General features: G+C 56.2%; 3 protein-coding genes across 8 annotated transcripts; 2 read left to right on the top strand and 1 right to left on the bottom strand.

The window, feature by feature from the left end:
• The first annotated feature begins 30,173 nt into the window (after positions 1-30,173).
• EVI5L (ecotropic viral integration site 5 like) lies at positions 30,174-47,131 on the top strand. 4 transcript variants are annotated; one of them, XM_025863193.2, is made up of 19 exons: positions 30,174-30,310; positions 31,508-31,697; positions 32,023-32,247; positions 32,354-32,428; positions 33,032-33,157; positions 34,506-34,649; positions 34,822-34,911; positions 36,015-36,112; positions 36,195-36,255; positions 39,235-39,288; positions 40,241-40,273; positions 41,369-41,509; positions 42,784-42,912; positions 44,440-44,580; positions 44,665-44,820; positions 44,935-45,081; positions 45,168-45,263; positions 45,345-45,440; positions 45,627-47,131. In XM_025863193.2, exons 1-19 carry the CDS (start codon positions 30,174-30,176, stop codon positions 45,903-45,905), a joined length of 2,418 nt encoding a protein of 805 aa, XP_025718978.1. In that variant the 3' UTR covers positions 45,906-47,131. The 4 variants fall into 4 exon arrangements, with proteins under 4 accessions (XP_025718978.1, XP_073745558.1, XP_025718980.1 ...); XM_073889457.1 differs by having other exon boundaries at positions 41,369-41,521; XM_025863195.2 differs by lacking the exon at positions 40,241-40,273.
• Positions 47,132-49,953: 2,822 nt separating this feature from the next.
• On the bottom strand, positions 49,954-54,848 carry PRR36 (proline rich 36). The gene is made up of 6 exons (XM_073889456.1): positions 54,729-54,848; positions 53,873-54,147; positions 53,656-53,755; positions 53,330-53,442; positions 50,996-53,236; positions 49,954-50,797 (listed from the first exon to the last, which is right to left on the bottom strand). Exons 2-6 carry the CDS (start codon positions 54,138-54,140, stop codon positions 50,286-50,288), a joined length of 3,234 nt encoding a protein of 1,077 aa, XP_073745557.1. The 5' UTR covers positions 54,141-54,147; positions 54,729-54,848; the 3' UTR covers positions 49,954-50,285.
• Positions 54,849-60,079: 5,231 nt separating this feature from the next.
• LRRC8E (leucine rich repeat containing 8 VRAC subunit E) lies at positions 60,080-67,637 on the top strand. Of its 3 annotated transcripts, none has more exons than XM_073889397.1 (3): positions 60,080-60,162; positions 63,384-63,526; positions 64,294-67,637. In XM_073889397.1, exons 2-3 carry the CDS (start codon positions 63,389-63,391, stop codon positions 66,535-66,537), a joined length of 2,382 nt encoding a protein of 793 aa, XP_073745498.1. In that variant the 5' UTR covers positions 60,080-60,162; positions 63,384-63,388; the 3' UTR covers positions 66,538-67,637. The 3 variants fall into 3 exon arrangements, with proteins under 3 accessions (XP_073745498.1, XP_025719140.1, XP_073745499.1); XM_025863355.2 differs by having other exon boundaries at positions 60,086-60,154; XM_073889398.1 differs by lacking the exon at positions 60,080-60,162 and adding an exon at positions 62,966-63,052.
• The last annotated feature ends 843 nt before the right edge of the window (positions 67,638-68,480 follow it).

Here is a 68,480-nt window from a genome sequence, read left to right as displayed (position 1 = left end):
TCATTTCAGTTACTGTACTTTTCAACTTCAGAATTTCTATATGGTTCCTTTTTAGAATTTCTCTTTATTGATCATCTCTATTTGGTGACAAATTGTTCTCATACTTTTCTCTTTTTTTAAGATTTTATTTCTAAGTAATCTCTACACCCAGTATGGGGCTCAAGCTCAAAACCCTGAGATCAAGAGTCACAAGCTCCACCAACTGAGCCAGCCAGGCATCCCTGTACTCATACTTTTCTTTAGTTCTTTACATATGATATCCTTTAGCTCTTTGAACATATTAAAACAGCTGATTTAGAATATTTGTCTAGTAACTCCAACATGTGGGCTTTCTCAGGAAAAATTTTTATTCACTGTTTTTTCCCTGTGTATGGGTAATACTTCCTTGTTTCTTTGTATGTTTCACAATATTTTTGTTGAAAAATGGACACTTCGAATAATATGACAACTATGGAAATCAAATTTTCCCTCCTCTTAAAGGTTTGCTGTTGCTGCTGTTTGTTATAGTTGTTTTTTTGTTGTTGTTTATTTAATTACTTTTCTGCACTAATTCTCCAAAGACTATATTCTCTGCCATGTATGCCCATTAAAATCTCTAGTCAGTTAGCTTAGAAGTTAGGTGATGGTTGGACAGACATTTCCTTGAATGCCTCTAAAGGTCTCCCAGTCTCTGCTGAGGGTCTTTGTATGTTCACACACAACTTCAACATGCAGCCAGAAAGTTTGAAGCTCTGCCTTAGCCTTCACTTCCTGCTTTCACAGAGCCTCAGAGTCAGCCAGAAGTGAGAGCTTAAGGGATTTCTCAGGTCTTTCCTGGGCATGCACAAAGCTATGCACACAGGTGACCTTTCAGATCCCAAGATATATCAGAACTTTTCAAAGCCCCTAAGGACATCTTATTCCTTAAATTTTCCTTTTGAGACTTGTGATTACGTTATCATTTGCCCCTTCACCTCACGCAGCTGTCATGTTAAAATATTTGACTAATGTCCACTGGGGAGAGGCTTTTAGCACTGGGCAAGTTCAAACAAGGTCAACTAAAGACTAACTTTTCAAGTGTGGTCTTCTGGGGAACCAGAAGACAGATCAAATAATGACTTTTGTTTGGCAATGAGGATTTTCAAGAGCTCCAGCTGTGTTCTTCTCCCTCCAGTACCAGCAATATGGGCTGTTATTTTTCAAGTCTACTTCTGAGTTGGAGAGTGGGGAATAGAACTAGAGTGAGTTAAAATTCCACAGAGCTCACTGTTGTTTACTGAGATCCAGCTGTTTTTCTTGACTAAATACTCCCTGAATTGTTGTAAGATTTTGATTGATTTCCAGAGTTCTAAAAATGCTGATTCTGACAAAGTTTGCAGTTTATTCCATTGTTTTTATAGAAGGGCAAAATTTACTCTGCCATTTTTGCTGATGTTATTTTCCTCCCACCCCCCATATTTTTGATGCTTAAATTGTCTTTGATTTGGCCATTGGGAGCCTTTCATACTGGCTTCTGTGTCCCTTTGACATCTGCTTATCCATTTTTTGCTAATCAGTTTTCCTTCCTGTTGGTTTGCAACCTCAGGAATTTCCCCGGGTGGAATCTGAAACTGGTCCCCATATACATAGGGCAGGGAGAAAAAGAAGAAAGAAGCAGGCCACTCCAGATTGGCAGGTGGCAGTTTTAATAAGCAAAGGAATTACATATGAGGCTTGTCTTGGGTGTTTGCAAGACAAGTAGATCTCCACATCTGCCTACCAGAATCTTAGAAGTCCATACAGAGGCCTTAACAGGATTCATTCACTTATCTCATCCAGATGGCCTCATTGCCACATCACTATCTCAAGGCTATGTCCTTGCCGCAGCCTTTGGGAATGGGGAAGGCAAGTAGAACCCACATTCCAAGGATTGGGGAGGGAGTGAGGAGCCTCTGAGTGTCCAGGTCCAGCTCACAGGTCCACCATTGAACGTCTCCAACCAGTGACCTTCTCCAACACTTCCTTTCTGGTCTAACTAGATGTTTCAGGCTTTCCCTGTCCCAACTCTGGAATCAGCCATTTTTCCAAAGAGCCCTGATTGCTTTTTTTTTAATTTTTTATTGTTATGTTAATCACCATATATTACATAATTTGTTTTGGTGTACTGTTCCATGATTCATTGTTTGTGCATAACACCCAGTGCTCCATGCAGAATGTGCCCTCCTCAATACCCATCACCAGGCTAACCCATCCCCCTACCCTCCTCCCCTCTAGAACCCTCAGTTTGTTTTTCAGAGTCCATCATCTCTCATGGTTTGTCTCCCCCTCTGACTTACTCCCCTTCATTCTTCCTCTCCTGCTATCTTCTTCTTTTTCTTAAAATATGTTGCATTATTTGTTTCAGAGGTACAGATCTGTGATTCAACAGTCTTGTACAATTCACAGCGCTCACCGTAGCACATATCTTCCCCAATGTCCATCACCCAGCCACCCCATCCCTCCCACCCCCGACCACTCCAGCAACCCTCAGTTTGTTCCTGAGATTAAGAATTCCTCATATCAGTGAGGTCATATGATACATGTCTTTCTCTGACATGACTTTCTCTATTTCACTCAGCATAACACCCTCCAGTTCCATCCACGTCGTTGCAAATGGCAAGATCTCATTCCTTTTGATGAGCCCTGATTGCTTTTAAGTGGAGAATGGTATTCAGAAACCAAGACCTGGGTGTGCTCACTGTTATGGAAGTATCACTGGTTCCAGGACCTCTCAGTAGACAAATGGGAACACACCACACACACACACACACACACACACACACACACACACTTCTCCAAATATTTTGAAAACCATGATTTCACACCACTACCTCCAGTTAAATACAATAGGGTTCATTCTAGTTTTCTTTCCATTTAACTTTGTAACACCCTTCTCTGATGTTGGGAAATCTTTCCATTATCCTGAATTTATTTATTTATTTATTTGTTTGTTTGTTTGTTTAATCAATTCCCCCATATATAATCAATCTCCCTTTTCCACCACCATCCTCTACTCTGTATGGATGTCTCCCTTACTGTGCCTGGACACTGACTTCTTGCACCAGGCAGACAGACCGTCATGTGGTCCTTCTTACCTCACTTGGGCTCCGACACCACAGACCAGTTCGTCCTTCTGCACAGATGCCCTCCTCACCAGGTTTGGACTCCAACACTCTAGTGGCCACCACTTTGAACATTTGCTCTTTTCATCTAAGAACTGGCTGATTTCCTCTGTCTCCCAAACATCTCTCTATGCCTGCAAGCCCTCCCATACCCAGAGCTGGTGTCTGCCTGCCCCCTGGTATGGAAGCTGCCGCTGCTCTTGACTCACCTATGAAGGGCTCGTTTTATCCCTGAAAACCAGCTCATCAAAACCTCCTTGCAATCACCACCCTTAACTAGCTCTATTGAAAAGAATGGGTTTTTATCTGGGTTTTTTCTAGTTGTCACCACAAAAGTGAGGATCCTTTGGGTCCTTCTACATTTTAACCAGAAGTAAAAATCTGACCAGCATTCTTTGAGCACTGATTTTGTGCTAAATGCTTTTTGGACATGATCTCAGTTAATTCCCATAACACAGCTACTATTTTTCCACTTTACCTAAGAGCAAAAAGAGGTTCAGAGATTATGTCCCCTGCCCATGAATGCTGGAGCTGGGGGACAGAGCAAGAAAGCACATCATCTTCACTTATTTCTGTGCCTCAAACTCCAACCAGCTCAAAAAATGGGAGGGGGGATTGATAATGCAGTCTCTCAGATTTAGATTTAGGGAGTCCAAGGGAGGGAGGAGAGGGGCCAGATTCAGGCTCAAAATTTGTTTCTCTGCCTCCCCCAGAATGTCACTTTCTAGACCAAGAGTTGGCAAACATGTTCGAAAAAAGGGCCACACAGCAAATATTTTTTGGCTTTGTAAGTCATACGGTCTCTGTCACAACGACTCAGCTCTGCCACTGTAACGTGAAGGCACCACAGACAGTATGTCACCGAATGGAGGGGGGCTGGCTGTGCAGAGGGAGGAAGGGAGGAGACTGAGTCTGTCTCCTTCACCGCTGTATCCCCAGTATCAAGGACTGGCGCTCCATCAGTGTTTGCTACATGAATGAACTAATGAATGAAAGAAATGAATACCTAAATGAGTTATCATTGATTGTATGTTCTTGGTGGAGATTTGGTGACACCCATTTCACCTATGGGGACCACTGAGGCTCAGAGAATTGAAGAGACCTGCCCATGGCTGCACAGCACGAGGCAGAGCTGGGGGTCCAAGGCCAAGTCGGCCCCATCCATGCCCAGCTGGGCCTCCTGAGGAGGTGGTGGTTTTGCTATCTGCAGACACATCAGCAGAGCTGTAACATCAGCCCCTTGGGACACCAAACAAGATACTCTCTCCGGGATGGGCTATTCCTACCACCTTTGTTATTAACCGTTTCACCTGGGGTTGATCACCGTGTGATTGATCCCAGACTAGCCCTCCAGTTTTCCCTGCTGGGGCTAGGCAGTCCTGCTGAAAGACTTTCAGTTCCTCTGAGAAGTCACATTCTGTCTCACTTCCTGATCCTTGCATGGGCGAATCGCTCCAACGGGCGACACACCTTTTCTCACCAACCTATTCCATCTCTGCTCAAACAATTCACCCTTCAGAATGTAACCTTTCCCCCTGAGTGTAATCTCCTTCTGGAAGCTCTTGGAGTGTTTTTCCAGCATCACCAAACTGTTTTCCAACTCTCCGCCAACACCAACTGAATGTCCTACAAATTTAACGCAGTGCTGACATTATCAACCTGGCGATAGCATCAGATCTGTTAAAAAAACAAAGTTCAATGAATAAGTTTTAAAGATCTTACTGCCTTTATTCAATTATTCATGAATCAAGCAATATCCAATCTAGCCAATAGAAAGGAGTTTTGAGGAGCTGGACAAGGCAAGAGACTTTGCAGACAGAAGGAAACAAGAACAAAGAAATTGTGCTAGGCAAAAAAGCGGGTTGGTTACTGCAAGCTTCCTTGCCTTGCCCCATAGGGGAGGGCAGTGGTCCACAAGGCAGGTCACCTAACTAGTGCTGATCAGGTGATTCCTGACTGGCTGGTTAAGAGTCCACTTTTGAGAGAGCCAAACTGTGATTAAGTTAAACTTCGGTTTCATGACATGGGGATTAGTGTGTTTGGGGCCTTGTTTTTACAGATCCCACAGGTTAAGGGCTCAGTCCCACCGGACTGTCCTCAACTTCAGACACCAATCACAAGTCCAAGCCACCCATACCTCTCACTGACCGGCTATAAATCAGGGTTTCCCACAACCACCTCCTCAGGTCTCTTCAGATAATTTGTTAGAACTACTCATAAAACTTAGGGGGAACATTTACATACATTTCACGGTTTATTATAAAGGATATTATAAAGGATACAGATGAGCACCCAAATGAGGAGGTGCACAGAATGAGTCCAGAGGGTCCTGCATGCAGGTGACTCTGTCCCCACAAAACTGGGCTGCACAGGCCTCCCACATGTGGACCCCTCACTGACCAGGAAGCCCACCAAGTCTTGTTGTTGAAGAATTTTTGTAGAGTTTAATCTCCAGCCCCCAGAAGTTGCAACCTTCTAATCATTTGGCCTTCTTGGTGACCAGACCCTCCTGAGGCTGTGGAGGGACCCTATGCCAAGTCATCTCGTTAACATAAACTCAGGTATGATCTAAAGGGGCTCCTTACAAATAACAAATGACACTCTTATCACTCAGAAAATTACAAGGGTCTTAGAACCTCCGTGCCAGGAACCAGGCACAAAGACCATCAGAGAAGCCATCCTAGATCTTCTCCCCTGCAGGCTAAGCCAGGTGCCTCCTCCAGGCTCTTCCTGGATCTTTCAGATCAGTCTCCCCACTGTAGACCAAGTTCCACATACAGAAACCAGCTCAAAATAGGTGTTCAGGAAATGTCTAGGGAACAAATAGAATGAGCAAATGTTGACTCACTCTACTGCCCAGTTCAACTTCAGCACCACACATAGACACACATGGCTACCCAGTCCTACATCCCAACTCATATTCTCACTTCTCTTCCACTGACAAACCTCATCATCTTTAAATACCACCTCTTCCGAGAAGTCTTCCTTCCCTACCCACTCGTAGCCCATTCCCAAACTAACTGGGCTCACAGACTCTGCCACACCCTGTAAGCTTTGACCTGATAGGAGGTTTTCCCGACAGGAGGTCAGAACCCACTTAACCGGGCGCCTGGGTGGCTCAGTTGGTTAAGCGACTGCCTTCGGCTCAGGTCATGATCCCGGAGTCCTGGGATCGAGTCCCACATCAGGCTCCCAGCTCAGTGGGGAGCCTGCTTCTCCCTCTGACTCTCTCCCCTCTCATGCTGTTTCTCTCTCGCTCGCTCTCTAATAAATAAATTTTAAAAAATCTTTAAAAAAAAAAAAGAACCCACTTAACCTCCCATGGCTCAGACAAGTGACACCAGCAGCTTTAGAGATGTCATTCTCCCCCTTCTTTGAAATGTTGATCAGGCTCAGCTGGCCTCTCAGAAACTTGCTGGCAACAGAATTCCAGAACCTCGGCGAACATCCACAGACCAGGAGACCACCGAGCGCTGTGGTCGGGAATCAAGGAATGGGCAGCCTGCTGGGTCTCTCGCCAGGCTGGACAGCGCCACCCAGTGCTCAAGGTGGCTTTGACACTGGTTTACAGAACAGAGACAACGCGTTCCTGCCTCCTTGCCTTTGCACTGGCTGGGACCTCTGCCTAGCCTGCTATACCCTTCCTCCATCTAGCCAACATTTTGCATGGTCTTGAGAGTGACCTCACAATCCTCCGGGTTTGCTCATTTTCCTCACCTTGAGCGTTAGCCCTTCCTGGGCACTGTTACTCCAGGAAGAAGGGCATGCCCCACCACAGAGTTCTGCCCTGCAGTGAAGTCAGCTCCTGGGTCTGCTCTTGCTTCAGCCCTGGAAGCTTAGTTCCTGGGGATGCAGATGATCTGTGCCTCACGTCTTGGAACAGGGAGACTTCCAGGAACATAAGCATGCTTCTCCCATCTTAGGAAGAAAAAAAGAAAGAAAACCCAACAACTCCTCAGTCCTCTAGGTGTCACCAAACTTCTTGGAAAAGTGTTTTCCTCACTGCTGCCTCCCACCACTCCATGAAAATGACCAATAGCAGGAACTACCTTCCCCTTGAGAAAACCAACAGACCCATTTTTGTCTTGGTCTTACCCATAAGAAGGGTGACTACTCCCTCCTTCCTGCTGGAAACCCCAGTCTCCCAGAATTTCCCTCCCTGATTGCCTCATGTCTGGGTTCTCCTCTATCTCCCCAAGTGCTTTTCCATCCCTTTCATAGGCCCCTCCTCTGCCTGACCTTGAAATGAGCCTATCACCCATGAAGCTTTGCTATCCAAATCCCCTTCCGCTGTTGGGAGGATGAAAGGCAGCCAGGGATAGACTGCTCATCCAGTTTCTTCAGGACTGAAACCAGCCTGGGGCAGCAAAATCAGAAGGAGGCACAAAGGCCAGAACTGAAGGAGAAACCATCCAAGATCCAATAGGCCAAACATGAAAATCCAAACTGGTCATGGGAATCAAATGGTCAGGCTAGCATATGGGGAGACCAGGGTGAGGCTATAGAATCATCTTGCCCTTGTGCCATTTTAGGTACTAGATCTTTAATTACTTTCCTTTCCAGTGTTTCCTGTAATATTTAGTCTGTTCATGTTTCCATCTTCTTGGGTACTTTGGATAGATTGTATCACTCTGTGATTTATTTCTGAATTGTTCATGTATGTGTTCATTCCAACTCTCTCACATAGGAGCTATCTGTTACTGCGTAATAGATTGTTACAGACAAAGTGGACTAAAGCAACACACATTTATTATCCCAGGTTTTTGTGGGTCAGGAATCTAGACGTGACTTAGGAGATCCCCTGCCTAGGTTGTTTCATGAGGCTGCAGTCAAGGGGAATGGTCAGGATAGGATTTTATCCGAAGGCTCAACTGGGGAATGACTTATTTCCAAGCTCACTCACATGGTTTTTGGTTGCATTCATTTCCTGTTGGACTAAGAGCCTCAGTTCCCAGCTGGCTGCTGGTCAAAGGATATCTTCAGGTTTTTGCCACATGAATTATTCCAACACAGCAACTTGCTTCATCAAAGCCAGCAAGGGAGACAGTGTGCCAGAGAAATGAAAGTTAGAATCTTTTGTAACCTAATTACACAAGCGACATTTCTTCAGTGATGAGGCATTATATCAGTTAGAAGCAAATTACTTCTTGGACGAAGATTACACAAGGTCATGAATATCAGGAGGTGGGGACCAGTGGGAATTTTTTTAGAAATTTCTTACCGTATCCCACCAGAATATAAATTCCATTACAGCAGGAACACTTCTGTTCATGTTAACTGTCACTTCTCCAGTGTTTTGAAGAGTGAATGGCATGTAGAACATGCTCAATTAATATTTGTAAAATGAAAGACTGAATGGAGAAAGCTGTATGGTCTAAGAGTAGAATAGCTGGGGATTGTTCAATTCAACATTTCTTTTCTTATGTTCAGGGGTTCTATTCACAGGTTGTTGAAACAAATCAAGGAGCAGTGGGATGGGTGGAATTGTCATAGCAGATAAAACCAGGGGTGGAAGACTGTAGGGTGAACACAGATAGGGAGGAGTTACTGGACTATAGAAGTCATGGTCTGCTCACTTGCATCACCTTGTAGGGCTCCAGGAAGTGATTAGGTGATATTACGCTTGGTGAGTGCTATATACCTGCCAAATATATCAATCAGCTATTGCTGCATAACAAACTGCCCCCCTCAAATTAATGGTTCAAAATAAAATCTATTTAGTTCACAATTGTGTGGTTCAGAAATTTGGGTCAGGCTCAGATGGAAAGTTCTGCTGAGCACAGCTGGGCTTATTCATACATCTGTGGTCAGCTGGCAGGCTAGCTAAGTTTGGTTACTTAGCCAGTGCAGTTTTAAAACATAACTGAAAATGTTTCTTTTTTTTTTAAGATTTTTATTTATTTATTTGAGAGAGAGAGAATGAGAGATAGAGAGCACAAGAGGGAAGAGGGTCAGAAGTAGAGGCAGACTCCCTGCTGAGCAGGGAGCCTGATGTGGGATTCGATCCTGGGACTCCAGAACCATGACCTGAGCCGAAGGCAGTTGCCTAACCAACTGAGCCACCCATGCGCCCTGAAAACGCTTCTTAAAAAAAGATTTATTTACTTATTTTAGAGAGAGACAGAGAGAGAGAGCATGAGCGGGAGGGGCATAGGGAGAGGGAGAGAGAATCTGAAGCGGACTCTGCACTGAGTGTAGAGCCCAACACAGGGCTCAATTTCAAGACCCTGCAATCACAATCTGAGCCAAAACCAAGAGTTGGAGGCTTAACTGACCTCACCACCCAGGTGTCCCATAACTGAGAATACTTAGACAATGAAAATACTTAGACTATCAAGAGATGAGGTCACCTTGAATCTGGGTGTGCTTAACTGCTTCAACCAATAGAGTATAGCAGAAGCGATATTACATGACCTCCAGTGTTATATCATTAAAGACCATGCAAGCTTCCACCTTGCTTGCTGGAAGACTCACTTCCAGAGTCTTGACGCACCATGTAAGAAGTCCAACTACGCTGAGGCTGCCATGCTGTGGATGCCATGTGGGGGACCACATGGAAATTCCTGAGACTATAGAGAGAGAGAGATCCCCCCAGTGAGACCCCAACCATTTGAGCATTCCCAGCCCAGGAACCAGACATGTGAGGAAAGATGCCCCCCACATAATTCCAGCCCCCAACGACTAGGCACCCCAGCCCTTCTAGTCTTCCCAGCTTAAGAACTAGATGTCATAGAGCAAAACAAACTATCCCCTCTGTGTCTTGTTCACAGAATCCATGAACATATTAAAAAATGGCTGCTGTTTTATGCCACTGAGTTCTGGGGTGGTGTGTTACCCAGCAATAAGAAATTGGAATAGATAGCCTCACTCATAGCTAGAGGTTGATTGGTTGGTGGTTGAGGCCATAGAAGTGATGAAGTCATATATTTCTTTTTTTTTAAAAGATTTTATTTATTTATTTGAGAGAGAGAATGAGAGAGAGAGAGCACATCAGAGGGGATAGGGTCAGAGAGAGAAGCAGACTCCCTGCCGAGCAGGGAGCCCGATGCGGGACTCGATCCCGGGACTCCAGGATCATGACCTGAGCCGAAGGCAGTCACTTAACCAACTGAGCCACCCAGGCGCCCGAAGTCATATGTTTCTTATCACCTGGACTAGCTTGGGCTAAATCAGAGTACACAGCTTTCATCAACCCCCAGTAGAAACATAAAAAATAAAAAACAAAAAACAAAAAACAAACAAAAAAAAACAGCCCAGAAACTGCCATAACCAAATTTTCAGACCTCTGGAAAAGAGTCAAAGGTTTATAGCAACCAAGGAAACACTGGTTAGTAAAAAAGGCAACTTCAGAATGGTAATAAAAGTCTTTGTAGCATTTTTATTTGCCCTGTCCCACCCTCTTCCTGGTGTGGCGGTGTCGTAAAAAGGGAAGTCCATGTTCTCAGCATTAGACCCTGGTCCCTGGATCTGAAGGGAGCCCAGCAGACTTGATTCAAAAAATTATAATGTATGTATGCTCTAACCTGTCTGGAAACTACCTGAAAGACTGACACAAAGTACATATCTCCTTTTTGCTTACCTGGCATTCAAGCTAGAGGAGGCATAGGTGCTGCTCAAAAACCCTGCAAGCTGACTTAACAATCCATAGACATCTCGGGCAAAGATTATGGTCAAAACATACAATATACTGCCTGAGGCTCAGGATCAAAAGCTGGGGAGAGTGTTTTTGGAAAATTATGACATTCAGAATCACCTGTGTAGTAATGGGGATGTAGAAAGTCTGGTGCCCAGGTATTTGCCCAGGGCAAAATACATTCTCAGAAAAGACCTGAGAAGACCCCAAGGTTTACTTTAGGCTGATTCTAGGCCCAGTGCAAGCCTGGCTAAGTGTTGAAGGAGTGTTCTGGCACAGAAGTGATTTGCAAAGACAGAAAAGTGGGATTTATGTTTTATTTTATTTCTTTGCTTTCTAAGCTCTTGGATGTTCAAGAAAATCTGTAAAAACACCAGCTGAACCACAAACTAAGGGACAGAGACTTCAGTGACCACACACATGAAGGAATACAGTATTTGCAAGAATTGTTTGAGAAAATCACTAATCAAATACACTACTAGCGCTTTCGGCAATCAAAAACCAAAAACGATAACATCAAACATCAAACTCTGGTGCAAGGGGAGAATCTGATATCCAAAGTTACCACATTATGAATATTCAAATTTCCAGTTTTCAACAAGAAAAATCAGACATACAAAGAAACACAAAAATATGTCCGGTTTAAAGGAAAAAGCAAATTGACAGAAACTATCCCTGAAGAAGTCCAAATATTAGACTTAGTAGAAAAAGATTTCTAAGCAACTGTCTTAAATATATTTAACAATCTCTCATTCTCTCTCTCTCTCTCTCAAATAAATAAATAAAAATCTTAAAAAAAAAAAAAAAGGCACCTGGGTGGCTCAGTTGGTTAAGCAACTGCCTTCGGCTCAGGTCATGATCCTGGAGTCCTGGGATCAAGTCCCACATCGGGCTCCCTGCTCAGCAGGGAGTCTGCTTCTCCTTCTGACCCTACCCTCTCTCGTGCTCTCTCTCTCCCATTCTCTCTCTCTCTCTCAAATAAATAAATAAAAATCTGTAAATAAAAAAATATGTTTAACAAGCTAAAAGAAAATATGGACAAAGATTTGAAAGAAACTAGGAAAACAATGTATGAATAAAATGACAACATCAATAAAACGATAAGAATTATTAAAAAGGAACCAAACAGAAATCACTGAATTAAAAAGTACAAAACTGAAATTCAAAATCACTAGCAGTGTTCAATAGCATATTTGAGTAGGCAGAAGAAAGAATCAGAGAGCTTGAAGACAGGACCATTGAGATTATTGAACCCGAGGAGCAGAAAGAAAAAAAGAATGAAGAAAAATAAACAGAGCCTAAGGGACCTTTGGGATACAATGAAGTGGACCAATATACACATTATGGGATTCCCAGGAGAGAAGAGAGAGAGAGTGGTAGAAAGACCATTTGAAAAAAAAAAAAAAAAACAGTGGTTGAAAACTACCCACATTTGGTGAAATACATGAATCTACAAATCCAAGAAATTCGGTGAGCTCCAAATAAGATAAACGCAGAGACTGAGATACACTAATATCAAACCATCAAAAGACAAAGTGAAAATCTTGAGAGCAGCAAAAGAAGTGATTCATCATTTCCAAGGGATTCTCAGTAATATTAAGAGCTGACTTCTCATCAAAAACCATGGAGGCTAGAAGAGACTATGGTGACATATTTAAAGTGCCGAAAGAAAAAAGACTGTCAATCACGAATTCTGTATCTGGCAAAATTGTCCTTCAAAGATAAGGAAGAAATGAAAATATTCTTAGACAAACAAAAGCTGAGAGAGTTCATGACCACTAGACTTGCCCTACAAGAAATGATAAAGGAAGTCCCTAGGGACTGAATCTACCAGCACCTTGATCTTGGACTTTCCAGCCTCCAGAACAAAAGAGAAATACATTTCTGTTATTTATAAACCACCCATTCTATGGCATTTTGTTATAAAAGCCCAAATGGACTAAGACAATACTCAATGGTGTGAGACTGAAAGCTTTCCCCTTAAGATCAAGAAAAAGGAAAATACCCACTTTTGCCATTGCTATTTAACATTGTACTGGAAGTTCTAACCAGAGCAACTAGACAAGAAAAAGAAATAAATGGCATCAAAATTGAAAAGGAAAAAGTAAAACTACCTCTGTTCACCAGTGGGTGACATAATCCTATATCTAGAAAATCCTTAAAAATCCACAAGAAAGCTACTAAAACTAATAAACTAATTCAACAAAATTGCAGGATACAAAATCAATACAACAAATTCAACTGCACTTCTGTATACCTGCAATAAGCAGTCAAAAAAGATAAGTAAAGCAATTCCACTTACAGTAGCATCTAAAAGAGTAAAATACCTGGAAATAAATTTAACCACAGAGGTGGAATGCTTGCATATTGAAAACTATAAAATATTGTTGAAAGAAATTAAAGAATATATAATAGGTAGAAAGATACCCTGTGTTCATGGATAAGCAAACTTAATATTCCTAAGATGTCAATACTCCCAAAACTATCAACGGATTCAGTACAATCCCTGCCAAAATTCCAACAGTCTTTTTAGCAGCCATGGAGATGCCAGTCCTCAAATTCATATGAAATTGCAAGGGGCCCCAAAAAGCCAAAACAATTTCGAAAATGAAAATCAAAGTCAGGGACGCCTGGGTGGCTCAGTCGGTTAAGCAGCTGCCTTCGGTTCAGGTCATGATCCCAGAGTCCTGGGATCAGGTCCCACATCGGGGAGCCTGCTTCTCCCTCTCCCTCTGCTTCTCCCCCTGCTTGTGCTCTCTCTGTCAAATAAATAAAATCTTAAAAAAAAAAATCAAAGTCAGAGGACTCACAGTTTCAGATTTTAAAACTTAATACAAAGCTATCCTGACATAAGGATAGACATATAACCAATGGAACAGAATTAAGAGTCCAGAAATAAACGCATACATCTATAGCCAGTTAATTTTTTACAATGGTACCAAGTCTATTCAATAGGGAAAAAAATAGTGTCCTCAACAAGGGTGTGGGACAACTGGATCTCCACATGCAAAAGAATGAAATTGGACCCCTACTTCATCCCAGATATAAAAATTAACTGAAAATTGATCAACAACCTAAATATAAATGATGTAATGTATGGTGATTAACATAACAATAAAAAAATTAAAAAAAAAAACAACCTAAATATAAGAGCTAAAGCCATACAACTTTTAGAAGAAAACGTAGGGTTCAAGCTTTATGACACTGGATTTGGCAACAGATTCTAAGATGTGATATCAAAAGCACAGACAACAAAAGAAAAATAGATTAATTGGAACTTCATCAAAAGTTAAAATCTTCGGGATGCCTGGGTGGCTCAGTCGGTTAAGCGTCTGCCTTCAGCTCAGGTCATGATCCCGGTGTCCTGGGATCAAATCCCACATCAGCCTCCCTGCTCGGTGGGGAGCCGGTTTCTCCCTCTGTCTGCTGCTCCCCCTGCTGTGATCTCTCTCTCTCTGTATCAAATAAATAAATAAAATCTTTAAAAAAAAAAAGTTAAAATCTTCATGGGGCACCTGGGTGGCTCAGTCAGTTATGCGACTGACTCTTGATTTCGGGTCAGATCATGATCTCAGGGTCCTGGGACCGAGCACCATGTCAGGCTCCACATTCAGTGTGGAGTCTGCTTGGTATTCTCTTGCTCCCTCTACCCCTCCCCCACTCAGATGCATGCACTTGCTCGCTCTCTCTCTCTCTCTCTCAAATAAATAAATAAAATCTTAAAAAAATTAAATAGTTATAATTTTTTAAATGAAAAATAACAAGTACCGGCAAGGACGTGGAGAAATAGGAACCTTCACGCATTACTGGTGGGAATATAATCTGATGCCTCCACTGTGGAAAACTCTTTTGGGTCCTCAAAGAGCCAAACACAGAATTACTCTATGGTCCAGCAATTCTTACTCCTAGGTAGATAGCAAAAGAATTGAAAGCAGGAACTCAACTTGATATCAGCACATCCACGTTCGTAGAAGCATTATTCACAAAAACCTGAAGATAGGAATCACCTGAATGTCCATCAACAGAGGAGTGAATAAACAACATGTGGTTCACACATCCAATGGAATATTATTCAGCCGTAAAAAGGAATAAAGTTCTACAGCATAAGTTAACCTTGCAAACATCATGCTAAGTGAAAGAAGCCAGACACAAAAGGACTGATATTGTATGATTCCACTTATATGAGGTCCCTAGAATAGGTAAATTCATAGAGACAGGAAGTAGAATAGAGGGGCTGGGGATAAGGGAACTGGGGAGTTAGTGTTTAATGGGGACAGTTTCTGTTTGGGGATGATGAAAACTTTTTGGAAATAGATAGCAGTGCTGATTGCACAACACTGTGAATGCACTTAATGCCACTGAACTGTAGTCTTAAAAATGGCAAGAGTTATGTTATATGTATTTTATCACAATTAAAATTCTTCCAAAAAAGAGGGACTCCTGGCTGGCTCAGTCGGTAGAGCATGCGACTCTCGATCTCAGGGTCATAAATTTGAGCCCCATGTTGGGCATGGAGGCTACTTAAAAAAAAAAAAAAAATTTTTTTTTTTTTTTTTCAAAAAAGAGAAAGAAGTCACAATGCCTCCTAAGATCTAGGCTGAGAACTAGCCCAGCATCACTTCTGATGCAGTCTGTTGGTTAGAACAGGTGACAAGCCAGCTCAAATTCAAGTGAAAAGAAAACAGACTCCACTTCCTCATAAAAAGAGCTACAGATACTGTGGCTTTTTGTTTTTCTCTCTCTCTCTCTATGAGACAAATGAGGTCTCGGCTCACACTAGTCAATATTCCTAACAAATGAATTTTGAGTCCAAAGTTTAACCCAGAAAAAATTTTTGATTGTGCTAAAATTTGTTATCAGCAAAATACTGAGAGAAGAGTCTTTTAATAAATTCAAATGTGCAAAATTCGACTCTGGAGAAATGACAACCACATACCAAAAAAATCACAGCAGTAGAATTAGCAGTTGGTAAAAATTGGACAAAATGAGCCTGATTAATGAATCCAATGTTTCAAAAAATCACATGGAAAAAATTGTTCCTGATAAAGATGATTTCAATCAAGTAAAACTGAGCATAGAAAAAAAAAATTGGGAATGGTTTAGCTGCACTAAACAGAAAAGTGATCCAGGAATCTAATTGGCTAAATGCAGTTTGTGATTCAAAAGTATTTTCCAACAGAAATGTGTTGGATTTTTTTTCCACTGTGCTTATAAAAATGGAATCAAAGTGTCCCCAGAATAAAACCACCCTTTGTGTGGAAATGGCAATGTGAAGACAAGAGGGTCAAATGTCCTGTGCATCTTTTCTTGTGTTTGATTTTATTCACCAGACACCAGATGCTGCTAATCTCCCAGGCAAGGCCCCAGAAATGAACTGGTCATGACCCTCTTCTGGGGCGCCCTGGACCCCACCCAGACATGTGCTTCTATAGACCCCTTCTTCTCTCACATCCCTGCTACCAGTCCGAGTTTTTCTGTTCCTTGGAAGGTGTGACTCACACCAAACCGTTCTTTCCTGAGGGGAACACTAGTGGGGAAAACCTCTGGAAACCCAGGTAAACCCCAAGACTTTGGCCCTTATGATGGCTCCTCAGTCCCCCACACTGAGGGATCACGGGCAGCCAACATAAAGATTGTCCCTTGCTGGTCACTGGATCCTTACCATGTCCTGGCATTATTCTTACCCTCCTGACTTAACGCCCACCCTGCATCGCATTTCTAACCACGTCCGTGCAGGTCTACGGAACCCCCTCAAGCCCACCCAGAAATCAGGGGACAATGTCGATGAGATTCATTTCAGCTTCATACTCTGCACATCCAAAGTCACCTTATAACTTTGTCAGGACTATGAAATGCCCGGCAGAGAAGCTGACTTTAAAAGAAGGGAGGTAAAGATGTTCTTAAAAAAAAAAAAAAAAAAAAAAAAGGGAGAGGGGATACGGGCGTGTGGGGAGAAGGAATGCATTACATTTATTTTTACCACTCGAGTTTTTAGAAATATGTTTTGGGGCTTTTCTTACAGTTCCAGAATTTTAATAGATGCAATGTAGATAGTACGAGAGAGGCAAAGAGGGTGTGGACAGTATTCAGAGAGTTAGTCGGGGGCAGAGAGAAGACACAGTGGCAGAGAGGATGCAGACAGAAGCAAAATGCAGATGGGGCAGAGTGTAGACAGAGGCGAAGAGAGATGGCCGGGGGCAGGCAGCAAACAGATGCCCGTCATTGCTCCCCAAACCAGACAGAAGCCCCTAGTACTTAGAAGGTTGATATCTCAGACCTTAGAAGGCCCTGACAGCCCCGCTCTCCGTCCCAGCCCTCCCACATCCATTTCTGCCTCCACATTTTCAGGCCCCATCCAGAACTTACACTGTTACCTTCTCTTCGGTGACAGGGTCCTTCCCTGCCCCATCCCCTCCAGGGCCCATCCCTTGGGACGGAATCGTGTCCTTTTTGCTAAGTCTTGCCTGCTGTCAGTGACTGTCCCTACATGCTCCTTCCCAGCCTGAGTGACACTCCCCCACCCTTTTCTTCCCTGTTCAGAGTCTTGGGCCTACCATTCATTTATTCATTCATTCAAGCATTTATACTTGGTTCCCACGAGCCTGGCCCCTGCTCAGCAACGCTGGGGACGCGGGGGAGACCTGACCTAGGCCCTGCATCACCCACCCGCCCCCACCCCCCACGTGGGGGATGGGAGGGCCGTGTAAGCACTGATGACACAGCCTGATCAGAGTTTTGACGGGGGAACTTAAGGCACTGTGAGCCCCAGGGAAGATACTTAACCAGGCCTAGACTAGGTTAGGGGACGGGCCTGAGCCTTGGACGTGACCCCACCCTCAACAGCCTCGCCCCCAGCACCGAGCTGGGCTCAAAAATGCAGTCCCATCACCGCCCCCTCAGCCTGCCAACGCCCCTTCCCAGACCTAACCCATTAGCCTCTCCCTTACTGGCCCCGCCCCATTGTTGCCTAGGTCACGCCCCCCTCAGCTCCTCCTCCATTTCATTCAATCAGGCCTCAAGCCCCACCACCAGGGAGGCTAACTGCAAACCAATCTCACGATCCCATTGGCCAGGCAGTGTTACTGCACCGCCTTCCTTCAGTGTTATTGGGTCCTCAGGTGTCAATCTTCTTTATAGAGTCCCAACAGTTGCCATGGCCGAGATTTGAGGGGCAGATAATAATGGACGGCTCAGGACGTCTCGTTATTGGGCGGAGAGCCCGGCTCTGGGCGGGGCTTAGAGCCAAACGCTTGGCTGCCTCCGTCTGGGGTTCTTCAGGGCCGCAGCCTTCCCTCAGAGACACACCCCTCTCCCCTTGTTATTGGTGCCGCCAGGTGTTGCTCAACAGGATTCCACATGTCGATAGGCAAAACTACCCGTCCTTCACTGCTTTCCTAATTTCAATTTGCTTCTCTCCTTAGAGGCGGCAACCTTCTGGCCGTAGCCCGGGCCCTCCTCACGGAATGGCTACGGATTGGCCCGACACCCCGTCACTCCTGGGTGGTGGGCGGAGCCAGGGTGCCTGGGGGCGGCGAATTGGCTGACTGGGCCTCGGGGGCGGGGCAGCCGCTCCTGTCAGCGGGTGAAATGGCAGCGGCAGAACCGGCGGCGGCCGCGGTCCCGGGGGGCGGCTGAGGGGGCCGGGCCGGGGCTGCGGGGCGAGCAGCGCGGCGGGGATCCAGCGGCGCGGCCCGGGACAGTGAGGCTCAGCACGGCGATGGCGGCGCGCTCGGCGCAGGTAGGCAGGCGGCGCGGGCCGGGCCTCCCGGGCGCCTTCTCAGGCCGGCGGCTCCGCGCTGCGGCCCGCGGGGCCCGGCAAGACCGGGACTAGGGCTGCCTCGCCACGGAACCCGCGCTGGGAGCCCTCGGCACTCCCGGCACGGACCCTAGCCGTCAGCCTTGGGCCGAGGCCCCCGCCCACCCTCGTTCCGGATGCCTCCGGACCCCTCGGGGCCCCTCCCCCTACCCTTCCGGGCGCCCCCTCCCCCATCCCGCCCCCTCTGCAGGGGCCTCCCCCCACTCCCCGGCCGTGACCCCCGCCCACCCTTTCCATAGACCCTCAGGACTCCTCCCGGACCCTTCAGGGCTCCCCTAGCCCCCACCTCGCAGACCCGCCCCCCACGGCGGCCCCCCTCAGGGCCAGGACGCCCGCCCTCCCTCTGTCCGGATCCCCCAGGACCCCTCCCGTCTGCAGACCCCTTGCCACCCCATCCCTCCCCTCCCTTCGCATCCGATCTCTGGGCCCAGACCTGCCCCCAGCCCCAAGGCTAGGAGCCTCAGAGCCCTACCCCTCCCTTCCAACCCCACAGGACCCTTCCCCTAGCCTCTCTAAATCAGGATTCCCACCACGGGCCTCCCCTCAGCCTGCTGGCCCATCTCCCATCCCCAGCAACCCCATGCCCAAGGGCACCCGGAAAAATCACTCCTCAGGCTCCTCCCAGCACACTCCAGCAGCTCCACACACACCCCTGAGCCTGACTCCTCCTGAAAATCCACCCTCACCTCCTGCTCAGGACCTCCCAGCAGACGCTGGGAACCCTCCCTCAGGTTCAGAGGCACACATCTTTCTGAAAGCCCCACACTCACCCGTGCGTGCCCCCCCCCAACACACACATCTGGGAGCCAACAGCTCTCACAGAGAGAGATGACCGTGAACCCTTGGCAACTCATACCGACAGACACCCTGGCCTCTAACACACAAACAGCCAGGAGCCCCCTGATCTGCAGGTGGGCGTACACACACACACACGCACACGCACACAGAGCTAGACACTTGGATCCTTAGCCCACACAGAGGAACTCAGACCTCCAACTGCGACCCTGACCCTTCCCCCCCCCACACACACACACAAACGCACTCTCACACGCAGGACTCCTTTGCATTTTCACACACCTCCATGGATCCCACCTGCCCAGGTCCTCCTGTGGTGCCCAAAGCTCCCAGCTCAGGCCAGCTTGGAGACCTGAGCTGCCTACCCTGCCCCAGGCAGCCAGCCTGCCCAGCCACACCAGCCTTCCTGACCTGGTATCGGCATCAGGGCCCGGAAGGGTGGCAGGGTGACCCAGAATCTCCCAGCACTCCTGTGGACACCGGCCCCAGGCCTCTTCCCCTTTACCCATCTCCGCCTGCTTTGCCCTTCCTCAAAGGGAAGGGCACTCACTCTCCCTCCTACACTGAAGTCTCCCAAAAGGAAGCACGGCCTGCCCCCTGATTTATGCCACCCCCTGGTGGGGAGGGGTTCAGGCTGCTCCTGGCCTAGTCCTGAAGTCTGACCAGACGGGGAGGACCAGCCTCCTGACCCCATCTCGCCCGCTGGCCTCAAATGGCAGGGCCAGCACTGTTGCCAGGGGCAGCCCCTGATAGCCCGCGTGAGTTCCTTCACCCACGACCAGTGTGTCATGCCAAAATGAAACGGCTTCCTTCTCTCCTGGCATTTGGGACCCAGTGGGGCTGGGTTTGGGCCTGCCAGAAGCAGACAGCTCTTTGTTAAGGAATATTTTCAGAAGGGAAGAATGTGCTGAAGAGGCTCGGGTGGAATACGAGTGAGTAGTCAGCTTGGTTTTCCCCTTGGCTGGGCTTTGATCAAGCCAGAGGACCCATGTCCAGCCATCTTTCCCGGTTGTGTTGCTTCTCTCCTTTCGTCCTGCCACCCCACAGCTCTCACCCTCAGGTCCAACCTGTGGGTTCCCCTGGGCTTTTGTGGTTGCCCGCGGGTGGTTTGGAAGGACCTGCAGGTGGTTGGCCCTGGCACAGGGATGAGGAAAGAAGATCACAGAACTGGCGAGATGGTGTGGCCAGGACTGCAGGGAGTGAGGAGGAGCCTGGGTCCCGCCTGTGCAGAATCCAGATCAGTCCAGCCCCAGCTCTGCCTGTCTGGGCTCCTTTGAGCCACATGAGCATGCCTGGAAAGCCCCAGAGACACAGGCCCAGGCTTCTTTGCAGATATTCACCAGTGGACTCTGGACAGCCCCAGGAAGAAGCACCTATTGGCTCAGGGCCTCAACTTCTCCGTCTGGAAAATGGGGGGATAAATCCTTAGACCCTTGCTTTGTACTGCAGGGGAGCCAGTGAGGTTAGGATGTGGTCCTGAATGTCCCCTGGGCACCGTGTGGGAGGGGTCAGTGGGGTCCAGCAGGGCAGTCGCCTATCTATGGGTGAGAGCAGAATCATTGGCCGCCCTGGTCCCCTGGTTGTCATTAGTTGACGCCTCACTGGATCATGGCCGTCTCTCTGTGGCCAAGCTGCATCTCAGGAAGCCGGCTCAGTTGGGGGTTGAGAGATGGTCTGTTGTGGGATTTGTGGCCACACAGAAGCCTCCTGTGGATGGGGGGTAGGAGGGGGCCTACTTGCCGGCAATGCCCTCGCCTCGCATACACCTCTGACACGCAGACCTGGGTAGGGAGAGGCTCATTCTGCCCACTTGCTGAAGGGAGGAGTGGATGAAGACTCCTGAAGGTCACGAGGCACACAGGAAACAGTCTCCACAGCCTCCCCAGGGTGGGCCCTTGTGCAGATGCAGTGGGGCCAGAAGGCTCTTCAGAACAGACTGTGAATTCCTTAGGAAAACACGAGAAAGCTTCCGGGGAGGGCTTGTGACCAGTATCAGTGCACTTTTACCCGAGGCTGGGGGTACGGGCCTGTGTCCTTGGGTACGCGCTTTGATGGGGGCGGGGGGCGAGGCAGAGAGTGATCTCAGTTTCCTCTGGCAGAATACAGATGCTGATTGTTCCAGGTGAATCCCCACCACGTGCTAGGAACTGAGTCAGGTGCTGGGCTATGAAGGAAGGTCACACATGGTCCCTGCCCTGCCTCTAAAGACCCTCTTGGCGCACCCTGATCAGGCCCATCCCACATGCCAGGCCTGGTGCCAAGCACCATTTACATATTATCTCATTTAATCCTCCAAACCTTGGGGAGGAACCAAGATTCCAGTGTGCGCCCTCACCATCACATCCTGCTGCTTGCCATGTGGAAGCACGAGGCAGAACTATGCCCAGCATGCTGTGGGAGCACAGAAAAGGGTCCGGTGCATCCCCGGGCCGTCAGGGAGAGCGGAACAGGGATGACATATAGGCCCAGAGAAGAGCTCTCTGGGCAGGCGTGGTAGGGAAGGGCGTTCCAGGCAGGCAGTGTTTGGACAGAGGCTCACAAAGCAGGAGCAAGTGTGGTGCATTCAGGGAGTCGTGCCTTGTTCGGTGGGCCTCATCCTATACTCCCGGTGTCCCAGATGCAATCCATGGGGCACGTACTGCGTGTCCCTCCCTGGGAAAAGGGACCCGTAGTTGGAAAAACTCAAGAGAGGGAGCAAGCCCTACCCTGCCCTGGGGAGTCTGTAGCACACCTGTTCCAGAAGTGAAACAGGAGTGACCATGGACTCACCGGCACCAGGGGAGAGATTTATCTTCGAAGGCCCTGTCGGCACAGCTCACCTGGGCTTTTCTTGCCTTACTCGTGTGCTGTGATGTGTTGTGAGATTGTTTCATTGAGGTGTGTCTCCCACACCGTCCCACTAGTCCCACAAGGGCAGGAAGCCTGTCCATTTGTTCACGGCTGAGTCTCAGGCTAAGTGTAGGACACATAGCAGATGCTTAGTAAATAGTTGCTTCGTTTTAGGATCTGACAGTCTTCCCTACCACCCACTTACGAAAGACGGCCTGGATCTCTTCCATGGAAGGAGGTTGACCCATCTGCCTCGGAGAGCTCCCAAAGGCAGGGTGTACCCACCTCGCCCCCTGCCCCCTGGTCCTGCAAGACTTTGCCACTGACACAGGCAGCAGAAAAGATAGCATCTTGGCTTTGAAGAGTCAAGAGCCTTTGCAGGATGCCCCTTCTCTTATTCACCTGTCCCTGGAAGGCTTATAAGGGCTTTGAATTTTCTCCCTTGTCATTCTCAAGAACCTAAAATATAGAGAAATGAGGGATTTGCCAGGAATGAGCCTGTTTCCATGGCAGAAAGGAAGTTGGTGATGATATAGGGTAGTAAGCATTTTTTTTTTTTAGGCCAGAAGGGATTCCACAGGTCATAATGGCCCACCTTTCAGATTTTAGTCTGAAGGTATTTGCTGCAGCTATTACTTCCAATAATGATAATTATAGTTTCACTGCTTTAATTTAATAATTATGCTTTCCCTTTAAAGGGGGTCTGCTGTAGAGGAGAGGTTTGTTTCTTCATTCCACGAATATTGGATGCCTGATGGTGTGCTAGACTCTGGGGATCCAGTGGTAGCTAGACAGCCCCTGCCCACATGGAACATTCCATCTAGCAGGGAATACCATGAACCAGCTCCTATCCTAAGCACTTGACAAGTTTAGCTCAGGTATTCCTCCCAACGAAACCTGTGAGGCAGGTACTATCATTAGCCCTGTTTTCAGATGAAGAAACTGAGGCAAAGTGTATCACAAAGATATACAATGGTGTAGGAGGGATTTGAACCCAGGTTCCTGGCTCTGGAGTTCTCACAGAAGGCCGAGAGATCTAAGAGCAGTTCCACACACACACAGCCACGTGAAGAAGGGACGCGGATATGGAAACATCCACAGCATAGAGGAGCGGCTAGAACTGGGGAGAAGAGGAAGGCAGACAGCAAGCCCTGAATTCCAGTTGCTGTCCTTGTTATTCAGGCTTACCCATTGGGTGCCCATCCCTCAGCAAGGAAAAGGACCCAGACACGAGGCCATTTCCCCAGGAGTTGGGAGCCAGCCAGGACCATGGTAGTCTGCTGGCCCACACCGACAGTCCTGGCAGGCTGGGCGTATGGGGTCACGTGGCATCTCCCGAGGCATCCGGTTCAGAAATGAGTCTGTGTCCCCCATAATCATTAGAGGTGGAGGATCAGAAGCGGGGGGGGGGGGGGGGGGTAGGTAGGGAGCCAAACTGAAAGGAAACTTGGGGTCTTTATTCCCTGCCTCTGAAATCGCCAAGCTCTCTGCAAGATGGCGCACACACACACACTCACTCCCTCTCCCAGTTGAAAAGTAATGACTGTGCTTTACTGAGCACCCAGTAAATTGGGCATTCGTGCTTTAATGTATATTGTTTCTAAAGTAAAAGAATGCAGAGAGCGGCAGCACAGAGGATCAGTTTAGGGCAGAGGCTCTGGAGTCAGAAAAACCAAGTGCAAATCCTTCCTCCCCCGCCTAGTCAAGGGAACCTGTGAGTGTCCCACTTGCTATGGGACATGCATTACAGCTGTCTTTACTTTTCTGTCTACACTGATACAGAATCTTTGTTTTGAATTATTTTTAAAATAGAGTTTATTTTTTAGAACAGTTTCAGATTTGCGGAAAAATTGAGAAGACAGTAGAGAGTGCCTGCAGACCCCACACCCAGTTTCCCCGATTAGGAACATCTTCAGTAGGTCTGGTGCATTTGTTATAATTAACAATGTTGATACATTAACTACAGTCCACACTTTATTCAGATTTCCTTAGTTTTGCCCTAATTTCCTTCTTCTCTTCCAGGAGCCCATCCTGGATCCCACATGACATTTTGTCATCAAGCCTTCTTAGGCTCTTGTGTCTGGGACAGTCTCTTAGATTTTCCCTATTTCTGATGAGCTTGACAGAGGAGGAGAACTGGTCAGGCATTTTCTAGAATGTCCCCTGATCTGGATTTGTCACATGTTTTTCTCGTAGTTAAACTGGGATGATGTGTTCTGGGGAGAAAGATACAGAGGTGACATGCCCTTCTCAGCTCATCATGGGCCCATGCTCTCAATGTGACTTATCACTGTTGATGTTGACCTTGATCACTTGGCTGAGCAGCACAGACATTTTTGTCTTCATTCATTCAGCAAATGTTTATTGAACACCTACTAAATTCCAGATGTGTTAGGAGCTAGGAGTAGAAAATTAAGAAGATAGGCCCTTGCCTTCAGAATGTTCGTGACCGGGGTGCCTGGGTGGCTCAGTCAGTTGGGCATCTACCTTTGGCTTGGGTCATGATCCCAGGAACCTGGGATCGAGCCCCACGTCAGGCTTCCTGCTCAGCGGGGAGCCTGCTCCTCCCTTTCCCTCTGCCTGCCTCTCTGCCTACCTGTGCTCTCTCTATATCTCTCTGTCAAAGAAATAAATAAGAAATCTTTTAGAAAAATTATAAAAAAATAAAAAAATAAGAAAAAAGAATGTTTGTGACCCAGTAGGGCTGGCAGGCGTATATAGAAGTCATTGCCATGGACTGTGCCTTGGGCTGAGTTGTAGGAGGCAAGTATTTTCAGAGAGAGAGAGAGAGAGAGAAGTGAGCCAGCATGCTGGAGGTGGGGGTTGACAGGAACGATTTCACCAAAAAAGATATTCAAACCAGGCGTTGGAGAATGCCTTTCCAGCAAGAGGGAACAGCATATGCAAAGACACAGGCATGAAGAAGCGGTGGTCCTGGAGAGCTGAGCATCGTGGGGCTAGGATGAGGGAGGAAGCAAGGCTGGCAGGGCTGTGTGCACCAGGCAGAAACATCTGGGCTCCATCTCCAAGTAGGGAGTGGCTGAAGGGTTTGGACAAGCAGCAGAAGGGTAGTGCCAGGCTTGGCCTGAGCAGGTGGGTGGAGGGCAGCACCATGGACCCAGCTAGTCCCACTTGCAGCAGGAGGAGGCACTGGCTTTAGTCAGAAGAGTGTTGAGTTTGAGGAGCATCTATCTCCACACCAGGGACCAGGAGGGTCTTAATAAAATGCAAGCCCAGCCAGGCTCCTGCCTGAGCCCACGGGGGCTCACAGGGCCTGGCCCCTGCAGAACTCTCTAGTCTTTTCTGGAGTGGCATGCCTCCCTCCTGCTTCTGCACCACCCTTCCTCTGCCAGCCCAGCCCATCTCTTACCTTTTTCTCTCAGCTGTCATTCACATAACATAAAATTCACCCCTTTAAGGCGAACAGTTCAGTGGGTTTCAGTATATTCACAATGTGGTACAACTGTCATCACTGTCTAGTCCCAGAACATTTCATCACTCCAAAAAAGAAATCATGGATGCAGGTCCCCCCATTCCCCCCACCCCCCAGGCCCCAGCCCCTGGCAACCACTAGCCAACTTCCTGTCCCTCTAGATGTACATATTCTGGACATTTCCTATCAGTGCGGTCATGTCACTTGTGATCATTTGTGTCTGGCTTCATTCACTGAGCATAATGTCTTTAAGGTTCATCTATACGGCAGCGTATGTCAGAGCTTCCTTCCTTTTTTACGGCTGAATCATATTCCAGTGCATGGATGGACCACACCGTGTTTATCCGTTCATCCGTCAGTGGACATTGGATGGTTTCCACTGTTTGGTATGAATGACGCTGCTGTGAAGAGTCATGTATAAGTTTTCATGTGGACGTATGTTTCCCATTCTTTTGGGTAGATAGCTGGGAGCAGAATGGCTGGCTCGTATGGGACCTCCATATTTAACTCTTTGAGGAGCTGCCAGGTGGTGTTCCACTCTATCTGTTCTTTGAAGCGCGTCTCTCGGTCTGTAAGAGAAAGCTTGGATGATGGTTTCTTACTCTTGATGCCCCGTGCACTCGGGAGGGCAGCGGCTCTGTCAGTCTTTGCTTAGTGCGGTGCCCAGCGCCTGGTAGGCATTCAGCAAACTTCGGTGGGTGGGCAGGTGGGTGCAGTTCCTCAGATATTTCTGAAGTCCTGTGTTGTAGGCCCAGTGCAGGGTACCACAGCAGTGGGGACCCAGACAGGGCCGGTTCTTGCCCTGGCGGGGGATCTGATGGAGATATGTGGGAGCCAGTTGGCAATCTTAGATGGTGCTCAGGAGAAAGGACAAGCTGGGAAAAGGAGGCATATATGTGGTCGTTGAAGCCTCGAGAGGGAGACCACCAAGGGCATGAAGGGACAGGGGCCAAGGCAGGGTCCGTGGAGGAGGGGGTGCCATGCGGGAGGCTGAGAGGCCCTAGCAGAAAAGCAGGGGAGCAGCCAGGGGCCCAGCCTCTCTGGAGCCGGCTGGAAAAGGATTGCAAGGAGGAGGAAGCATGACTGGCGGTGTGCAAACACCCCTGAGAAGGAAAGAGAAAGGGTGGTGGGGAACACCCAGCAGCTGAGCCTTTCTGCCCCTGTGCCCCCGGCCCCAGCTCACTGGCAGTCTCTCCCCACCCCTCTGGGTTGGTTCAGCCTCATAAGCCATTGGCCACCGTACGGGGCGGGGGGTGGGTGTGTGGAGGGTGGGTAATGCCAGCAGACACAGGGGTAGGTGGCCCACTGCCTACTCTGCAGGACCCAGGACCCCCTTTAAGTGGCTGAGGTGGAGCAGAGGCAAAGGGGACCTCAGAGGCTGGGACCTCAGGCTTAGTGGGCCTGTGCTTGGATCCCAAAGGCCTGTGGCCCCTCCACACTCAAGGGCACCTGCCTTGTCTCTGGGTCTCTGTACCCATCCAGCAAGGGTGGGATGGCTGTGGAGGTGGTGTCTCATCTGCCTCTTCCTCCTCCATCTCACTGGGCCTACAACAGTGCCTGGGCTTCAGATGGCCCTCAGGGAGCATCAGGGAAGGAAGAGTTGAGCCAGTAAGAGTTGCAGCGCTCTGGAAGGGAGGCCAGGCCGCCCACAGAGCTAGGAGGGCAGCAGGCCCGTGTCCGTCCCAGCCTCCTCAGCCCCAAGGGCGGCAAGATCTGGTCAGTGCGGGAAGTGCGTGCGCGTGCGCGTGCGCGAGATGGTGTGGATGTGTATGAGTGTGTCTGTGTGTGTGCCCATGTGCGTGGGTGCGGGAGCGTGTGCGTCCGTGTGTGCACGCACACACAGGAGAGTGGGTAGAAGAGTGCATGAGTGTGTGGGGAGTGAAACAGTGTGTGGGTGTGTGAGTGTCAATTACATGAGTGTGTACAAGGTGTGAGTGTGTGTGTCTGTGTATATGTGTGCATCAGGAGGATGACTTCCAGGGCCAGGCCGTGTTTAGCCTGGCGATGAGTCAAGAGAAAGTTCCTGAGGGATCAGAAGATTCTGCCTCTCAGACTGCAAATTTCAGCCTTATGTATTGAATCAATTTTATTTCCTGTACGAAATTCACATTAATATGTGATAAATAGCTGAACAAACTCTGCTAGTGGCTGGCCCCCGGTTGTGTTTTTAAATCAGAAACCCAGAGTTGAACCATTCTCTTGGGCCCTTTAGGGGCAGCAGTGGGGGTGCTAATTGCACTCCAAGGCTTGGATCTCCTGGGCTCAGCAAGGAGACAGTGGGCCCTGACCACTACACTGGCCACATGTGGTCTCTTTCTCTAGAGCCCCCACTGCTCCCCCAACCCAGCCGTGCTTAGGAGGCTGCAGTCCTCACCTCCACCGCATCTTCCCCATCTCCCAAATCTGACGTTGGGAAACCCACACTGCCTTCCCAGCCCCTCCCTGCCCAGAGAGATCCTTCTAGGTCAGCACTTCTTGTCCACAGCCCCTCTCTGCCCTGGCTGGTCACAGACTTTGACCCTGTGGTAGGCCCCAGAGTGGCCCCCACTGTCCTTCTCTCAGGAGAGATTAACTCCTGGCTAGACGGTGCACAGTGGCTTGGTCTTTGGGCCAGTCATCCCCGGCCAGCCAAGCGATGGGAAGAAAAAGTCTTCCAGTTCCACCGGCATGTGCCACCTAGAGTTTGTACTGCTCACCAAAGCCAGAGCCCTCGGCACCCAATAGAACTGGAGAGCCTTTGGGAGCCAGAGGCAGAACCGGTGGCCCCAAGGAGCCACAGAGACCAGGGAAGGGAGGGTTCTGGGCCCCCTACAAGGTGGAAGAAGAACGATGCCCACCTCTCCCACACCCCATGACAGGGCAGCACAAGGGAAGGAAGCTAGAATCAAGTGCATGGTCAGGGTCAAGCCCAGGGTCAACCCAGGGGACCTCAGGTGCTGGTTGGGGTCTGAGTTTGGATTGCGAGTAGGTGCCCAGTGACCTGATGGCAGGTATGAAATGGTCTACTGTTGTCCTGTCATTGTCCTTCTGCTGCCCAGGGGACCGGATGCCCCTTCTCCATGGACTGGACAAGGGCCCCTCTGTGGGCTGAGCTGTCAGAGCCAGGTCAGGTGGGGTCCAAGGGCAATAGTGGCTTCCTGGTTCAGAGTATGCAGGGGAGTAGGTGGGCATGAAGGAGCCATCCAAAGTGACAGTGAGGGAAGCAGCATTTCCTTCCTGCCTCCATGGCCTTGGAGATCCCCATCTTCTTCAACCCTTGATGCTAGCCTGGGCTTACCAGAAGCATGACTGAGTAGAAGGAACACCACCCCCGGCCCCTGCCTCTGCTCCCCTAGCCATTTCCAACCCCTAAACCCTCCCACCAGGGTGATGCCTGCTTCTGCCCACAGCCCCCACACCTGGCATAGCAGAACCCTGGAGCCCAGCTAGACCGGGGCCTTGGCCCTCGCCCTGGAATGAATAAGAATGGCCAGCAGTGAGGGAGGGAGCAGTCATTAAGTATCAGGCACTGTTCTCCCATGTTACATGTGGTGGCTTGCTCAGTTCTCACGGCCACCCTCTGAAGTTGGTCCCGTATGATCCTCAGTCTTTGGAGACTCAGAGAAGCCAAGTGACTGGCCCAAGGCCACACAGCTGGTTGAGGGGGAGCAACAATTCAGACCCAGTTTGTTGGAGTCCAGAGCCTTGGCTTTCGGCCTGCTGCTGAGCTGCCTCTCCTGAAGCAGACAGAAAGCAAGAGGCTGGTGTTCTTGAAGCTCCCAGGAGGGTGGGGCTGGACCACCCCAAGAAGAACGGGACCAATGGGCCTGGCCCGCACCCGGCACGCAGCAGCAGGCCGTGGTCAGGGTACTGATGAGAGCCTGTGGCTCTCGCTCTGCAGCCACTGGGGCGGATTCCCAGCACTTTGACACGTCCATCCCTGGCTTCCCAGCCCAAGGGGAGTCAACTCTTCCGGCTGTTGGCAGCAACGGACAATTAACAGTAGAGAATAATTGCTTCTGGCTGTGCCAGCAACCCACTTTGGTTGATGAGACGGGGAAGGTCAGATGCTGAGGCAGGGCTCCCAGGACCGGCCACAGCCAGACAGGGACCAAGGCTGTCAGGAAGGGCCACTGAAGCAGGGGCTTCTGCACCCCCAAGGTCTGAGTGACAGGGACCCTTGGCCCCCTGGCCCTGCTGAAGACTCAGGAGGGTCAAGCTGAGACTTGGCCTTCATGCCCAGGGACGGCAGGACAGCTCGGGCCCTGGCTGTGGTCCTTCTGTCTCTGTCCACGCATCTGAACACAGGCAGGGCTCCTGGTAGCTAGCGTCTGGAGTAGAAGGAGCCAGCACGGCCATCCGCTGGGCTGGCGTGCGTGGGGATGAGGGGTGCACCGAGTGGACAGACCAGCCCTGGGTGAGGAAACGTACCCAGGTGAGCAACAGGCTCAGCTGCCCAGAGCCTGCAGGACAGGGTAAGGCACCCCACCCGGTGCTGACCACCCGTGTCTCCGGTCCCCAGACAGAGCTGTGACCTGGCCCTGCTCACAGCTGTTGAGCCTGCCCACCATGGCGAGCCCCACTCTGAGCCCCGACTCCTCATCCCAGGAGGCCCTGTCGGCCCCCACCTGCTCCCCCACCTCTGACTCCGAGAACCTCAGCCCCGATGAGCTGGAGCTGCTGGCCAAGCTTGAAGAGCAGAACCGGTGAGTTGGGGCCTGGGGGATGGGGAGCGGCCTCGGAGGGGTGGGTGCAGTCTGGGCCCCAAACAGAAGTTCCCGGTGGCCCTCTCACACTCAGAGCTGGGCCTGGCCGTGGGCAAAGGAACAGCTCCCACCAGAGGCTTGACAGGGGCCGTGTCCTTGTTCTGTCACCCCTGGATGAGCAGACAGTTTCCCCATTCAGATGAGACCAAGGTTTCAAGAGGCCTGTGAACCTGGCCTTCGCCTACTGAGCCTCTGTTGGAGGGAAGAGCAAAGCCTCTGACTCAGCCAGGCCTTCCCACCTTTCCCCTCTGGCCCTCCCCCTGTTTTAAAATGTAGGTGTTGTTATTATAAGTCAGATATGGCAGGGACAACAGGTCCAGTTTGTTACTCACGGTCCCTAAGAGGTGGCGGAGGGGGGGGGGCGCCACACCATGTGGGGCTAAACAAGAAAGCACCAGGGTCAGTCAGGGGGCAGAGGGAGTGAGGGAAAATGTGAGAAGAGCCTTTGTTGTGGTTTCTGCGAGGACCAGCAAGGACTAGCAAGGCCGTGTGATAAAACTGGCTCGTTTAAATAATCTCAGCGGGCTCTGGGGTGGGGGCTAGCCCTAGTTGTCTGGCACCTGGCCCTGGGGGCGGGGGGGGGGGATCAGAGAAGGGGAGGTAGTTGGTTTGTGGGTTCTAGATTGGCTGGTTTGCATAGGAAAGGGGTACTGGCAGGCAAGTCCTTAACTATCTCTAGGAATCTGCTAGGCCTGCATGGGCAGTCCCTGCAGGGTCAGCGAGGTCCCAGATGCTGGAGCTGCAGAAACGTGTGGTAATAGAGCCGCTTGCCAGCTGGCTGCCCCCGGCCAGTGGCTCGCCCTCTCTACACCTGGCCTGTAAAGCACAGATCTTATGGAAACCTGCCCTGCTGGCTTGATACAAGACTAAGTCAGCTCCTATACATGCTTCTCAGCCTAGCGCTAGACACAGAATGGGACACAGAAGGCAGACTCTCCAGGGGCCCGGGAATAAGGACGCAGCTTAGAGAGTTTAGGGCACCGGCCAAGGGCACCGGCAAGAACAATTTAGACCCAATCCCTGTCGGCCTCCGGGGCTCCTGAGAGGAGCAGCCCCCCAGGGCGTCTCTAGAGACTAGGGGCTGGGCCAGGAGGTGCCCGCAGCCTGGGCCCGCCTCCACCAGCCCTCCCTGCCCAGGCTTCTGGAAGCCGACTCCAAGTCCATGCGCTCCATGAACGGCTCCCGGCGGAACAGCGGCTCCTCGCTGGTGTCCAGCTCCTCGGCCTCCTCCAACCTGAGCCACCTGGAGGAGGACACGTGGATCCTGTGGGGCCGGATCGCCAACGAGTGGGAGGAGTGGCGGCGCAGGAAAGAGAAGCTGCTGAAGGTGGGCGGGGCCTGTGCGGCTGGGCGGGGCCGGCCGGGCCACTCGGCCTCCTGCAGCGGGTGGGGATGGCTAGGCAAGTAGATGTCACGCTGGCGTCTCAGGTGCGCGTCTGTCTCCTGCCCTGCTCTGTCCCGTGACGGACTGGGGACAGCACGTTAAGCAGAATGCATTCTGTTTGCCGCACAGTGGCTCAGCCAGCTCTGGGCTGCAGGCGAGGCAGAGGACAGCGCCGTCCTAGGGGCTGGCCTGGGTGGCCGTGGGGAAGGCTGCCCCGGGACAGGGTCCAGCCCAGCCTCCTGCTCCCCCTGCCCTGCCCCGCTGTCAGGAGTTGATCCGCAAGGGCATCCCACACCACTTCCGGGCCATCGTGTGGCAGCTCCTATGCAGTGCCACAGACATGCCGGTCAAGAACCAGTACTCGGAGCTACTCAAGATGTCCTCGCCCTGTGAGAAGCTGATCCGCAGGGACATTGCCCGCACCTACCCAGAGCACGAGTTCTTCAAGGGCCAGGACAGCCTGGGCCAGGAGGTCCTCTTCAACGTCATGAAGGTGAGGCCCGGGGCCTTCGGGGCCTTCCCTACCCGGGTCCCTGCCGGGGTTGGCCTGCCGGGGGGTGGGGGGGGCCCTGCTGTGACGCACGTGTGTTCCCTTGCAGGCTTACTCCCTGGTGGACAGGGAGGTGGGCTACTGCCAGGGCAGCGCCTTCATCGTGGGCCTGCTCCTCATGCAGGTAGGTGGCTGCAGCCAGCCAGCCTTGGGCTCTGCCCCCAGGAGGTGGGCAAAAGCAGTGTTCCCTCCATCCATGGTCTTCCTAGGGCCAGAGCTTCCCTCTCCATCCGCCTACGACTTCTGCCAGTCTCCAGGCCAAGCCCCCAGTGGGTGGGGGCAGAGGGGCTGACCACCGGCACTGTCCAGGGGCCAGAACTCAGGCAGGGGGCTTAGGTCAGCCAGTGTTAGTTGCGTTGAGGATTTCTTCCAGAGAACCCAGCAGACTCAGGAGGCGAGAATGGAGACAGCTGAGGGTGGGGGGACCAGAGGGTGTCTCACCTTGGGCTCTGGAGGTGGGCAGACCTGGGTGTCAAGTCCCAGCGCCACTGTTTCCTACCGGGCGGTCTGTGGCAGGTGACCTCAGCCTCAGGAGGTTTCCCATCAGTAAAACCCAGGTGACGATACTGACCAGAGGCTTGTTAATGAGGGTCCAGGCCGCCCACACAGTCCATGTCCTGTAAATCTAAATGGAACAGAAGCAGGCAAAGCCCTGCGCACCAGGGCCATAAGAAGAGCAGTGAGCACCCCCTCCCACCCTGCCTGCCCCCCCCCCCCCCCACCACAGATGCCTGAGGAGGAAGCCTTCTGTGTGTTCGTGCGGCTGATGCAGGAGTACCGCCTGAGGGAGCTCTTCAAGCCCAGCATGGCGGAGCTGGGGCTCTGCATCTACCAGTTCGAGTACATGCTACAGGTGAGCGGCGGCCGGGCATGGTCTGCACCCACCCACTCTTCTCTTTTGGACTACACCCATGGGTGCTAACCTAGGGCATCCCCATTTCCGTCTCTTTGAGAATCCCGGGGCCAAGAGGTCGCATGCATGTTCCAGCTAAGAAAGGGGTCCTATGCTGGTGAGGCTGTGGGGTACTGTCCCGAAGGGTGCCTCCAGGGACAGGGCAAGGACCAGCCATTGATGGTGGGGGCTCCCAGAGCTGCTAGGAGAAGAGGGGTCAGGCTGGCTCTTATCAGATACACCACCGGCCCCTCCCTGTCTGCTCCCCAGGGGCGGGAGTAGGGAAAGTGTTGTCTGCCTGCCTTTGCTGATACTGGAGAGCAGCCGACTCTGTTTATAAATAGCAGCCCCTACAGGGCCTGCCCCTGGCTGGCAGACAAAGACTGGGTGTGCGTGCGTGTGTGTGCGCACACGCACGTGCGCATGCCTGCACGTGCACACAGGGCCTGCTTCAGAAGCTGTCGCAGGTGGGGCTGTCTAGCTCGGTGTAGCAGTGGGCAGGAAGGTACTGTCACGTGAGGGGACCTGGTAGTGTTGACAAGCAGGTGGCCCAGGCCACAGAGAAGAAGCCACTTGCCCCAGGCCAGGTAGGCAAGGCCATCCACAGCAGAGTAGGGGACAGGACCAGAGAACTCCTGGCTGTGGGACAAAGCCCCAGGGCAGGTGGGGAGACAGCCCCAGAGTCCATTCTCTCTTGGTGAAGGACATCCAGGGGCTCCTGACACCTGGTCCAGCCCCAGTTTCCCCAATTTCTGTCCCTTTTCAGGGAGTCTGAAGTTCAGGCCCATCAGACAGGCATCCTCTGAGAACTGCTGGGAGCCAAGCATGGGGGCAGGGGGGGCCACTGTGGGTGGACACAGCAACTGGCAGGTCACAAAATATGGGGTGAGCTGCAGTGGGCTCACTACCCCACCCCACCTCTCGCTCTCTGGGTGAACTTGGGGAGTTACATAACCACATAACCGTCCTCCCCGCCGCCACCCCGAGCCCTAGAAGCTCCCTCTTGAGGCAGTGGTGAGGATCCCATAAGCGTTGTGCCAGTGCCTACCAGTATACCCAGCCCCCCCCCCCGCCCAGCTGCCGCTACTCCTGCCACCCCTGCCTATGTCCCCACCTCGTGCCACTCAGAACTCTCGGGTGCTTCAGCCTCACCCAAACACAGTGCCAAGGGTGCACAGAGGAAGGGAGCCACAGGCTGCCCAGGGCGGGCCAGGAAGTCTCCCTGGAGGCCGGGGCACCGAGGCCCCGCACTTGTGCCAAGCAGCCTCCTCACGGTGCCTGGCCTTCTCCTCCCACCCCCTCACTCCAGGAGCAGCTCCCAGATCTGAACACCCACTTCCGCTCCCAGAGCTTTCACACGTCCATGTATGCCTCGTCCTGGTTTCTCACGCTCTTCCTGACCACTTTCCCGCTACCTGTTGCCACCCGTGTCTTCGACATCTTCATGTACGAGGTGAGGACCCCAAACGCCCCTTCGTCTCCCAGATACCCAACATGGGAAACAAATCCCAGCCAGGCCCAGGCTAAGGAAGGGCCAGGGCTTGGAGGGATTGGGGGGTGTGTCAGACAGCCCCCGCCCCCGGGAGAGCAGGATCGGAGACTCACTGCCATCATCCCCTTTGCAGGGCCTGGAGATTGTGTTCCGGGTGGGCCTTGCCCTGCTGCAGGTGAACCAGACAGAGCTGATGCAGCTGGACATGGAGGGGATGTCCCAGGTGGGCCAGGAGGCCCGGGTGGGTGGGCTTCCCTTATACCAGCACCTCCCCCCTCTGCCCAGGCAGGTAAAGTCCTCCTGAGAGATGGGGAAGGGCCTGGCTGCAAGGGCAAAAGGTGCTCCTGAGCATCCTGCTCCTTTCACGATTCCCTGAGGCCTTCCTGGAGGACAAGGTGGGCTCTGAGGAGCAGCCTGGCTACTCGGGGGTCGGGGGGGGAAATGGTGGAAGGCCTAGGCTTAGGCCAAGCCCTAGGAGGTCCCACCCTCCTCTCCTGCTCCCAGCTCTGGGTCCTCCAAAGTCTAATGGGGCAAGTAGTGATAGCAGCCAAACCACCAGGCCTTGGCTGTGGTTTGGGCCCCGGCAGCTGGGCCAGGCGAGGGCACGGGCGGGAGTGAGGGGGCTGGGGCAGCTGCAGAGGAGGCCAGCCGGCTTTCCCGCCACGTCCGCGTCACACAGGCCCCTCCCCCTGCCAGCATCTTCCAGCTGGTGCTTCGGGGAAGAATGCACAAAGGCCACGGCTGTGTCCATGAACACGGGCATCCATTGTGTGCCGCTGCCAGAGGGGGCCAGCTGGGCTGAGGAGCGTGAGCCAGCCTGGCCCCGAACTGCAGCAAGCTGTGTCCTCCGCTGGAGCTGGTGCTTAACCCTTTGCCAGGGCTCCTGGGGCCACAGGCGTGCAGGCTGACCACCAAGGGGTCTTCCCTCCAGGCCGCTCCCACTGCCCCGACTCCTCACACTCTTGAGCCTCTCACCGCCCTGGGGCAGTGACACGCCTCCCCCCTCTTCTGCAAAAGTCCCTGCGCTCAGACCCCACCACCACCTGGCCTCTGCCCACGGGAGCTGCCGAAGCCCTGCTTTTCCCCTGCAGACGGCAGTCCTGACTTCAGGTGCTGCTTCCCCCCAGTGCACGCCCAGCCCTGCTTCTCGCACTTACTGGCTCCACACGCACTGACAGAGTGCCCATGGCAGGCTGGGCCCTGAGCTGGGACATGGTGACGCCCCTGGCAAACCAGCTCATCCTGCAGGGAAGCGGGGTACAGCAGAGCTCTGGCGGCCCCCCAAGTCAGGGCCTGTGTGTCAGGGACGGCCTGTGCCCCCCACAGTACTTCCAGAGGGTGATCCCCCACCAGTTCGACAGCTGCCCAGACAAACTGATCCTCAAGGCTTACCAGGTCAAGTACAACCCCAAGAAGATGAAGAGGTCAGTACCAGGCGGCCGGGGTGCTGGCAGAAAGGGGTCCCCGAGAGTGGGATGGCAACCACATCGGCTCTCCCCTCTGCAGGCTGGAGAAGGAGTATGCAGCCATGAAGAGCAAGGAGATGGAGGAGCAGATTGAGATCAAAGTGAGTCTCCAGGGAGATGTGGGTACAGGGACGGGATGGCCTTGGGAGCGCAGCCTGGCCCAAGCCACGTACCAGCCTGTCCTCAGAATTGGAGGCATCGTCCCTCCACCCACCTGCCCCTTTGTTCACCAGCAGGCCAGCGTGTGAGCCAGGGCCCACCCCAGGGCTGGAGACCCGTCCCAGGGCTGGAGTGGCAAATAAGGTGGATAGGTCCCTGCCCTCATGGGACCCCCCAATTATAATGGGGAGATGGTTGGGGAACCCATAGATACAGAGTATAGACTCCAGAAAGAGTTCTGGATAAAAACGTGCAGGAGAGAGGTGGAGCTGACCCCGGGGAAGATTGCTCCAGGCCCACGGAGCCAGTGCAAAAGGCTGAGCAGCAGAAGGCCTGATGGACTAAAGGAACATCAGGACTCGGGGGTATCAGGAAGGCTGCCTCAGTGGCTGCAACCCTGAGCCCAGGGCCAGGCAGGAGCCAGGCATGTCGGACAGAATCCCAGACTCTCCTTCCTCTCCTTCTTTCTGCTTTCATCCTTCCACACGTGATTTTAGTTATTCACACAATAAGCATTTATTGAGCACCTGCTGTGTGCCAGAGTCATAGCAGAGACTGAGCACCCCCCCCAATCCAGCAAGAGGGACAGACACAAACACATACCCCTGGCTTTGTCCTCTTCAGGGACAGAGCCCCACAGACCAGGATTCAACCCCCAGCTCCACCATGGACCAGCCATGTGACCCAGGAAGATTCATCCCTTTGAGCTTCAGTGTCCCCTTCTGCAAAATGGGGACAACATTTGCTCTGCTGTTCAAATTATTGTAATTTATTAATTTTTATTTTTATTATCATCACCATTATCAACATCTCCACCTCCTTTAGAAAGGCAGAGGCAGAATCTAGATTAGAATCCAGGTAACCTGCCACCCATACCTGAAAGGGAGAGGAAGGACATCAGCATCCTGACCCTGTTTGTAGGTTTTCCAGAAGTAGTTTTGTGTCCTGAGTTTGCAAGCGTCCCCCTTTCTCAGGAATGGTAACTTGACTGATGCACCAGTCCACACGTGGGTACCTGTCTTGCTCATGCACAGTCATGGGCCTGCCCCCATTGGTGACCATGAGGGCCCAGCAGTAGGCAGGGACACAGCTGACACTGAGACTATATGCCCCACCTGGAAACTTCCCCTCAGAGGAGCCTGAGAGCCCATAGGCCCTAAAGGATCCAGGCAGACGTCTTCACCCCTGGCCCTGCCCTTTGCTCTTTCCCTTTTAGCCTGTTTCAAAATGTACCTGGAATTCGCTTTAGTCAGGTGTGGTACGGTGACAGACACGGAGACAACACACGGACTGCCTTTGAAAGAAGAGTTCATTACTCACAGTTCCCGAAAGGAGGGGGCACGCCCCACCGTGCTTGGCCACATGGGGAAGCACCGGAGGCAGAGGGCGAGAGGGGCAGAGCATGGGCCAGAGCCTTTCCTGTGGTCTCCACAGGAAGGAACGGGCAAGGCAGGGTAGTCAAGTTGGAGTTGAGGGTTGGTTCCTTTGAATAATTTCAGGAAGCTGCAGGCTACAGTGGGGTCCCTCGTTGTCCTGGGGCAATTTAGGGCAGGGAGAACATTGGGCTTGGTGTGTGAGTGAGGCAGGCAAGGTGGGTGGGTGGCGGCTCTGGGTTGGCTGGTTTGCATCTGAAAGGCGCACTAGCCTGCAGGTGGTTTGCTGTCTCTAGGAATTAGCTAGTCCGGGCAGGGCAGTCTCTCCCAAGACTGGCCAGGTAGCTGGATGTCAAAGCATCAAAAATACAGAAGAAAAAAAAAAAACAAAAAAAAACGCCTGATGCATACCTAGACCCCAGAGTTCTTGCTCACTCCTTGTCTCATTTTCCCTTTGGAGTAAGCAGAAGAGAGGAGAGTTGTTGCTTGGGCACATCAAACTCCTCAGGGATCTCTGCGCTTATGCAGTGGTGGGCCGAGGCCAGAGATGGGGCAGAGCGATCCAAAGGTCAGGGGTGAGGATCTGGACTCCACATTCCAGATGTGGGGCAGAGACTTGTGCCTGAAACAGCTCTAATCCAGGCAAGCTGGGGGGCTCAGACAAGACAGTGCCCCCCCTGATTCAGTTTCCCCACACATGACATCACTGAATGACTATCAATCACGTCTGTGATTCTCTCTGACTGCAGATGCTTCCCAGGAGTGTTCTGGGTGTTTCCATCACCACCTTCCCGGAGAAAAACCAGAAAATGTTTTTTGTGATCCACAGGGAGGCGGCAGGGCCCTCAATAATGGATGAATGTGGGGTCTCAGGGCTTCAGGAAGATGCTGGATCTGGTTGGTGTTCATTCAGCACACACTTAGGATCCAACTATCTGTACCTGCTCCTTCAAGCGTACATAGGTAGAGACTAAGATGCAAGGCGTATATAAACCTCACTTTGCTTAAAACCAAATCCATCAGTGTAGGGGAGAAGGTGAAAAGCAAAGCAAGCTGCTTCCAGAACCCCAGCCGGGTTCTGAGCACAGCTGACTTTTGGTGGGTCATGGAAACATAGCCGTCCAGCTGAAGGAGGGCTGTGTGTTCAGCAAGACCCCCTCCCCTGGACCCTAACTCTGAGAATAGTTCATTCTGGTGCTGGAAGTGAAGCAGTGAGGGGAGGGAATGGAGAAGCCCAGAGGAAGGCCTGCCCTTGTGGGAGGTACCACACATCTCCCCAGGAGACTCCCCAGGAAGGCGAGGGTGCTGACCACTGACCCCTGACACACAGTGCATACCCATGAAAGCAATCACTTTATGAACCAAGGTTTGTTTAAAAAAAAAAAAAAATCAAATGGGCCATGCTATATGGGAATTGGCCCTGTTTCCTGGGATCACTGATCCAGAGCATCTGATGATGGCTCTATATCTTGCCTGGAGGCAGCCTGGCCCTTTATGTATGGGAGTGGGAGTGGGGTTCTGACACACTCCCCCCCTCTCCCCACATAGAGGCTTCGGACGGAGAACCGGCTCCTGAAACAACGGATCGAGACCCTGGAGAAGGTGAGGAGCATGGCCACCAGCCTGTGGCACCAACTCCTCCAGGGCCCAAGCAGGACCCAGCAGCTAGAGGGCCAGCCAGCCCCCTGCCCGGGCCTGGGCCCCACCTTGAACCAGCGGCCCCTGAGAAGCATGGTGCACATCCCATGCCCATCCCCCCCCAACAAGCCCCACTGAGATTTGGGCTGCCATAGAACCAGGGGGCATAGGGCAGCTTTGCTTGGGATTGGGTGTGAAATTATAACCCAGTTAACTGCAAACACGGGTCCCTCCTGGGCTGCCTGCATGGGGGGAAGGAGGCAGACTGCTGCCTTGACTGAGGTGCCCTAAATTAGGCCACAGGCTCCCAACCCTGTAATTTGGAGGCCTCACCCTCGAAAGAAAGGAGGTAGAGTAGAGGAGGGGCGGCCTTACCCCCGGTGCTGTGGTGGGGTGCCACAACCTTGACCCTGGCCCCCAACCTGTTTTTAAAGATGGGAGTAAAGGCGGGGAGGGGGCCCCTCTCCAACTCTCACTTGGCCCCCCACTGCCCACAGGGAGTAGTCATCCACCGGAGTGTACTGCCCTGGCGCCAAAGCCTCGATTCTTACTCCAAGTCCAAGTTAAAACACTTCCCCGTGGCCCGCCGCTGCCGCCCCATCCCTCAGCCTCCGGGGATGCGCCTCCTCCCGTGCGGAGCTTGCCAGGCCCTGGAGGCAGCAGCTGTGGGCACCCCCACCTGCCCACCACACACAGATCCCTCTCCAGGACGGAGCTAGCCTTGGCTTTGCTCTTCCTCCGGGTCCTCTCCTGCTGGTTCTTTGGTTCTCTGGTCTCACTCCTCTCTCCCCTGCTTCTAGAGATAGTCCACTGCGTTAGTGACAAGTGGTTCTTGTCTGTCTCTCCCCCTCTCCTGTCCCTGCGCCTTCCGCTCTGCCTCCTCCCCCTGTCGCTCGGAACCCCCTCCGCCGGGTAGGAGAGCGCTGCTCTGGCTGATAGGTTAATCCAGGTACTGTAGCTTTTCATGCCCCTCTCCCATGTCCGTCCTGGTCCCTGCACACGACAGCCAGGAACCGCCTCTTCCTTGGCCGCTGCCAACCCGGGGGGCAGAAGGGGGCAGGCCTGGCACCATGCATGGGGGTGGCTGGGGACTGCTTCTCAGGGGAGACAGAGGTTTCCCTAGGGGGGGGAAGAGGGGTGTGTGTGTGAAGGCATGGTGTGTGGGGGTAAGTGTGAGTCTGTGCATGTCTGTACACGCATGTGGACAGAAAGCTTCCTCCCTCCAGGGACACAGGAGGGGATCCTGAGTCTATATCAGCCACAGGCCCTGGTGTGTGCACTGCGCTGAGCCTCCCTACCCCCCACCCCCCCACACACACACACGCACCACCCCTTCTGGCCCCTCACGCTCCTCTCCGCTCCTACCTGCAAGGCCTGCCATCTTCCCTCACCTGCTTCTGCTGCTGCCTCATCTCGAATGGCTTTATCTGGAAGCTTCTGCCTGCCACCTGGTGGCTCCGAGCCTGGAATGGGGGGACCCGAATTGGGTGGGTTGAGGGAATGAGGTGGGGGGGAGGGGTCTTAGCCCCAGGTAGATGGAGGCCCCAGGATTCAGGACTGGAGAAGGCTCCAGAAGAGCTGTACTCCACCTGCCAACCCTGCCCTGAGGGCCAGTCCTGAGTCCCCGGGGCCTCCGCTGCCTCCAGACCCCCACCCTCGCCAGTGGAGCCCCGTGGCTGCTGTGCCTCAGTCCCGAATAAGGATGGGTTCTCCTCACGTGGGACAGAGGCTGAGAGCCAGGAGCCGGCAGGGGAAGGAGCTGGCCTCGGCCCCAGCTTGGGGCCCCTGTTCTCCATTTAAGCCCCACAAAGCCTGGGCCTGGGGTGGGTCTGTGCCTTCAGGCTCCTCCCCGTGTCTTGTTCCTGCCTGCCCCCACCCACAGGCCCAGACCCGGTGGGGCGCCCCATCCCAGGCTCTGAGTGCGGGAGGCCTTGCCCCTCTCCCACCCCATGGCCGCCCTCTCGGGGCCTCCCCTGGCGGTGGGCCCGAGGCAGGGCCTGGAGTGTGAGCAGAGGGTCACGCGTCCCGTCCTCGCTGTGCTCAGGGGCAGGTGACGCGGGCGCAGGAGGCCGAGGAGAACTATGTCATTAAGCGGGAGTTGGCTGTCGTGCGGCAGCAGTGCAGCTCAGCGGCCGAGGACCTGCAGAAGGCCCAGAGCACCATCCGGCAGCTTCAGGAGCAGCAGGTACCGGGCCAGGTGGGCGGGGCTGCGTGCCACACCATGGCTCCCGCCTTCTGGGTCTGCTTCCCCCCTGCCCCGCCCCCGTACATCCTGGCGGATGGCGGGGGGAGGGAGGGGAGGAGAAACCCAGACCTGGGGTCTCCATTTCCCCCAGCCAGCGAGGTGTCTGGCCAGCCACACTGAGAACAAGACAGCGTCAGCACAAGGGCCCCTGGGACCCAGGCTCTACCTGCAGGGCCCCCTCCCTCAGCTGATGTGGCTGTGACTCCTTAGGGGAGCCCTGGTGTGTCCCCAAGGTCGGAAGGGCTGTCAGGCTTCCCCAGGGGCCAGCCATGCAGGGGGGGGACTAGCACGAGAGAGGAGGGGGTTCCCTGCTCCAGAGCCCAGCACTTTGCCCCCAGAAGAGGGTCTGGTCTGTGCCCACCACTCTGAGCTGGCAGGGTGGGGGGTGAGGGGGCGGCCCAAGTCGTACCGTGGAGTGAGGAACTCGGAATCATGGTGGGAGGGCCCTCAGGCCAGAGCACTATGAAGAGTCCACTTCTCCAGCGCGTGGCTTTTGGGATTTTCCTTCAGCTGTACCCAAGCCACCTTCCTTATTTGATGACCTGCCAGTGGCAGCGTGGCCAATGGGGAAACCAAGGCTGGGCTCCTCCCAACCTTGGCACGATGCCCCCTTTGAGGCCAGGGAGACATTCCCTTGGCACCCCCGAGCTCCGCCTTTAGGGGCATCCCTCACCTACCAGCCAGGTCTTCACTGTCGAGCTGTTTTGAAGTGGGGGTGTAATGAGAGGGCGGAGGTGGGGAAAGAGGGGCAGGAGCACCGTAGCCCTGAGCCCACCCTGCTCCCACCCCCACTGTGTGCTTAGGTGCTGACCACACAGCAGGAAGGGGGCCCAGTCCTGGGAACCAGCCCCTGGCATCCCTCAGGGGGGCAGCCTGAGGCCATGGAAGGACCCCTTCAGAAGGTCCCCTCATTGTGGCTTTCCCAGGAAAGAGGCTAAGCCAGGACGGCGACACCCCTGGGCACAGAGCATCAGAACCCCCATGATGGGGCTCAGCTCTCTCCCCATGAGGTCAGAAGGCACACAGGAAGGGGATTCAGGGTTTCTCCTCACCCCCCACCCCGCCTCTACCGGCAGGCAGCCTGAGCCCCTCTGCCAGCCCAGGGGTTTTGAGGAGAGGGGGCCAAGGCCTGGGCCCACAGCCAGTTGGCAGGAAGGCTGCACACCCTCCAGCTGCCGCCTGGGGCCTGACACAGCCCTCTGCCCGGCCCCCAGGACAACCCGCGCCTCAGCGAGGACTTCGTGGCCCACCTGGAGACTGAGCTGGAACAGTCGAGGCTACGGGAAACCGAGACGCTGGGGGCTCTGCGGGAGATGCAGGACAAGGTTCTAGACATGGAGAAGGTGAGACTGGGTGGGCAAGTGGGTGGGCATTCGGGGAACGGTGGGGAAGGGGAAGTGGAGGTACTGGGTGCACTTTGGGAGGTACATGACCAGGCCCTAGTCAAGAAGGGGTGACCAGGCAGACCTGCGGGGCACATCAGACCCCCCCTGCCCTGCGGGTCCCCCCAGAACCTAGGGAACCTCCCTGACCCACTGGTGCCCCACTTCCTCCCCCATGGTCACCACCCAAGGTTCTGGGCCTACAGGAAGTTGGGCCCCTCACCACAGACCCTCCCGAGCCCCAGAGGTATACACACATGTCAGGGCACACACAAAGCAGAATGAATCCTCAAGGGGCACACCTGCCCTTGTGCCCCAGGCACAGGGCCAGCAGTGTGGTGGCTTTCATGGGCTTCCTGGGCAGACAGTCCCACCTGTGTGTGTCTCCGTCCCCAGGCTCCAGGATGGAAGTGGGAGGAAAGGCCAAGGCCCATCAGGGTTGCTCTCCCCTTCCCCACCCCGAGGGAGATACCACCCAGGGGGTGCACTGGGACCACCCTCTCCCACCTGCTACCCTGAAGGGGGTCCCCAGACCTCCTGGGCCCTCCTCAACTGCTGTCACCCTCACTCCATATTGACTCAGCTCCCACAAAGCCACTGGAAGAGAGGTGCCCTGGCCAGCAGAGGGCAGCAGGACTCACTCACACAAGGCAGGAGCCATGCCCCGCCTCCCTCAAGCCTGCACTATGTGGGGTGCCCTGCCAGGTGGGGGGACTGCCCCATCCATGGGCTTCTTCTCAGTCCCCATCAGCTGGCCCAGAACTGGGCTTTCCTCCCACCTCCCTCCACATCAAAGGGAAATCTGCACCAGGAGATCCTGCCACCACCGCCACTACCCCCCAACTCCCAGGCTCAAACAAGGGTCAGTGAGGACCTCCAGCAGCAAGCTGAATTTTGATCCAAGAGGCTGGAGCACAAGTCCCTCATCACTGAGCCCTCGGAATGCTGGGCCGGGGCCTATACTGGCCCTCAGTCCATTCCAGGGAAAGGGGCTGCCTAGCCTGGTCTGGGGTGGGGGGGAGGGGCAAGGAGCAGGGACAGGTTGCTGCAACCCATAGTCTTCTCAGCTGCTGCTGAGGCAGGTCCCAAGTGTGATCATGGGCCCCAGGGGGCGGAACTCAGATTCCCAGGTGGGGAGGCCCCTGCCCTTGCCCAACCTGCCTGGTGTTATTAGCAGTAACATGTGTGGGGAACGCCGGCGTTTGGGGGTCACCCTGAGACAGTCCAGTGAAAGCAGGTGCTGTTCTTGACACCCCTTTTGCAGGCAGAATTTCTGAGGATCTATCCCCGGGGCCACATGGGTGGGGTCTGCTCCGCATAGGCCTGGGCCGCCCGTCCAGTGTATCCTGGGGTCCGGGGCGCACCCTGTCCCCAAGGGGCTGCCGGAGGTAGAACTCAGAGGAGACGTGGCGGAGGGGTCTTGGTGCCGCGGTCAGGCCCTCCTGGCCGCGCTGCTCCCCTGGGCTCTGACCGCCTTTCGCCCGGCAGAGGAACAGCTCGCTGCCCGACGAGAACAACGTGGCGCGGCTGCAGGAGGAGCTGAAGGCACTCAAGGTGCGGGAGGGCGAGGCCGTGGCCTCGGCGCGGGAGCTGAAGCTGCAGCTGCAGGAGCTCTCGGACACCTGGCAGGTGAGGGCCCTAGCCCGACGCACACGCGAAGTGGCCCGTGCGACCCCCCGGGGCCGGAGACGGACCGCGCACCTCTCCCCCCAGGCCCACCTGTCCCGCGGCGGCCGCTGGAAGGAGTCCCCGCGGAAGCTGGTTCTGGGCGAGCTGCAGGACGAGCTGATGAGCGTGCGTCTGCGCGAGGCCCAGGCTCTGGCCGAGGGTCGCGAGCTGCGGCAGCGCGTGGTGGAACTCGAGACGCAGGTGGGCCTGAGCGCCCGCGCCCCGGGGCGGGGGGGGGGGCGGGAGGAGAGGGGTCGGTGCCGGAGGCCCGCGCGGTGGCTAGGCCGTGACCCCCGCCGCCCCGCCCGCCCCCAGGACCACATCCACCGCAACCTGCTGAACCGCGTGGAGGCGGAACGCGCGGCGCTGCAGGAGAAGCTGCAGTACCTGGCGGCGCAGAACAAGGGGCTGCAGACGCAGCTCAGCGAAAGCCGCCGCAAGCAGGCCGAGGCCGAGTGCAAGGTGCGCCGCCGCCCGCCCTCCCCGCCCTCGACCCGGCCCCCGCCCCGCCGCGCCCCTTGACCCGCCCTCGCCCCCTCTGCCCCCAGAGCAAGGAGGAGGTGATGGCCGTGCGCCTGCGGGAGGCGGACAGCATGGCGGCAGTGGCCGAGATGCGGCAGCGCATCGCCGAGCTGGAGATCCAGGTGAGCTGCGGGGGCCGGGGCGGGAGCCGGGCCCCGGGGCGGGCCCTGCCCTGACCCCCCGTGACCTGGCCCGCCCCGCAGAGGGAGGAGGGCCGTATCCAGGGCCAACTGAACCACTCGGACTCGTCGCAGTACATCCGCGAGCTCAAGGACCAGATCGAGGAGCTGAAGGCCGAGGTGAGCGCAGGCTGGCGCGGGAGGGGCGGAAGCCCTGCGTGTCCCCCCGCGGGAGAGGCGCGGGCGGCGGCGCCGGGGAGAGCAGCGGGGGGGGGGGTAGTGGGGGCGGGAGGAGCGGCCCGGTGGCCCGGTTCCGTCCGCCGGTGTGGCCGTGCCCGCCTTCAGCGCGCCGGTTCCCTGCGCCAGGTGCGGCTGCTGAAAGGCCCACCGCCCTTCGAGGACCCGCTGGCCTTCGACGGGTTGGGCCTGGCGCGGCACCTGGATGAGGACTCGCTGCCGTCGTCGGACGAGGAGCTGCTCGGCGTGGGCGTGGGCGCGGCGCTGCAGGACGCGCTCTACCCACTGTCCCCGCGCGACGCGCGCTTCTTCCGCCGTCTGGAGCGGCCGGCCAAGGACAGCGAGGGCAGCTCAGACAGCGACGCCGACGAGCTGACCGCGCCCTATAGCCAGGGCCTGGACAACTGAGGCCGTGCCCTGCGTGCGGGAGCCAGGGGGCCAGCGCCCGCTCCTCCGCAGGTGGCCGCACATGATAAACTCCACGCGCTCCGCGGTCCCGCCCACCGAAGGGCCAGGCCCAGAGCGGCGGGGCGCAGAGGGTAGGGCCGCGGTCTGAGGATCCTCAGGGTCCCCCGGCAGGCCCGCTCTCCCCAGCAGTGTTTACCCATCTTGGTCTGTACCCCTCCGGGCCCGGTTCCCTGGAGGGTCTGCCCCTCTTAACAGCCAGGGCAGGGGATGACCCAGAGGTCCCAGGACTGGATGAACAGGAAGCTCCCTCCTCCCAGCAGTCCCCCTTCTGGGACAAGGGTGGCCTTGCTGGGAAGGGCCCAGGAGCTAAAGGAGGCCTGAGGAAGAAGGGGCAGCTCTGGGCTGGAAGTTACCGCCCCATGATGCCCCTGGGGACCGTTGGCGGCTGGGCACAGATGGCCAGGCTGGGCTTTCCTGCCTGGTGCAGGCATCATGGCCCCTGCAGCAGAAACCAAAGTCCCCCCTACTGTATGCAGGGCCACCTGGGGTGTGAGTGGACAGCGGGAACCAGCCCAGGCCGCGGGCAGTGTCTGCCCCTGCTTCTTGGGGGCCGGAGCAGCTGCAAGGAAGTGAAGAGACCCCCCCCCCTCCCCAGCACCCCACATCTTCCTTTTGAGACACTCCCATCACCTTGTCTTGGCCAATGATGGAGGGACTCCCCCACCCAAGCTAGCCTGCTCTCCAAGGGGTCCCCAGCCTCCGCATCCCTTCCTTCCCTGTGTCCTCAGCCCCAACCTCTGGCCAAGGCCAGGCCCCAGGGGAGGAGCCTTCCCAGTGGGGTTACCTCCCCTCGGCTGCTCACGGTGGTCCCGTGGTCTCTGCAGAGTCAGAGCTGAGAACGGTGCCAAAGTCCAACAATGCCCCCAGCCCCTTGCCCCCAGGGCCTTGTGACCCTTGGGCCTGACCCTGTCAGGTGCTCCTGGAGCCTGGAGCAGCGTCAAAAGCAATCTCCCTGGCACTTCCTGGGGTGGGGATCCATGCTCAGTTACCCCTTCCCGGTCGCCCACTCCTCAGTGTTAACAAAGCCTGGGGACCAGGGTGGGCATCCGAGGGGCTCTCCCATGTGCCCCCCACACTGCCCACCACCATTTTGCACACTGCCTGTTCACACTCCACATGTCGCCCAGGCGGGAAAGATGGAAAATAAAGTGTATTTACACAGTCACAGACAAGGGTACAACACGCCTGGGGGGGGGGGCACTGCAAGCAGCTAAGAGTCCCCAGCTCCTTGTCCTGAAAAGCAGTGAGAAGGGGAGCCTCCCACAGTCTAAGGGAATCAGGGGTAGGGGGCCCAGCAGGCCAGCAGGGATGCCAGAGAGACTGCCCAGGTTGGGGGGCAGCATGGGGGAGAAAAGGGCATGCGCTGGTTCAGCGTGAACAGAAGGTTGGAGGTTGGGGGGAATAGAATGGGGGGACAAGTTGCAAAGGACTTCAGATGGCAGGCTGACACACGGACCCTTACGGCGTGCCAGTTTTCGAAAGGGTAGCTCTGGAGATGGTGAGAGTGGGGGGGTATTGCGTGGGGGGCATGATTTTCCACCTGGGTGATTTAGCTTGTGTCTCCCCTGAGAGACATGGAGGACGGTGGGGGCCCAGGGCTTCAGGAAGATCCGGGATCTGATTGCTGTTCATTCAGCCCACGCTTCCTGAAGCCCTTCAGGGCGGTCTGCCCTGCGCCAGGCTCTGAGGAGTCCCCAGTGTAGTGGAGACAGACCACGGGGTGGGGCTGGGGGCTGAGCCTGCAGACTAGTCGGTTAACTGCCCAAAAGAATCAAGGAAGGCTTCCTGGAAGGTGGGGGTGGGAGGTGGAGTCATCTCCAAAGGCAAAAGCAGAAAGCAAGACTTGGCAGGGTCAGCAGGAGGCGCATGATGCCACTGAAGAAGGAACAGGAGAGAGTGGGCCTGGCCAGACTGAGAATCCGCTTCTCAGGAGCCAGAATTTGCGCTTTGAACTGAGGGCACTGGGGAGCCATGGAGGGCTTCGGTGGGGGAGGGGGCACCATCAGATGGACCAGTGTTGGGGGTCAGTCAGGAGACCAGGGCAGAACCCAAACAGCTGGGCAGTAGGGACAGGGAGTAGGGGCTCCCCTGAGGGAAGGAGGCCCAGAGAGGCAGAGCCCTTGGGGGCAGGAAGGTTGGGGAGCAGCAGAGCCAGGGATGGCAAAGGAAGTCTTCCCCGGGGGGAGAATCTTAGTTGGGTCCAGGCAGATGCCAACCAGGCCCTACCCTCTGCACCCGAAGTGCCCCCACCCACGGTGGCCTGATACCTGCCAGGCAGCAAGGCGTGACACTGGTTATGCACCAGGATAGCCAAGTCCCACGCGTTGACCCATCACCCAACAATGGTGTGTGTGTGCACACCATTCCCATCGTACAGATTTAACGCTGAGACCCCCCCCAACAGTTGCTGTCTCTCCTGCTCCCACAGGGTAATTCTCCCCCAGCTGGCTCCCCAGGATAGGGCAGGGCCCCAGGGGAAATGTCCGAGGTTCTGCCCTGCTCCGTCTTAGCAGCTGGTCTTGATGCCCTCCCTGGCTGCCCAGCATGTCAGGATTAACCCCCAGCATCTGGAAACAAGGACACCTGGGTCCTTGCAGGGCCCAGCTAGAAAGGGAATCTCTGTGATTTGCCACTGAACTCAGAGCTTGAGTGAGGGAGCATGCTTGTCCACCCCACCCCACCCCATATACACTGGCCCCCAGGGGTGGAGGTGCACTGTCCCACTGGGAGAAGGTTGATGTTCTCCTAGGACTCCAGGCTGACATCAGGGCTGAGGACAGGCAGGACTTGGTGATCGGTGTCTGACAGGAGTGTGGCTACAGGGTGGACTACAGAGACTGGGTCTAGGGGCGAGACTGGGCTGAGGGTCCAACACGGTCCCGCTCGGTCCTTCTACCTGCCCTGTTTGTAGTCCCCACAAGGCCTCTGTCATCCTTGCTATAAAGGAGGAGACCCTAAGGGAGAAAAGACCCAGGGTCTGCATTTTTGGCAGCGATACTTGGGAAGAAGGGCCTGGGTGTGGCTAGAGGGGTCCAGGGTCAGGGTGACAGCTGAGAGAGGAAGGACACGGAATTCTCCTGAAGACAGATTGGCCTTGTTGAGGACCCTTGCTGTGGGCACAGGCAAGGATGCCTGGCTCGAGGGGCTTGAGGAGGGCATCCTGAGATGGACAGAAAGGTGAGGCCCATGGGTTGGGAGGCACAACCTTGGGCAGAGGCTGCTCCTTCCCCGCAGAACCCTCTCGGCACAGTCAGCTCCCCGGGACAAGGAATCCTGAGGCGGGGCCTGACCCAGGAGGGGCCTGTACACTACACCAGGTCTTCTTGAGGAGCCCTGGGCCCAGCTGCAGACCCACCTTCTGCATTGGAGCCTCCTCAGTGAGCGCAGTGCGCCCTGGGTTGGGTTGGGTTCGGTTGGGAGGACGCAGGAGACAGCCAAGATCGCCCTCAGGCCTAGGCGACCCTTCCCTCCCTTTGGCACTCCCAGGTGCCAGGAAAGGGGGGCGTGCACTGTGAGAAGGGGGCCTCAGCAAGGGACGCCCTGCCCTCGCCCCGGACCTGAAAGAGCCCTTTCCACATGTCTTTCCCCCTCCCTGCAAGAGATGCCGGCTCCCTTAGGGGAATGTAGGAGGAGTTTCGGTCGTTCAGCCACGCCAGGCACGCATCAGCTCACCCACTCGATCGTGCAATATCACTGGGCCGCTCCTCCGCCTAGCATTTCCACCATAAGTCACAGAGGAAGAAGCCCAGGTTCACGCACATGCGTGGGGGCGCCGCGCTGGACCGCGGGGACCCAGCAGCCCCAGGTCCCACCCCAACCCCGCCTCACGCGCCCATTATCCTTAGTAGAGAAAAGGCACCGCTGCGTTGTGTGCGAGGCCTTCAGCCAGAGCTACCACCCTCTCGTGCACAGCCGCCAGCACCCGCAGGCCCAACCCCTCTCGCCGCCCCGCGGTGGACCCCCTCGGCGACCGCGAAGGCGCACAAGCTGCAGTGTCCCCGGCTTTATTGCAAACTCGGGCGACACATGGTAGACAACACTCAGGACATGGGGTGGGGCCTAGGCCAGGGAGGGGGCGGGGCTCGAGGGGAGCGGGAGTGCGTCCAGGCCAAGGGGGCAGAACTCGAGGGGAAAGACCTTGGCCAGAGGCGTGGGTGGGACGCGAGCCTGGCCCCAAATCTAGGCCTCCGGGGGCTATGTCCAATCCACCGGGAGCCAGACTCCCGGAGGAGGGCAGGCGGGCAGTCTAAGAGAGGCATAACCGGAGGGGCGGGTCCTAAAGCAGGGAAGGGGTGTCGTGCGCGGGGCTAAGGGTCTGGCTCAGTGGAAGGTCTCCACCTCCACCACCGTCCAGTCACCCTGCGGGGAAGCCACGTCGTCCGGGGAGAAGCTGGTGACCGAGGTGATGCTGGCGCGCGACTCGTCCAGAGGAGACAACAGCTCAGCCCAGCGGCCCAGTTCGGCGTCGCTGAGCGCAGTCCGGGCGCCCCCCGCGACGCCACCAGCTCCCGCGCCCCCTGGGCCGCCGCCGCCGCCGCCCGCAGCACCCTCGGCCGCAGCGAGCAGCAGCGTCCGGCTCAGCAGGTGCTGCACGACGCTCGCCTGCAGCGCCCCCAGCGGCAGCTCGCCCAGGCGCGCCGGCTTCGCGCCACGCGAGGCCGCCGCCGCCCCTGCTCCAGCTACCACCTTCCCACTACCCGCGCCGGGGCCGGGGCCCGGATCCAGTGCGCCTGGGGCGGGGCTCGCCGACTCGGGCCCCTCAGCCTCGTAGATGGTGCATAGGCCGTCAGCGGAGCCCGACCCGGCAGCAGGAGGCCAAGGCAGGGACGCTCCTGCGGGGTGGGACGCCAAGCCGGGCCTAAGGAGCGGGAAGCGCGGCTCCCGCCACAAGGCCCCTCCCCTTCCCTCCGTTCCGCCCCAGACCCAGCTGCCCTGTCAGCGAGTGGGGAAGCCTCGCCTCCCACCCCGCCCCCCTACCACCTCCCGACCTCGCCCCTCCCACAGCTCGGCGGGGTCCAGGGGCCGCTCACCTGGGGTGCTGCGGACCGCCAGCGGCGGGGCGGGACCTCGGCTCCAGGAGGCCGGGTGGCAGGCGGCGAGCTCCGCGTCGCCGGGCGGGGAGGCCGCGGCGCCGCCCTCGGGCCCACTGTCGTAGCCGCGCAGCTCTTCCGGCGTGCTGGTGGCGCTGCTGCTGTGGCCCGCCAGATCCGGGCCGCTCAGCGTACTGGACGGGCTGCGCGAGGGCGGTGGCGGCGGAGCCGGGGCCAGCGCCAGGGTCAGCCGGGGGCCCGGGATCGGGGCATCCGGACCTGGGGTCGGGGGGCGGCGTGGGGGCTGCAGAAGGGGTGAGTCCGGGGGAGAGGGAGGGACTTGCAGAGGGGGCAAGGCCAGGGAAGGTGGAGCCTGAGGGGGCGTGGCCAGGGGAGAGGGAGGGGCCCGCAAAGGGAGAGCGGAGGCCTGCAGAGGAGGCAAGGCCAGGGAAGGTGGAGCCTGAGGAGGCGTGCCCAGGGGAGAGGGCGGGGCCTGCAAAGGGAGCGTAGACGTCTGCAGAAGAGGCAAGGCCAGGGAAGGTGGAACCTGCGGAGAGGATGTGGCCAGGGGAGAGGGAGGGGCCCGCGGAGAGGGTGCGGCCAGGGGAGAGGGAGGGGCCCGCGGAGGGGGTGCGGCCAGGGGAGAGGGAGGGGCCCGCGGAGAGGGTGTGGCCAGGGGAGAGGGAGGGGCCTGCGGAGGGGGTGAGGCAGGGGGAGAGGGAGGAGCCTGAAGAGGAGGCAAAGCCAGGGAAGGTGGAGCCTGGGGAGGGGGCATGGCCAAGGGAGAGCAAGAGTCATGCAGAGGGGGTAAAACCGGAGGAGAAAGTGGGGCTTGCAGAGGTGGTGGGGCCTGAACAGGGAGCACGCTCTGAGAGGGAATGGCCCGCGGAGGGGGTGTGGCCAGAGACACTGGAGTTTGTTGTGGAGGCATGGTTACGGGAGAGGGTGGGGCCTGCAGAGACGGTGAGGCCAGAGAAGGTGGGGCCTGTATAGGGAGCCGGGTCGGAGAGGGAGGGGCCTGTAGAGGGGGTGTGGCCAGAGGAGGTGGGGTCTGTGGAGGGGGCATGGCCAGGAGAGAGGGTGCAGCCTGCAGAGATGGTGAGGTCAAGGGATATGGAGAGCACAGGGGAGGACCCTGCAGAGAGAGGGTGGTCAGAGGACAGGGAGAGACTTGCGGAGGGTGTGTGGCCAGAGATGTGTCCTGCGTGGGAGGCGTGGTCACTGTATAGGGCGTGGCCTGAAGAGGGGGAGGAGATAGGGAAGCACTGGCCAGTGGAGGGGTGGTAGTCAAAGTGGAAAGGCCCTGCAGAGGGGGTGTGGCTTCGGGAGAGGGCGGGTTCAGCAGAGATGTCGCTTGAGTAAAAGAGGCTTGTAGAGGGGCCTTGGCTGGTAGAGGGGCCGTGGCTGGTGGTCCAGGAGCCAACAAAGGAGGTGTGGCTAAGGGAGAGGGGGGAGTCAGAAGAGGGGTCAAAGCTGGAGAAGCCTGGCTTGGGGGCATAATCTGCGGAGGGGGTGACAATGATGGAGAGAATGAAGCCAGAAAAGTGGTTGTGGGAGAAGCGGATGCCTCCAAAAAGGAGGTACCCAGGTGTGTGGGTGGGGCTTGCAAAGGGGGAGTAGCCGGCGGAGAGGGAAGGGTCTGCTGAGGGAGTGGAGCAGAGGGAGGAGGGGCTAGTGAAAGGGGTGTGGCCAAAGGGCCGGTTGCGGACTGGGAAGGGGGCGTGGTCGGTGGAGAGGGAGGGAGCGTGTCAGGCAGAGAAGTGCCTGTGATGTGCGGAGGCGGTGCCAGCTGTGCCTTCGAGCCCGGCTGAGAGGGCGTGGCTAAAGGAGGAGAAAGACCCAGCACGGGAGTTGCTCCCTTCCTTGGGGGTGTGGACTGGGGGGTGCGCAGAGCCTGCAGCCCTTTCGACTTGGGCTGCGAGGGAGGCCCCAGAGCCCGAGGTGTTCCACCCGGCGAGGCCCCGGGGCGGGCGGGGGAGGACAGAGGAGTGGCGCTGGAGCCCAAGGGGCGCGAGGCTGGCTTCTGGAGGCCTCCACCAGCAGTGGGTCGCCTCCTGGCGGCGGGGCTCGGCTCTGCGGTACCGTGCTGCGGAGCACTGCTCACTGATTTCCTGGGGGCCTCGGTCGGAGGCCGCGGCCGGGCACTCGGAGCTGCCCGAGGGAGACCGACTTCAGCGCCTGCAGCCCGGGACCGACGGGAGGTGGCTGGGGAAGGGGCGCCTGGGGAGGGCCCGGAAGAGTCTGGGGACAAAGCAGAAGGCCGGAGGGTCAGAGATACTTCAGGGCTGGTCCCCTTCACTGCCCAGGAACCCCGCTCCTCCCCAGGTCACGTACCTCTCCGTGCCCCGGCGCTCAGCGCGCTCCTTCTGGGGGTTTCTGGGGCTTTTCCTCTGGTCACGGGTTCCTCAGCTGGGGGCCGAAGCCCTTTCTGCGCAAGAGAGCCTGGCCTAGGGACAGGAGTGGCCGCCCTCAGTATAGAGCTCCTTGTTTCTCCCAAGTCTCCATTTTCCCATTTATGCCCTCCCTGCGGACCAATAATGGCTTTCACTCAACATGCGCCCAGTGACCCACAAATGCTTCCACTCCCCAGTTCATGTGTAAAATTAAGTTTCCAGATAGTGACACTAACCCTTGCCAAAGGGACTGGGGAGGCATTTTACCTGGTGGTCCCGCTGGCACGTCCCGGGCTAGTGATAGAGCCTGGGCCTGGGGTCTTAGCAGGGGCCCGCTCCCCTCTCCCAGCAGCTGGGGGCCTGGAGGCTGCAGGGAGAAGGCCAAGTCAAGGCGGTGCCCCCAGGAAGGAAGGGGAGGTTGGAGCCTCAGAAGGGAAGGGGGACAGGAAGATGGGGTCTGAATGGGGGAAAGAGGGTGGGGTACCTGGACTCCGGAGGCCTGTCCCAGCGCTCTGCGTTGGTCCCACCCGGGGTCCAGCCTCCGGGAGAGCGGCTGCCCGGATACCCCCAGCTCGCTCGGCCAGGGGCCCTCGCCCAGCAGCTCCCGCTGCTCCCAGGACGCGGAGGGCCGCGCTGGTTACTGGGGGAGGGGGTCGAGGAGACCCTGGGGCCCTGGGAGTGGGAAGGCTGGGAGGGCGAGAAGCCGTCGTCCGCGTGGCGGCCCCTGCCCTGCCCTTGTCCCTCTTGTCCATCCCGCACCTGATGAGGAGACAGACGGATCAGCATCCCATCTCCTGCACGGCAACGCTGTCCTGGCACCTCGCTGCCCCTTCCCCAGCGTTGCCACCCATAGGCACCCAAACCTCGGCCTCGACCCACTTCCCTCCCACCCAATTACCCACCCACCCACCCGCTCAGCTGCTCAGGGTTGTCCCCTAGTCCCACCCCCACCGCCTTCCTCCAAAGCTAAAAGGCCCTGCCAGCCCCAGCCCACCCGCCTCTGCTCCCTTTCAGGACCCGAGACCCACGCCTCCACCCCTCGCCTCTTCAGGGACCCTGACCACCAGCCTCGGGGACAGGGAGGGGGGCCGCCCCAGCCTCCAGCTGAGGGGGACGGGAGCGCATGCCCGGGTCCCCTCGCCACCCCACCCTCCCCACCCCACCCCACCCCACCCCCCAGCGCCCTCCCCGAGGATGCGGGCACCTGCCGGGAGGAGGAGCGGCCCCGGCAGCCCGCGATGGGGCTCGGGGAGACAAAGAGCCGCGTCCGGAGCCCGTCCCCCTCCCCCAGCCGGGCCCCGGTCCGCGCTGCCCGCTCCACCTGCTCGCGCCGCGCTCACCTCGGGCTCCGGCCGCCCGCCTCTCCACGCTGGGTCGCCTGGGGTGGGGCCGGGCGGCAGCGCCGGGGCTGCCGCGCGCGGCGGGCGGGCGAGGGGAGGGGGCTGCGGGCGGTGGCTCGGGGAGCCGGGCCCGCCCCTCGGCCGCGGACTGGGAGACGGGGGCGCGCGCGTTCGATCCAGACCCGAGAGGCGGCGGGCGGGAGCGCGCCGGGGGCGGCGGGGAGAGGCGCGGTGGAAGGAGGCGCAGCTTCTCCGCGGCTGAGGCAGAGGGCCCCAGACTCCCAGCCGCAGGGACTTCGGGGGGAATCCCTTGAGGGTCCCGACAGGGCCTAGCCCCTTCCTTCCCAACACGCACACCTGCCCCGGCCCCCACCCCAGCCACCTGGCGACCGAGGCCCGCCTGGACGCGGATAGGCTGGGCCCTGGCAACCAGGGGGCGGGACCATCGGGCCTCGTGCCCATTCAACCAGTCCGGCCCTCAGGGTCCCCGGTCCCTGTCCTCGCCTTCGCGACCGCGGAGGCCGGGCTCCCCAGAATCCTCGGGAGCCTCCGCCCCTCTCATATCCAAGACTTTTCCCAGACCCCAGAAAACCCCTACTTGTTTGGGGGGGCGGACTACGGAGAGAATGCAGCCCTGGAAATGTAGGGGTAGACTCGGATTTAGGGAACACAAGAAGAAAGGAAGGATGGGGAGGGGGAGACAGGACTGTGAGAGGTGACCCAGCCTTTTGCAGGGCAGAGCACCCCCCACTTTCCACACCTTCCTGTGTCACATGAAAAAGCAAGGTCAAGTCAGCAGAGCCCAGCTTGGGGGAGGGGGGATGCGGATACAATATTGGGCATGGGGTGGAAGGGGTCAAAACTGGTGCATCGGGCGCCTGGGTGGCTCAGTTGGTTAAGCGACTGCCTTCAGCTCAGGTCATGATCCTGGAGTCCCGGGATCGAGTCCCGCATCGGGCTCCCTGCTCAGCAGGGAGTCTGCTTCTCCCTCTGACCCTGTTCCCTCTCGTGCTCTCTCTCTCAAATAAATAAATAAAATCTTAAAAAAAAAAAAACTGGTGCATGAAGGAGCAGAGCCAATCCTGTCCGAGGCTGCCCTGCACAGCCGGCGGGAGTGGAGGTGTCATTTTGGTGACTTTACCAACTCCTGCAGGGGGTCTCAGGTGAGGGCCTTGACCAGGGACAGTGGCATGAAGGAGGCAGAAGTGTGAAGAAGGAGATGGCCATCCTCAGCTGCCCTGCACTGGCCCACTGATGCCAAGTGCCCTCCTGCACCTCCACTTATTGCTAGGCAACCTACCCCCTCTGCCGCCCCCCCCCACCCACACACACAGTGCTTTCTGCCTCGGATACCTCCTCTCTCAGACTTAGCCATTCCCTACCCCGTCCCAAAGAACCAGCGCCCTCTGCCCCAACCCTTTCCCCATCACATGTCTGCATGTCCACACATGGGCTGCTCATTCCTTGTCTGGAACCGGGGGACTTCCATGCACAGACAAGAAGGGGTGGCATTTGGCACCTGGCTGAACCTGTCCTGGAGGGAAGCGGGTGGGGGGATAGACTTCACTAGGGTGTGGCTGGAAGCAGGACTTTGGGTCTTCTCACCTCAGGAGTTGTGCCCACAACTGAGGGTCAGGGAATGGAAGAAAGAGAGCAAGGTCAGAACTCTTCAGTAGCCATCCTTTGAATGAAAACCCCCCTCCAGCCTGGGAGAGGTGTTCCCTCACCGTTCCTCAGGGCACTGCCCTCCAGATTGGATCATTCTAGCCCTCACCTCCTCCCCCCAAGTCTTCCCGAGTGTCACCTGTGTGAGCCCCTTCTGGCACTACAGCAGCCTAGTCCCCCCACCTGCCCACACGCCCACTCATCAGCGGTGCCCTTCTGAGTGAGTCACAGCCACCCACCCAGATGCCCCCCTCCTACCTTCTCTAGTGCTAGGTCCCTCCAAGGCTACTCTGAACCCATCCTGAATTTTATTGGGATCTGGACTGCCCTCTTTTAAGAACATTCCAGCAACAGGGATTATACAAAACAAAGTATACCCTATGGTGGAATATTCCTCAGCAATAAAAAGCAACAAACTACCAAGACACTCAAAACAGGGACACATCTCAAAAACATTCTCCTGAATAAAAGAAGCCACACACACACACACACACACACACACACACACACACACACACACACCCCATGCACTGCCTGATTCCATTTATATAACATTCCAGAAAATGCAAGCTAATCTATAGTGACAAAAAGCAAAGCCGTGGTAGCCAGGGCTGGCGGGGGAGGGAGACTGTTGAACCACCCATCGTAGCCACTCTCAGATTCCTGACCCTCCGAAATCGTGGGAGACAATAAATGCGAGTGGTTTTAAGCTGCTAGGATTGGTGGTAATTACACAGCAATAGATAACTGCATCACGTTCACAAAACCTAAAAAGCTGGGTATTAAATAACAGGTGTTGGTGAGGATGTGGAGAAATTGGAACCCAGGCGCACTGTTGGTGGGAACACAAAATGGGATGTGGAAAACAGTATGGTGGTTTCTGCTGTGGAAAATAGTATGGCGGTTCCTCGAAAAATTAAACAATTAAAGAAGTATCATATGATCCAACAATCCCACCCAAAAGAATTGAAGGCAGGCAGACAGGCAGGCAGGCAAGCAAGCTAGCAAGAAAGAAAGCGTTAAGTGCACACCCATGTTCATGGCAACATGATCCACAATGGCCAACTATCTATCCATGGATGAATGGATCAACAGAGTGTGGTCCAACCACACAATGGAATATTTCTTAGCGTTATAAAGGAAGGACGTCCTGACACCTGCTACAACATGGATGGACCTTGAGGACGTTGTACTCAGCGACCTAAGCCAGTCACAAAAGGACACATACTGTATGATTCCAATTATATGAGATCTCTAGAAGAATCCCAAATTCACAGAGGCAGAGTAGATGGTGGGAGCCAGGACCTGGGGGAGGGGATGAGGAGTTAGTGTTTCATGGGGACAGAGTCTCAGTTTTTGCAAAATGAAAAGTTCTCTGGAGACGGACGGTGGTGATGGTTTCTGAACAATGTGAACATACTTAGTGCCATTAACCTGTACACTTAACAATGGTCACAATGGTGGGTTCTATGTTATGGTGTTTTACCACGATTTTTTTTTTTAAAGCTGGTTATTATCAATGTGGAAAAAGTCATGCACTACCAATGGGAATGTAAAGCAGGCAGTCCTTTTGGAGAACAACTGGAAAGCCTAGTGAGTATGTGTGCCTCGTGACGTAGCCATTCTACTCCGGCGTCTAGACCACTCCGGGTCATCTGAGCACCCACAGTCCCCACGTGGGGGAGGGTGTCAGCATCGCTGACTTCACGCCTTGGGTGGGGGCAACGTGGAGGTGTGTCCTCCAGCATCTCCCAGAGCTCCCCAGCAGAATAGAGCCCTAGCTGCCCGTGAACCTGTTCATTTACCCTCATTCGCGTACCCTCGTTAATGCTTACTGGCCTCCTTCCTTTCCCAGTCTCCCCTCCGCATTGCCCCACTCCAGTGCTTTCTGGGATCACCTTCCAGGTAGACCACTGGGATCCAATTCCTTGTCTCAGGGTCTGCGCTAGAGGAGTGTGAACTAAGACAACACCTCAATCATCCACCCACCCATCGTTTACTGAATGCCCACGGTGTGCCAGGCACCACTGAAGTGTTGGGGACACAGCGGGCTGCAGGAGGGTCATGTGCCTGGGGTCATGAGGCTTCCATCCCAGTGACCTCAGAGATTCGTTATAAGTGTGCAAAGCGATGTGTATCAGGATGCTCACTCCAGGGGCACCTGGGTGGCTCAGTCGGTTGGGGGTCTGCCTTCAGCTCAGGTCATGATCCTGGGGTCCTGGGATTGAGTCCCACATCGGGCTCCCTGCTCAGTGGGGAGTCTGCTTCCCCCTCTCCCTCTGCCCCTCCCCGAACTCTTGTGCGCTCTCTCTCTCTCTTTCTCTCAAATAAGATAAAATCTTTTTTATTTTTTTAAAGGATGCTCACTCCAGCATAAAGCTGTAAACCGCCCCCCTCACCCATCCCCAGGGCATGGATCTGAAGGAGCTTCTCCAGGGGCGGGAAGGGGGTGAAGGAGAGGGAGCAATGACTCTATCTCAGATGGTCCAAAGTGGACTTGGCTTTCATTACCCACCTCACCCTGCTTAGTTACAAGCACAGCACTTGTCATAGATGGAGATCTTGTTCCCCGGCATGTTTGCATGCTTACCTCTGTGTTGGCTGCCCCCACTCGGGCAGAAGCTCTAAGAGAGAAGGGGGCCTTGCTTATCTTGGCCTCACAATGAAACTCTGTCTTGGGGCTGCCTGTGGTGGAGCCCACAGACACTTCGGAGATGTCGCGCCTCTGAGGGTCATGCCCATCACAAGGCTTCACACAGGAACCTAAGCTGAGGGGGACCCCATCCTCAAGGTTTGGAGTCTCAGGTCTCTGCCTGCCTAGTGAAGTCGAGTCTAGTGAACTCATGGGCTTCTTTTTCCCACAGGGGAGGGGTCTTCTTCTCTCATTTCGTCCAGGTCCCCTCTCCCTTGAGGTTTGCAGACAGAACCCATCAAGGTTCATCAGACGCCTCCAGGCTGACCTGGGTGCTTTGCTAGTCTAAGACCCAGCTCAGGCCTCCTTGGCTGGGGAGGAATGAGTGGGGGTGGAGAGGCGGTCATCCTTTCTAGAAGCTGACCTCCCAGGCTGGACTCCAGTCCCGGATCCCAGCGAGCCCTCTGGCCCCTGTGCTTCACCCTACCCCAGGCCTAAGAGCAGCTCACTCCTACCCCTCCCCCAGAAGTCCAGAGCAGGTCTCAAGCCTGGGCAGGGTCACACAGATAAGCACCCCCACTCTGCTCAGCTTCCCTTGGCTGGGTGCTCAGAGCAGGAAAAGGGAAGCCCCCTTCCCTTCCCCGGACTCTGTTCACTGGTGCCTTGGTTGTGCCTGAAGGCCAGGTGGTCGCACCTGGGGGTGGGGGTGGGGGAGGAGGAGGCTCTTCACCTGTTCCTGACAAGGTCTATACAGCCTGGATCCTGGAAGGAGGCCCAGAGGCTGGTTTTCGGAGCACAGTGCCTCCGGGCCCCCTCAGTGTCCCCGACTGCAGCCTGGCCCAAAGTCCTAAGACCCCTGCTCCTCCGGCCCGCCCCTCACCCACCTCGGGGAAGAGCCGGGGTAGACTCCTCCCGCAATCCCACGGCGCCGGGAGTGGGGGGCGACCTGGGAGGGCCCAAAGGGAGGCGGGGCCGGGACGTCCCCTGGGCGGGAGGGCGGGGCGGCTCCCGGGCTCCTGTCCCGCCCGCCCGCCCTGACTCACCCAGGCTGGCCCGGGAACTCTGCGGGAGTCCCGGCCGCTCCGCGCCCAGGGACCCAGGAGTTGGGCCCAGCGTCCCAGCCCGAGCGGTGAGTAGGTGGGTCTCTGTCCCCGGGGACGGGGTGGTGGGGCGGGGGTCTGGCCCACGTGAGGACCGCCCCAGGTGACGCTGGCACTGCCGCCCGAGCCCGAGGCCCGCTGGGGCACACAAGGAGCTGGGGAGGGGGTGGGGGCGGCGAGAGACTGGGCCGTGGCCAGCCCAAGGGCTCCTGCCCGGGAGCGGGCAGGCCTGGCCAAGGACGGAATGAAGATCAGCAGGATGGGGGAGACCCCCGGCGGGGGGGGGCGATCTTGACCCCATTCCCCTTTCCTTGCCTGCTGGGACAACAGCAACAACTCACCTCTGCGAACCCCTCAATGCCCCAGAACCATACCCCTTGGGGTCCTTACCAAGTTACCCCCTCTGGGACTAGTAAACCTCAAGACCCCCTTCGCTCCCGAGTCCTGGCAGGGCAGCTCAGAAAAGTACTAGGTTGGGAGTCCCTGCGCCGGGGCCCGGCCCAAGATCTGCTGCTAAGGGGCCACCCCCCGACCCCACCCCTGACCTCAGTTTCTTGCGCTTTTTTTCTTAGTTTCTCTCTTGTGTGAGTCAAAGATCGGACCTGTGTGCTCCAAAGCCTGTCTCAGAGCTGACAGCTATCACTGTGTCTTCCTTGCCCATTAGCATGGGCTGTGGGTGAGGAGGGGCCTGGACCAGGAGCACCCACCACTCCCTGTTTCGGGAGGCCAGCTGGGAGCTCAGGGGAGGGCCTGAGAGAGGAGAAGCAGGGGTGAGGTAGGGATGGGTGGAGCTCAGGCTGGGCAGGGGGCAGTACCTGGTCTTTAGGTGGACCAGGGGCCCCCAACCTGGCCTGCAGAGCAGCGCCCGCCCATCTGTTCTCTGCCAGAGCTCCCCTCTGAGGTTCTTTTGGGGAAGATGTTGCATCTCAGCAAGAGATTCTCACCCACGACAATACAGGGGGTGCTACCAGCCAGACGAGACTTGGGGGTTACGCCTTAAATACCACTTGTAGCTGTGAAACCTCGAGCTGGCTATTTCCCTCCCCGTGAGTCTGGAAAATGAGGGTTGCAGCCCACCCCCCCACCCCGGAGTTGGGATAAAAGGAGGTCCTGGAAGCATCTAGCGGCCATAAGCTGCATGTGGCCCTGTGGTTGTTTTCCTCTGGACTCCCCCTAGCTCAAGCCCTCTGCCCCGGGGCCCTCCCACCAGCCCTGCTCAGACAAAGGGGGGCCAGTCTTGTGTCTGTGGAAGCTTAATGGCAGGTTCAGACCATCCAGTTTGAGTCATGGAGACAGATAATGATAACCCCCGTGTCTGCCTCGGATGGTGTTGTGTATATACCTTGTTCCGTGGGAGCCACGGGGCCTTCCACTGGGGACCCTGGGTGTCTCTGCCTTTTTGCCTTTGATTGTAGTCCTGGTGCGGGGGGGTGCTAGAGCTCCCAGCAGTGCGAGATGGATGCAGCCAGGAAGTTGGTCCCTGCCCGTCTACTTCTGTCACAGCCCCCAGAAGTACTCTTCTTAGGTTAAACAGCAGAGTGGGGTCCCTCAGAGGGACAGGTCCCCAGGGCAGGGAGAACAGCGGCTGGCTGGAACTGGTCCTGGGTCTCCCCCTCAGCTCAGTGTGTACATCCAAACGCACACTCCAGAATGCCCCCAGGTGTCCCCTTGGATGGCTACAGTGTACATTGGGCCCCTGGGTGCTGTTGAGCTGCCCTGTGTATGTTTCTCTAAGCTTCCCCGGTGACTGGACCGATACACTCAGCTTTTCTTTTAGGACAGAGTGTCACACTGAGAGTGAAGGATGGGGCATTGTGGGAGTGAGCCTCGGTTCTGTCTGAGCACCCCCTGCCTGCGCCTGATTCTGAGTGAGTCAGGGCCTGAGTCAGGGGGCCCTGCCCCTGCCGTCCCGAAGTGAGGGCCTCTGATGGGATTGGAAGGTGTGGTGGACTGCCCCACCCTCAGCCTGGTGGGCAGAGCCCGCATCCTGTATCCCTGCCCACATCCACCCCATCCCCACCCAGGAGTCAACCCAAGGCCTCCTGCACCTGGGGACCAAAAAAAGGGAGGGAGGGAAGTGTTGAGTAATTGGCTGAGGTGTGGGCCAGGGCCAGGTTCCCCCTAGGCAATGGGTGGGAGGCTGGGGGACCAGCTGATGGCCCAGATGCCTCCCTCCCTTGCTCAGCCTCCAGGAACCCCACGTGGGAAAACTGGCAGGGTAGAGAAGCACGGATGCTGGGAGGGGCAGTCGAGCTTAGGAGCCCCCTTGGAAGCAGTGGGGGCCTTGCTGCCTCCCTTTCCTTCCATCCAGCCTCAGGGAGTGGAGGAGGGAGCCTCCCCAGCTGCCTGCCTGGGAGGGTGATGTCCCAGCTGGTGGCCCACGCCCCCATGGGACTTGCTCCTGGCCGCCCGTATCTGAAATAATGATACCTTGGTCTAAAATGAAACCCAGGGACAGACAGAGTGGGCTGGCCGCCCAGGAGCCGGGCAGCCCGGCCCCAGCCGGGTCGTAGGTGTCGCTCCGGCTGCTCCCTGCGCTTTCCATTTCCCAGTCCTCTGCCCTTCCGCCATCCTGACAGCCCCCTACCCAGGTTTCTGTTTTCTGCCCCAGATTCTAGGCACCAGCCCCTCTAGAAACCCAGGTGTCCTAAGTCCTCCCGCCCCTAACTGACCAGCCTTCGGTTTTGCCACTCCCTGCCCCTCGGGCCCTGTAACCAGAGCCAGGCTCCAGCCGGCTTTTCCGGTTGGAGGTTGGAGGTGGTGCCTGGAGCGCCCCTGAAGGGGGTGGGGGGCCCACACCCCGGAAGTCCCGAGCCTGCCTCAGCGGCTCTCTGGCCCAGTGGCAGAGAGAGCCGGGGCCAGCCGCCCGGACACCAGGTGTCTGGAGTCAGAGCTGCAGAGCGAGGGTTTCAGGCTCGGCATCAAGGGTGGGCGGTGGCTGGGTTCTGGGAGAGGGCCACACGGGCTAGCTGGGGGACGGCGGCCCTGTGGACTGCGCGTCCGAAAGGGCCAGCAGCGTCAGATAGGGGCAGGGATCCCGGGAAGCAGAAGTGGGGAGAACGGTAGTAGCTTGGCTTCAGGAAGGAGGGGAGGTCTGGGGGAGAGGGGAAGGGGGCACACAGTTCGTGCGCTGTGCCAGATTTGGGCAGGCGAGAGCACAGATTGGGAGCAGAGGCACGTGTCTGGCTCGCTGGGGGCCCACGACCAGGCGCCGCGTCTTGAGAGTCTCTGCAACCCCTGCCTCTCCATCCCCCGCAGCAAAGATGATTCCGTTGGCCGAGTTCAAGCAGTTCACGGAACAGCAGCCCGCCTTCAAGGTGCTCAAACCCTGGTGGGACGTGCTGGCGGAGTACCTCACCGTGGCTATGCTCATGATCGGGGTCTTTGGCTGCACGCTGCAGGTAAGGCGCAAGGTTTGGAGCGAGGCCTGGGCGTAGCGCGGCCTGGGCGTAGGGGGCGGGGCCTGGAGGCGAGGGCGCGGGGGCGGGGCCTGGTGGGGGCGGAGCCTGGTGGGGGCCGGGGCGGGGATTCCGGAAGTCTTCCTGTTAACTGTCCCGCAATTCTGGAGCCCGGAAGCGTGAACTTCAAAGGGTTGACAGGGTTGTTTCCTTCCGCGGGCTGTGAGGGAGCATTCGTTCCATGCCTTTCTCCTTCCCGGCTCCCCGGTGGCCTCAGGCATTCCTTGGTTTATAGATGACGTTCGCTCATCTTCCCTCAGTGTGTGTGTGTGTGTGTGTGTGTGTGTGTGTGTGTATAGATGACGTTCGCTCATCTTCCCTCTGTGTGCGTGTGTGTGTGTGTGTGTGTGTGTGTGTATGTCCAAAGGACACAGTCATACTGAATTAGGGCCCACCTCAATGACCTCACCTTAACTTGATCACATCTGCTCTGCAAAGACTATCTATTCATAGGTATTAAGGATTAGGACTTGAGTATCTTTTGCGGGGGAGGGGAGGGGGGAGAGCGGGAGGCTCCCATTCAAGCTAACTCCTTTTTTCAAAGACTGAGGTGCTTTCAGAGGTTTAGCGATTCTTCCAAAATCACAGCCTGCTCAGGACACTCAGGGACTGGGGCCTCCTCCCACCTTCAGCCCGCCTCTCCCCCCCCCCCCCCCCCCCCCCCCGCCCCCCCCCCCCCCTTGACCCTCTCCCCCGACCCTCATTCCCAGGTGACCCAGGACAAGATCATCTGTCTGCCCAGTCACGAACTCAGGGAGAATTTATCCGAGGCCCCATGCCAGCAACTGCTGCCACGGGGGGTCTCCGAGGAGATGGGGGGCCTCCGGGAGGTCAGCGGCCTCAAGAACAACCTGGACCTACAGCAGTACAGCTTCATTAACCAGCTCTGCTACGAGACAGCCCTCCACTGGTATGCCAAATACTTCCCCTACCTGGTCGTCATTCACACGCTCATCTTCATGGTCTGCACCAGCTTCTGGTTCAAGTTCCCTGGCACCAGCTCCAAGATCGAGCACTTCATCTCCATTCTGGGCAAGTGTTTCGACTCACCGTGGACCACGCGGGCCCTGTCCGAGGTCTCTGGGGAGAACCACAAGGGCGCCACCGCGGGACGGGCGACAGCGACCATGGAGGCCTCCGCAGGGCCAGGGAAAGCAAGTGAGGGTGAGAAGGAAAAGGTGCTGGTGGAGCCTGAGAAGGTGGTCACTGAGCCACCGGCCGTCACCCTATTGGATAAGAAGGAGGGTGAACAGGCCAAAGCCCTGTTTGAGAAGGTCAAGAAGTTCCGTGTGCACGTGGAGGAGGGAGACATCTTGTATACCATGTACATCCGGCAAACGGTGCTCAAAGTCTGCAAGTTCTTTGCCATCCTGGTCTACAACCTGGTCTACGTGGAGAAGATCAGTTTCCTGGTGGCCTGCAGGGTAGAGACCTCGGAGGTCACAGGCTATGCCAGTTTCTGCTGCAATCACACCAAGGCCCACCTCTTCTCCAAGCTGGCTTTCTGCTACATCTCCTTTGTGTGCGTCTACGGGCTAACCTGTCTTTACACGCTCTACTGGCTCTTCCATCGGCCCCTCAAGGAGTACTCCTTCCGTTCGGTGCGGGAGGAGACCGGCATGGGTGACATACCGGACGTCAAGAATGACTTTGCTTTCATGCTACACCTCATCGACCAGTATGACTCGCTCTACTCCAAGCGCTTTGCTGTCTTCCTCTCTGAAGTCAGTGAGAGCCGCCTGAAGCAGCTCAACCTGAACCACGAGTGGACGCCTGAGAAGCTGCGGCAGAAGCTGCAGCGCAACGCCCGGGGCCAGCTCGAGCTGGCCCTCTGCATGCTCCCGGGGCTGCCCGACACCGTCTTCGAGCTCAGCGAGGTGGAGGCGCTCCGGCTGGAGGCCATCTGTGATATCACTTTCCCCCCGGGCCTCTCACAGCTGGTGAACCTGCAGGAGCTCAGCCTGCTCCACTCGCCCGCCAGGCTGCCCTTCTCCCTGCAGATCTTTCTGCGGGACCGCCTGAAGGTCATCCGGGTCAAGTGTGAGGAGCTCCGCGAGGTGCCCCTGTGGGTGTTCGGGCTGCGCGGCCTGGAGGAGCTGCACCTTGAGGGGCTCTTCCCCCCGGAGCTGGCTCGGGCGGCGACCCTCGAGAGCCTCCGGGAGCTGAAGCAGCTCAAGGTGCTGTCTCTGCGGAGCAATGCCAGCAAGGTGCCAGCCAGCGTGACTGACGTGGCCGGGCATCTGCAGCGGCTCAGTCTGCACAACGATGGGGCCCGCCTGCTGGCCCTTAACAGCCTCAAGAAGCTGGCGGTGCTGCGGGAGCTCGAGCTGGTGGCCTGCGGGCTGGAGCGCATCCCCCATGCCATCTTCAGCCTGGGCGCGCTGCAGGAACTCGACCTCAAAGACAACCACTTGCGGTCCATTGAGGAGATCCTCAGCTTCCAGCACTGTCGCAAGCTGGTCACGCTCAGGCTGTGGCACAACCAGATCGCCTATGTCCCCGAGCACGTGCGTAAGCTCCGGGGACTCGAGCAGCTCTACCTCAGCCACAACAAGCTGGAGACCCTGCCCAGCCAGCTGGGCATGTGCTCTGGCCTCCGCCTGCTGGACATCTCCCACAATGGGCTCCGCTCCCTGCCACCTGAGCTGGGCCTCCTCCAGAACCTGCAGCACCTGGCTCTGTCCTACAATGCCCTGGAGGCCCTGCCCGACGAGCTCTTCTTCTGCCGCAAGCTGCGGACGTTGCTCCTGGGCTACAACCACCTGAGCCAGCTCTCGCCCCAGGTGGGGGCGCTCAGAGCCCTCAGCCGCCTGGAGCTCAAGGGCAACCGCTTGGAGGGCCTGCCAGAAGAGCTTGGCAACTGTGCGGGGCTCAAGAAAGCGGGGCTCCTGGTGGAGGACACCCTTTACGAGGGCCTGCCGGCAGAGGTGCGGGAAAAGCTGGAGGAGGAATGAAGCGTTGGTGGGGAAGGTTGGGGTAAGAGGCCTTCTGGATGCTTCCACCCCAGAATCTCTACTGTTGTCTTCAAGAGAGGTGGCCAAGAGGGCCCAGGCCAGGAGAGGAGGAGCAGACGCATCAACCTTGTGGGGTCCAGGCAAGATCCTGGGACTGGTCTGTCTGAGAAGAGACAGGAGGCCAGTGGATTTGGGGTGGAACATCATGGAGGGATTAACTCAGTCATAGGATTCTCAGGCCAAAGATACCTGTGTCTTTGGCGGGCTGTCCTGCCCTGCCCCGGGGACATTCTAGCTCAGTTAGTGCCATATATGGGGGTGGGGCACATCCCAATGGGATTTCAACCTTGTCCACCGCCCCCCACCGGCCCCGACCAAAACAGCTTATCTCTGGGGTTCTCTCCCAAGGAGGGGACACAGACACAAGGGACCACCGACCCTCGCCCCCAACTGTGATGCCAATCCCTTATTTATAAGTTGTTTGCTACAGGCACGTGAACTTTGGCTATGCATCAAAATCAACATCCCCAAAACAAAACATCCCAGGCCCCACCCCTGAAAGACTGACGCAGGGCTGGTTGGAGGCCAGGAACCTGCCCGTAAATAAATATCCCAGGTAACTGATGCAGGTGGTCCTAGGCCTGTATGTTGGGAACTATGGACCTACAGAATCTGGATGTCCAGTGCAGGGATTCTGAACCCTTTTCAAGTCCTAGAACTTTTGAACATCTGATAAAAGCTGGGCACCTCCTTTCCCAGGAAAATGCTCGGGTACACATACACGCAAAGTTCCGCAAGCAACTTCAGGCAGTCAACAGATTCCCCCAGATGTCCCAGAGGGCCATTCGTGCACATCCTAAGGATGGCAGACTGCAGGGGTTAAGAACGCCTGCCGTGGAGGTTACATTCTTCTGAGCACAGGCAGGGACTTGTCTCTCAAGTGTTCCCTGTGTGAGGGAGCATCTATCAGTGGGTGCTTAATAAATAATATGAATTAGGAGAACTAAACTTCTGATCTCTGCTATCCACTTCTGTTGTCTAAGCCTTCCATTTCACCAGACCAATGACAGGCAAGCAAAGACACTCACGTGCCAGAATCAAGGCTATGAGTTTCTGTCCTGGAAGCAGAGGCAGGGAGACCTCGGCTTATCAGGAGAAACTAGGTGGCATCCTCTGCCCAGCTTTTTTCTGGAGAACCCCTTTTCCTCTACATTCCGTTCATTCTCCAGACTCCACTCTTTTGTAGCTGTTCCACCCATAAGTTGTCACCACGGAAGTCCCCACAAGCCTTCAGCGCCCACCAGTGTTCCTGTACTGGACCAGGAGCAGGTAGGGCATAGAGCACAGCCTGACTGACCCTGACCTCCTGGGACTGGACACCTCGAGGTGTCTGCAAAAGGCGAGCCTCTTCCTGGCAACGAGAGCAGAGGCAAGCTGCTTTCCGGAAACTAGGATTCCAGTTGCGGACATTTTCCCTGGCACCCATCAGACCAGTTAAGCGGCGGGAAAGACAGGCTGAGGCGCATTAATACCAAGGCCCGTCTCCTGCACTGTCCAGGAGCTGGGCTCACATTCCGGGGAGGGAAGATGAGGGAAAGTCTTAAAATATCCCATCTGGGTCTGACCTGGAACTCTTTTGGCCATAACCCTTGCCCTGTGGTCGAGATGAGGGATCCCCCATGCCGCTGGTCCTAGGGCCCCTACAGTGACCGAGCCCTACCCCGCCCCTCCCGCCAGTCCTTGGTCAACCCCGAGCTTGCTGAAATAGAAAGGGCTCCCCACGGGCGCCTAATTATGGTGAGGAGGCAGCAATTAAGCCTAACAGGGATCCTAATGAAGCACTGTCCCAGACGAGAAAGGCAGTTCGGAGGGAGCGTGGGTGCCAGAGAACAGGCCGGGCGGGGAACAGCGAAAACGAGGAACTACTCCCAGCAACAGCGGCA

The sequence above is a fragment of the Callorhinus ursinus genome, unplaced genomic scaffold, assembly GCF_003265705.2.
Source record: "Callorhinus ursinus isolate GAN/ISIS: 27379988/994484 unplaced genomic scaffold, GSC_fseal_2.0 scaffold107, whole genome shotgun sequence".
Lineage (NCBI taxonomy): Eukaryota > Metazoa > Chordata > Mammalia > Carnivora > Otariidae > Callorhinus > Callorhinus ursinus.
Note: the sequence above shows the minus strand (reverse complement) of the source record. Positions and strands in the feature narration are given on the sequence as shown.

Coding starts and splice junctions, on each gene's coding strand:
- EVI5L (XM_073889457.1), top strand. CDS start 30,174: ATGGCGAGCCCCACTCTGAGCCCCGACTCCTCATCCCAGGAGGCCCTG. Junction 36,256..39,234: donor AGGAGCAGATTGAGATCAAA/GTGAGTCTCCAG, acceptor CTCCCCACATAG/AGGCTTCGGACGGAGAACCG. Junction 45,264..45,344: donor TCGCCGAGCTGGAGATCCAG/GTGAGCTGCGGG, acceptor CCCGCCCCGCAG/AGGGAGGAGGGCCGTATCCA.
- PRR36 (XM_073889456.1), bottom strand. CDS start 54,140: ATGGACAAGAGGGACAAGGGCAGGGCAGGGGCCGCCACGCGGACGACG. Junction 53,443..53,655: donor CGTGCCAGCGGGACCACCAG/GTAAAATGCCTC, acceptor TCCTGTCCCTAG/GCCAGGCTCTCTTGCGCAGA. Junction 53,237..53,329: donor GAGCGCCGGGGCACGGAGAG/GTACGTGACCTG, acceptor CTTTGTCCCCAG/ACTCTTCCGGGCCCTCCCCA.
- LRRC8E (XM_073889397.1), top strand. CDS start 63,389: ATGATTCCGTTGGCCGAGTTCAAGCAGTTCACGGAACAGCAGCCCGCC. Junction 63,527..64,293: donor TCTTTGGCTGCACGCTGCAG/GTAAGGCGCAAG, acceptor CCTCATTCCCAG/GTGACCCAGGACAAGATCAT.